Consider the following 72,089-nt stretch of genomic DNA (forward strand, 5'->3'; position numbering starts at 1 on the left):
CGAGATGTGATTTTTCTTGAAGACCAAACTATTGAAGATCTTGAGAAGACAGATAAGCCAACAGTAACTATTAGACGCTCTGTTGATGATGAACCTGGTCCTTCTACTAGACCTCCTGTTGATGGGGAATATGTACAAGTTGATAATGATGGTGATGATTTTCATGATGAACCTACACCTCAACCTGAGGTGCCAGATGTTGAAGTTCCACCTGAACCACCAGTTGAGCCTGAATTGAGAAGATCTACTAGAGAGCGTCATCCTTCTCAGAAATACTCTCCTCATGAGTATGTGATGAACACTGAGACTGGGGAGCCAGAGAGCTACCAGGAAGCTATGTCTAATGAGCATAAGGAAGATTGGTTGAAGGCCATGCAAGAAGAAATGAAATCCTTGCATGAGAATCATACTTTTGAATTGGTAAAGTTACCGAAGGGTAAGAGAGCATTCAAGAATAAATGGGTGTTCAAGTTGAAAGCGGATGAAAATGTCTCACGACCAAGGTACAAAGCTCGATTGGTTGTGAAAGGTTTTGAGCAAAAGAAAGGTATTGATTTTGAGGAGATTTTCTCTCCAGTTGTGAAGATGTCCTCTATTCGAGTTGTGCTTGGATTGGCGGCTAGCTTGAATTTAGAGGTTGAGCAGCTTGATGTGAAGACTGCATTTCTTCATGGTGACATAGATAAAGAAATTTATATGGAGCAACCAGAGGGTTTCGAGGTTAAAGGAAAGGAGCACCTTGTATGCAAGTTGAAGAAGAGCTTATATGGGTTGAAGCAAGCGCCAAGGCAGTGGTACACGAAGTTTGATTCCTTCATGGAAGGTCATGTGTATAGTAAGACTTCTTCTGATCATTGTGTCTATGTTAAGAAATTCTCTGATGGTGATTTTATAATTCTCTTACTTTATGTTGATGACATGTTGATTGTTGGTCATGACACTAAGAAGATTGAAAGTCTTAAGAAAGACTTGAACAGATCCTTTGCTATGAAGGATTTGGGTCCTGCAAAGAAAATCCTTGGCATGAGTATTACTCGTGACAGGAAGAATAGAAAACTGTGGTTGTCACAGCAGAAGTATATTGAGAAGGTTTTAGAGAGGTTTAGCATGAGTAATTCCAAACCTGTTAGTACTCCACTTGCTAGTCATTTCAAGCTGAGTTCGCAGCAATGTCCTACAAGTGAGAAAGAGAAAGCGGAAATGAAGAAGATTCCATATGCATCTGCAGTTGGCAGTTTGATGTATGCTATGGTTTGCACCAGGCCGGATATTGCTCATGCCGTTGGAGTTGTTAGTCGGTTTCTCTCTAATCCTAGCAAGGAACACTGGCAAGCAGTGAAGTGGATTCTCAGATACCTTAATGGTACTTCCAGAGTTTGTTTATGCTTTGGGAGTAGCCAACCTGTGTTGGATGGTTACACAGATGCGGATATGGCTAGGGATCTTGATTCAAGGAAGTCTACTTCTGGTTATATGATGACTTTTGCAGGGGGAGCTGTGTCGTGGCAATCTCGACTTCAGAAATGTGTTGCTTTGTCTACTACAGAGGCAGAATACATTGCTGTTGTTGAAGCTTCTAAGGAACTCTTGTGGATGAAGAAATTTCTACAAGAGTTAGGCATCAATCAAGAGAAGTTTGTGTTTTTTTTGACAGTCAGAGTGCTATCCATCTCAGCAAGAATCCGACGTTTCATTCCAGATCGAAGCACATAGAGGTGAGGTATCATTGGATACGTCAAGCGCTTGAGATGAAGTCATATGCACTTGAGAAAATCCATACTGATGATAATGGTTCAGATATGATGACTAAAAGTTTACCTGCAGTGAAGTTTGATTCCTGCAAAGAGAAGGCGGGCTTGGTGGAGCAGCCTATCCCCACTTGAGTTGGTGAGGGGGAGATTTGTTGGTGGGTCCCCAACCAAGTGGGGCTCACAGTTTTTTAAAAACAAAAAAAAAAAGAAATAAAGAAAGAAAGTGGCTTTAAGCCACGAGGGTGAGAGAGAAGAGTTTTCATTCATTTGAATGAAAGGAAAAACGAAGCCTGCTTCGTCGTCGAAGGAGAAGAGAAATTTGGGGGAAAAGGGCAAGCCAACCTTGATCACATTGACTTGGTAAACTTGCTCCATTTCTTATGAAATTTTAGTATGTTATTCCTGGTGTAGAGATGAACATTAGCATATAACTTATTTGTTGTATTGCCTTCTCTTTTGCCTGATTTGAGATACTCACTTTGTGGAGGGTTTATGTTGATTCCACCAGTTTTGGTGATGTATTTTGTTGATTGTTGAGATGCCCTAGTGTCACTAGGAAGACTGTTTGTGTACCCATTATTCTGATAGTGGAAGTTTTTCTGGACTAGGTCCCGTGGGTTTTTTGTCCCTCTTTGGGGGTTTTCCCACGTTAAAATTCTGGTGTCTGATTATTTAATTTCTGCCATTATAATTGTTGCTTGGAGTATCTTTGGTATTGCCTATTTAATCGCACAGGTTGTGGGAAAATTATTTCTGGTGCTTCCGCTGTTAGACAGGTTCTTGTTTTGAACCTTGGTTGAGATTTTCCCAACAAAGTGGTATCAGAGCCGATGGTTAATCGGTCTGGTGGTTTTAAGGGGTATTCAAGGTGAAGCATCGAAAGCCTTCCCGGCAAAGGTGGTCCGGGCGGCGTGTCCCGTGGTATTTTGCGGCGGTGTGATGGACAAATACTCATGGTGATGGAGGAGCTAGAGGGGAGTTGATGCTTGATGTGGAGGCTCACACTTGAGGGGGAGATTGTTAGTGTTGCAAGTGTGAGGAGTGTTGAAGTTAGTCCCACGTCAAAGAAAGCAAGGAAGAGTGAAAAGTTTATAAGATGAGAGACCCATTAACTTGACACCTTAAGGTTTTGAGTTGGATGTGGTGTCTTTTCATCTTATATTATCTCACTTGATTCCTCCCTGAAATCTCTCCGGTGGTCGAGAGTTTCCCACGGTTGGCCCAACAGTTATTGGGCCTGCTATTCAGGTGAAATGCCGCAACAGTTTTAATACGTTAAGATTAATCCTAACTTTTACAATTCTATTTTCTTTACCTTTAACTTGGAAAAGGTCTACATATCTAACATTTTTTCCAGTACATTTCCAACTTTCTGTCCGATTCTCTTATTTTGTAATGTTTTGGCAACTCAAAAGTGTATCCAAATTGACATACAAGAGAAATCAACATATGTTATTGGATCATTCGCATTTCATCTCTTAAGATTTAGAATAAAATTTTTGAATAATCATGGAACCCCTCTCTCAATACATGTTACATTCATCTCCTTATCAAAGTAAAATTGAAAAAGATTATCTCCATGATTTGTCATTCTAAATCCTTTAGGATGTCAACAATCGGTTGCAAGTAATTTTTCTATGAAACTCTTCTCGTCTCTTTTTATCCCATCTTGGATGTCTTACTTTTGTGCATATCTCTTCTATATATTTTATATTTTTTATATTAAAAATAATCAATAAAATTAAACAAATACTAAATAAAAATATTACGCAAGAAATATGCAAACATGATTGTCTTGACATTTGGAGTGGGTTTTCATCTTATTCGACTCCATCCTGCATTTGAATAACCTGCATAAAATTCACTCTACTCTTATCCACGAGTAATAAAAAATAAAACTTTAACCCGTTTTTATGGGTACGCGTCTCTACCCCTATAATTATTAAAATTTAACAAATGAAATTAAATTTCAAACTTTATATAACTATTATCAAATACATAACATAAATTAAAATAAAAAACTTAAAAATAATATAATATTGTTAATTATTTTACTAATTATTTTATATAATATTATATATATTATATATATACCAGAACGAGTAGGAATGAGTATTGTCTAAATTCGACTTTATCCCTGCTAAAAATCTACCCGGGACAAAATGAATAATTAGTAATTACACATTTTGAGCGGGTAGAGCTAGAGTAAGTACCTGCGAATTTGAGTTATATTATCATCATATATAATTATATATATATAGTAAGAGAAAATATTGAGAACTAATATTAATTGTGTATAATGTGTAAAATGAATTAAAGAAAAAGATAAAATTAAAATTAAAATTAAAAATTATATCATTAATTAATTATTTAATTTTAAATTTAAAAATTTAAAAATTTAAAAATTAATATTAGTATTTAAATCCATTCACAATATGTACGGTTATTTCTAATCTTACCGTAACCTTCAATACACGTCTAAAACTCACCGTCATCTTCTCCGATTCTCACCTCGCGTCACTGAATTTCTCGCCGGCTACCGAGGCCACCGCATCCTCCTACCGACACTGTCCTCACCTCCGCCGGTAAGCCCGATGTGCCTCGCCCTTCGACGCTCAGCCTAACGTTGCTGCTGCTGTTTTCGTGCCTCTCTTTCGAACCGGCTTCGCTTTCTCCCATTCCTTCAAACCTCTTCTCACCGATGATACCACCATACTCTTCTTCTTCTTCGGATCCAAGCATAGTTAGTTTCTTTCATGATTTGAGCCCTATGCTTCACAACATTGCCGCTTTTGTCATAACTAGTCTTTCAAAATTATGTTTTACCACAATAATAGTTTTCTCTGTTTATTCATCATCTTCTTCTATTTTAATGGTCAATTTGGGATGGTTATTTTAGTAGGTATGCGAATGGTTATTTTATTTTTATGTAGATAATTATTTTGATTGGATTGAGTTTAGTTATATATAATTAAAATATGTTATATGTTAAATTCATTAGGTATGCGGATAATTATTTTTATCCTTAAGTGGATGGTTCATGTCATGGGGGTTTGGACATGTGAGAAGAAGACCGATAGAACATCCAGTCAGGAGGGTGGATGAGATGGAAGATGGACAAAGGGCGAAAGGCAGAGGAAGACCTAAGAAGACCATCCATGAGGTGGTCAAACGAGATCTACATGTAAACGGTCTCTCTGTAGACATGATACATGACAGAGCACAATGGCGTCGTTTGATTCATGTAGCCGACCCCACTTAGTGGGATAAGGCTTTGTTGTTGTTGTTGTTGTTTGTTTAAGTGGATGGTTATTTTTATTAAGGGTGAGTGGCGTGTGGCAAGCCAAGTAGCGACGGTGAAATGGGATGATTATTGATGACGGTGGAGTGGCCACCAGTTGAAAAAGAAGAGAGTATTGAAGGATTTTCAGATGGTTATTTTTTTTTGAAATAACTAACTGGATTTTTTTGAAAATTTAAAATTTGAAATTGGAGAATTTGAAATTTGAAATTTGATATTTGATATGCAATAATTGAATAAAAATTTTTAAATTTATTATGTTGTCGGTAATTTTTATTTTTAACTCATATTGGACTAAATAAGCAGTCCATTGTATACATTATATAAATACCCCATTGATTTTCTAGAGAGACTCAGTAAATAAATATTTCAATGAAGGTTTTATAATTGTCATGATGTAACTATTGGATGATAGAATTTTGAATTTGATTTTTGTATATTATAAAAATATTAGAGTAATTATCCAAATCAGTCCTCGAGGATTTTAGAATTGGACATTTTAGTCTCCAAGAAAAATTAATACATAGATCAATACCCAAGGTTTTACTCCGGCAGACAAATCAGTCCCCAGTTCATTTTCTGGCAGAGTAATTACCCAGATCAGTCCCTAAAGATTTTAAAAATGGACATTTTAGTCCCAAAAAAACTAATGTACAAATCAATCCCAACGTTTCTCTCTGTTAGGCATAATAGTCCTTCGTCCAAAAATAAAATAAAATGAAATAATAATAATAATAATAATAATAATAATAATAATAATAATAATAATAATAATAATAATAATAATAATATTATTATTATTATTATTATTATTATTATTATTATTAATTGCACAATAATATTGTACTATATTTTTTTGTATTTTTTGAACAAAAATAATGATACATTTATTCATTAAATTTATATATATATATATATATTCACTCAATAATAATAATAATAATAAAATTATTAGAGATTATTTTACAAAAAATTTAAAATTAAAACTATTTAATATTTTTGTATTTAATATAATTAAAAGATGTCCTAGGTAAAAAAAATATATATTTGTATTAAAAAATACATATTAAAAGAAAATATTTTAATTTAAATTTATATTAAATACATATTTTTTTAATACAAACATATTTTTTAAAATAGTACATCTTTTGATTATATTAAATACAAAAATATCAAATAATTTTAATCTTAAATTTTTTATAAAATAATCTCTAATAATTTTATTTTTTATTATTATTATTATTATTATTATTATTATTATTATTATTATTATTAATCTCATAATAATATTATACCATGATTTTTTGTATTTTCTAGATAAAAATAATGATATATATATATATATATATATATATATATATATATATATATATATATATATATATATATATATATATAGTCACTCAATAATAATAATAATAATAATAATAATCAATAAAATTATTAGAGATTATTTTACAAGAAATTCAAAGTTAAAATTATTTGATATTTTTGTATTTAATATAATCAAAAAATGTATTATTTTAAAAAATATATTTGTTTTAAAAAAATATGTATTTAATATAAATACAAATTAAAATATTTTTTTTAATACATATTTTTTAATACAAACATATATTTTTTTTACATAGGACATCTTTTGATTATATTAATACAAAAACATCAAATAGTTTTAACCTTGAATTTCTTATAAAATAATCTCTAATAATTTTATTATTATTATTATTATTATTATTATTATTATTATTATTATTATTATTATTGAGTGACTATATATATTCATAAGAATTTAATGAATAAATTTATCATTATTTTTGTCTAAAAAATATAAAAAATATAGTACAATATTATTGTGTAATTAATAATAATTATTATTTTATTTTATTTTATTTTTGGATGGAGGACTATTATGTCTAACAGAGAGAAATGTTGGGGATTGATTTGTACATTAGTTTTTCTTGAGGACTAAAATGTCCGTTTTTAAAATCTTTGGGACTGATCTGGGTAATTACTCTGCCGAATAATGAATTGGAGACTGATTTGTCCGATTCTAAAATCCTTAGAGACTGATTTTGATAATTACTCAAAATATTACTTTTATTTAAAAATTAACAAAATAAATAAATTACACTTTTTAAATTAAAATCATTATAAAAAACTGTTTTTTACACGTTTATTTAGAGTACTTGCATAATATATGTGTGTGTGTGCACGCCGAATTGAATTAGGTTCTCGAAGAAACAGAAACCATATGTCCAATATTGAGAATGGAAAAACAGAAATCCTAATTGTTCAATGATGAGAGTGAAACGCTATGAATACAAGGATGATCTTCCAGAAGAGCTGATCAGGGAAATCTTGCTGAGGCTTCCGGCAAGGACGCTTGCTTCCTTAAGGAGCGTGTGCACTTCATGGAGAAACCTAATCTCCGCCCCCGACTTCACCTTCAACCACCTTCGCCGTTCATACTTCCGCGATCCAAGTTTGACTCCGCCACAAATTGCTTATCACCGTATAATATTACCATCCGTCACTATCAGAGTTCTCTCCGTACAGTCAATGATGGAGAATCCTTCTAAACCTACCAGACTCGATTGCTTCAGGGGACCATGCGACTACACAATTGTTGGTTCTTTCCATGGATTGTTATGCATGTTTAATTACGACCGCAGTCAGAAGAGTCATGCCATGTTGTGGAACCCCTGTACCGGATTCACATTCAAATCGCCGGAAATCAGCGGTATAGCCCGCATTTCTGGCTTTGGTTACGATCATCTCAGTGACACCTACAAGCTTTATGGAATTTTTAAGAAGAACGGGCCATCTGGTATGGAGTCTAGTACCAGAATTTATACATTTGGCCCAACTTCGTCATGGAGAAGAATTGATGATATCCCATTGGCCCTACTTGGTGTTGGTGTCCCAACTGACGACCATTGTACTTTTCATAATACTACCGGGGTTTTTTTTTGTAGTAAGAAAGCATGCACTATTAATTGGAGTATTATGTCACCAAAAAAAGATTGGATTACTAAAGATGTGGTTGTTTATTTTGACTTGGGTAAAGAGACTTATGGTGGTTTTACCCTGCCTGTTAGACTGTCAGGTTACTGCACCCACTTATGTGTCTTGAGAGACTGCCTTTCTGTTTGTTATGAGGATGAGATAAAACGACACTGGATTATGTGGCAGATGAAGGAATACGGAGATCCTCAATCTTGGACTACATTGGCAATTATTCCCTTCTACCCGCAACTCCCTTTGAGGGGAAATCGTTTACGACCTCTCTACATCTCGGAAAGTGATGTACTTTTGGCCCTTTCTTCACATTTCCAAATGGTTTTATATAACTTAAATGATGGCAGCGTTGATTTTCCTGTGATTGACAGCCCCAGTGATAACAACCATCATTCTTTTGATTCTTCACATTATTCGGACAGTTTTCATATCTACCATGAAAGCTTGGTTTTCCCACGTGGTCTTCAAAGCAATTCATCCGATATGCTGCTCCGCTTCATGAAACCCAAACCCAAGCCTATTATCTCTTAAAACCTATGTGCACCCTTCTCTTGGTAAAGCCCTTCTAGCACTACCAACTTTGTTATTAATGATGAGTTTGGAAAACTCCTATTTAATTTTGATGATGAACAAACATTATTAAAATATTTAATTACAAAATTATTGATTTGATCTTAACTCATATTTGCTTAATTAATAATTTTGTTGTGCAGGTTTTATGTTGGGCCGGAAAATAAAAATGTTGCTAGCCCAAATTAAAAAATCAGCCTTGCTGCATGTGTTATATTTAGTGGCTGAATTTTTATTGATGGGCCAAGCTCAATGTTATTATAGCCAAGCCCATATTTAATTTTGATGAATGCTTCCTATACTTGATCCGAAACTAAATTCATCAAGAAAGCAAATGTTAACCATTTGGGCCAGATTAAATCCTAATGCTACCAAGCCCAACATTACTTTGATGAAAGTTTCCAAGCTTGGTCCGAAACCAAGGTTAAATGAAAGCTAAATGGCTTCATGCTTTCCAACGGATTCCATCTCTTTGTTAAGAATGGATTTTAAATTTTAATATGTTAGCATTGGAAACATGAGAGAACTTGACTTTGATTTGATGGGAATCATTATGATTAATGCTATACGCTACTCAAAGCAAGGGAAGTAAAAAGCAATCTATCAACTTGTTTCATTTTCACTTAATTGCTTTTACTTTAACTTCACATTCTCTCTCATCTCTTTCTTCTTCTTTCTTCGGTCCTTGTCCAGGAAATAATGGAAGAAATGTTCTTCAACCAACAGAAGGAAGAAGCTGCATGCATCAAGACCATCAAGCTAATGATGGCAAGAAAACATACTAAAATAAAAATGAGCTGTGGCTGAGATATTCACCATATTTGGTTAGATTTGGTGAGGTATCTTGAGCCTTTCATGCTCAAAAATGGACATTGAAGATTCGGCCAGCATGGAGGAGATTCTTGAAGCATGGCTTGTCTTTGATTCTGCTCAACCACCACAGGAAGTAGCTAGAGTGGCGAAGTGATGGTTGAAGGCAGAGATTGAAGCAGATGAAGTCATCATCATCATGAAGCATCAAGGGCCAGAAATCCATCTTGGAGAGCAAGCCAAGGATGGAGAGCTCGAATTGATGAAGGGTGATGATCAAGAAAGGTCCAGAGGTAATTGCATGTTGGGTTTTGTATGGTTATCTCTTCTCTCTCTATGTGGCTGAACCGGTTTGTTGAAGGAGGAAGAAGTTGGTTTGGTTTTGGCTTCAATAAGTGGAGGCTCCCCTCTTCTATATTAAGGGTGGACAGCCACTGTTTGAAGCAAGGAGAAAATTTGAGAGTGCAAGGCACAGTGTTCTCAGAGCTACCTGAGCTAACAGTTTTCTCTTCTCCTTCAATGTATTCAGTTTTGTATTTTTCTGTTTAATTTTGTCATGTCTTGAGTCTCATGGTAAAAGGCAAACAGTGAGGTTTGTAATGAAAAAGCCATAGAGCGGAAAAAGGCAGAGAGTGCAAAATTAAAAGAAAAAGCCATAGATGTCTTAGAGTTCCTTTGTTCATCTATGTTGTGTTTCATGATTCTGTGGGAATCCCCTTGTAAGTTGGGTTAGCACTTTACAAGTTGTAATCAGATTGATTATAGTGAAATTCCATCATGTTTGTGATGGAGACTGGATGTAGGCTGCACTGCACTTAGCAGCTGAACCAGGATATATCTGGGTGTAATATTTCTTCTCTCCAACTCCATTTCTGATTTCTACTGCACAGGAGCAAAAACTAAAATGTCTCGTGCCAAGTGACGAGACAAAACAAAAAGTCTCGTGGCAAGTGACGAGCAAAAATGAAAAGTCTCGTGTCCAGAGACGAGCTAAAACAGAAAAGTCTCCTCTGAGTTCAGCAAGTGTTAGCAACATAAAAAAGGGGGCTAAGATTCAACCCCCCCTTCTCTTAGCCACTGAAACCATCAATTGGTATCAGAGCTTGGTCTCAAAGAGATCAAACTTTGCAGCTTGGAGTAAAGATCCTCATGGCAGAAAACAGTGGCGCAAATGTGGTGTCCTATAATCTAACTGAAGGTCAATCAAGCAACAGACCTCCTCTTTTCAATGGGAAAAATTATACCTATTGGAAGGAGAGGATGAAGATATTCGTACAAGCAGTGGATTATAGACTTTGGAAGATTATTCTCGAAGGGCCTCAATTTCCAACTATCACAAGTGCAGAAGGAGTTGTTTCTCTCAAACCAGAAGCAAGATGGACCGAGGAAGATAGGAAGAAGGTGGAGTTAAATGCCAAGGCAATAAATCTGCTCAATTGTGCTATCAGCTTCGAGGAGTACCGACGGGTATCAAGATGCACAACGGCAAAGGAAATCTGGGACAAATTGCAAATCACCCATGAAGGAACCACCATTGTCAAGAAGACTCGGACAGATATGCTAAATAGAGAATATGAAATGTTTGCAATGAAGGAAGGAGAGTCCATTGATGAACTGTTCGAACGGTTCAATGCTATCATTGTTGGCTTAGATGCTCTGGGAATTACACATTCTAATTCTGTGCTAGTGAGAAGAGTGTTGAGATGTCTCACAAAAGAGTGGGAAACTAAAGCTTTAATTATTTCTGAGAGCAGTAGCCTAGACTCCATGACACTTGATGATTTGAGAGGAAATCTTCTTGCTTTTGAAAATACCTATTTGAAAAAAGATACAAAAAAGAAAGGAATTGCATTTTCTTCTGTGACTAACCCTCTGGATGATGAATCCAGTGATAACTCTTCTAAAAATGAGTTTGTTTTATTTGCAAAAAAATTCAGGAAAATGGCTAAGCTCAGAGGCAAAGGCAGCAGCACAAGGAGAATAAAGAAAGACCTTAGCAAGGTAACTTGCTATAATTGCAAGGAAATGGGGCATTTCAAATCTGATTGTCCCAAGCTGAAGAAGGAGGAAAAGCCGAAAAGAGAAAAGAAGAAAGGACTGATGGCCACATGGGAAGACTTGGAGAATGACTCTGATGATGATGATGAAGAAACCGAGACCAAGTCACAAACATGTCTCATGGCAGACCACATAGATCAGGTAGTCTTTCATAACCCTAACACTGAAGATCTCCATCTTATGATAGACCACCTTTCTGAAAAAATAAGATGTTTTCTGCTGGAAAATCAAGAACTTGAACAGCAAATTATCATTCTTAAGGCCGAAAACAGTTTTCTAAAAGAAAAAGTGAGAGAGGCCGAAACTGCTTGTGATCTTGTTGAAGAAAATAAGCAGTTAAGAGCCCAAGTTAGGAGCTGTGAAAGTAACCATTGTGTTCTTGCATATTTGGACTGTTTTAAGCAAAATGAAGAGTTGCTTAAAGAGGTTAAAAGACTTAAGGAGGACTTGGCCAAGTTTACACAAAGTTCTGAAAGTTTAAATCACATCTTGGCTAGTCAAAAACCTCTTTATGATAAGGCTGGGTTGGGATTCTATAAATCTGAAAATTCACATTTTGAAAATATTGCTTCATCTTCTAATGACACAAGATTTCAAGATCCCACCTACTTTAACAAAAAGGCAACTCCAAGGTTTTGTAGACTATGCAATCAGAATGGACACTTTCCCATTCAATGCTTTTTCGGTGAAAGAATGGTTGGTGACAAGGTTTATAAAATTGTTTTTGATTACAATGGCTTAGGACATAGAAGATGGTTTAACGTAAAAGGATCCAAAAAGATTTGGATACCTAAGGTTACTTGAGCTTGTTTTGCAGGTGTGCCTAGCATCCAAAAGGAAAGAAAATATGTGGTATATGGACAGCGGATGCTCTAGGCATATGACCGGGAAGGCAACCTTCTTCATAAAGCTTGATGACTATGATGGAGGACTTGTCACTTTCGGTGATGATGCAAAAGGAAAAATTGTGGCTGTTGGGAAAGTTGGTAAAAACTTTTCTTCTTGTATAAATGATGTTCTCCTTGTACATGGCTTGAAACATAATTTGCTTAGTGTTAGTCAACTTTGTGATTTGGGTTTTGAAGTTATCTTTAAGAAATCTGTTTGTTTAGTTGTGTGTGAAAAAACTGGGAATGTTCTTCTTGAAGCTAAAAGATGCAACAATGTGTATGAATTAACTCTTGAGGATTTAAAGGAACAAAATGTAACATGCTTCACATCTTTTGAATCTGAAAAATGGCTTTGGCATAGAAAGTTGGGACATGCTAGCATGTATCAAATTTCTAAGCTAGTCAAAAGAAATTTGGTTAGAGGGATCCCAAACATCAAGTTTGATAAGGATCTTACTTGTGACGCTTGTCAATTAGGCAAACAAGTAAAATCCTCTTTTAAATCAAAAGATGGAATCTCAACCAAAAGGCCATTGGAAATGTTACATATTGATCTTTTTGGTCCTACTAGAACTCAAAGTTTAGGAGGTAAACATTATGGTCTTGTGGTGGTAGATGATTACTCTAGATTTGGTTGGGTACTTTTCCTTGCTCATAAGAACGATGCCTTTCATGCTTTTTCCACCCTTTGTAAGAAAATTCAAAATGAAAAGGATTTGAAAATTGCCCATTTGAGAAGTGATCATGGAAGAGAATTTGAAAATCAAGATTTTGAAAAATTCTGTGATAACTTAGGGATTTCTCATAATTTTTCATGCCCTAGAACCCCCCAACAAAATGGGGTGGTTGAAAGAAGGAATAGAAGCCTTCAAGAAATGACTAGGGCAATGTTATGTGAGAGTGAAATTTCTAAATTCTTATGGGCTGAGGCTGTGAACACAGCATGTTATATTTTGAATAGAACAATCATTAGAAAATGGTTAAAGAAAACACCATATGAGCTATGGAAAGGAACCCCTCCAAATCTTAAGTACTTTCATGTTTTTGGATGCAAATGTTTTGTGCTTAACAATAAGGAAAATCTTGGAAAATTTGATCCAAAATCATATGAAGGAATGTTTGTTGGATATTCCACCACAAGCAAGGCCTATAGAGTTTATCTCAAGGAGCATAGGACAATAGAGGAATCCATACATGTTACTTTTTGTGATTCTAACTTAATTCCCAGCATTGTGAAGGATATTGATTCAGATTGTGAAGAGGATGGAACAAGCAAAGAAAATCCCAAATCTGTCCAGAATGAAGAATCTGTCAGCCCAGTTCTGTCTCGTCAGATTGGAGGAGACACTTCCATTTTGTCTCCTGAACAGGCACGAGCAACTGAAACAGTGAGACCACCAGAAGTTCATCAAAGTTCTACACCTGTCCGAAAGCCTAGAGAATGGAAGTCTATGAGGGGTTATCCTCATGATTTCATCATTGGTGATCCTTCTCATGGCGTAACAACAAGATCCTCCACCAAAAGGCAAACCGAACCTAGCAACTTTGCTTTCTTGTCACAAATGGAGCCCAACAATGTCAAACAAGCTCTTGAAGATCCATCATGGGTCAAGGCCATGCAAGAGGAGCTAGCTCAATTCGACAAGAATGAGGTTTGGACATTAGTACCTTATTCGGATGGTATGAAGGTAACAGGTACTAAGTGGGTCTTTAAAAATAAACTTGGTGAGGATGGACAAGTTGTTCGTAACAAGGCTAGATTAGTGGCCCAAGGTTACGATCAAGAAGAGGGTATAGATTTTGATGAGTCTTTTGCTCCGGTAGCTAGAATGGAAGCAATTCGGTTGCTTCTTGCCTATGCCGCCCATAAAGGTTTCAAAATGTTTCAAATGGATGTTAAATGTGCTTTCCTTAATGGATTTATTGATAGAGAAGTGTATGTGGCACAACCCCCCGGTTTTGAACATAAAGAGTTTCCAAATCATGTTTTCAAATTAACTAAGGCTCTTTATGGTCTTAGACAAGCTCCAAGAGCTTGGTATGAAAGGCTTAGTGTCTTCTTGTTGGAAAATAAATTTCAAAGGGGTACCACCGACACTACTTTGTTCATTAAAGCATCTAATTATGATATACTTCTTGTTCAAGTTTATGTTGATGATATTGTATTTGGTTCGGCCAACATTTCCTTGTGTGAAGAGTTTGGAAAACTCATGACTAGTGAGTTTGAAATGAGTTTAATGGGAGAGCTTACTTTCTTTCTTGGCCTCCAAATTAAACAAACTCCTAGTGGTACTTTTATTTACCAAGGAAAATATGCAAAAGAACTTATTAAAAAGTTTGGCCTAGAAAACTCCAAAGCAATGGGTACACCAATGCATCCCAACACAAAACTTGAAAAGGATGATGATGGTCAAGATGTGGATGAAACAAGGTATAGGGGAATGATAGGTTCACTCATGTACCTTACCTCCTCTAGACCAGATATTGTTCAAAGTGTGGGTGTATGCTCAAGATTTCAATCTCACCCAAAAGAATCCCATCTTACGGCTGTTAAACGCATCATTAGATACATTAAGGGAACTTGTGATTATGGCTTGTGGTATCCTAAATCTGATGAATTTTGCGCAGTAGGGTTTTGTGATGCAGATTATGCGGGAGATAGAGTGGATAGAAGAAGCACGTCCGGAATGTGTTGCTTCCTTGGAAGCTCACTCAATATGTGGTCAAGCAAGAAACAAGCCACAGTGGCTTTATCCACAGCTGAAGCAGAATATATTTCCGCATCTGCATGTTGCACTCAATTAATTTGGTTAAAAACACAATTAGAAGATTACAAATTAAAAATCAATAGTATACCCTTATTTTGTGATAATATGAGTGCAATAAATATTTCAAAAAATCCTGTTTTGCACTCAAGAACAAAGCACATTGAAATTAAATATCATTTCATTAGAGAACATGTGCAAAAGGGAACTATTGATATTCAATTTGTAAAATCTGAAGACCAAATTGCTGATATTTTTACAAAACCCCTCTGTGAAGACAGATTCTGTAGCTTGAGAAAAAGTTTGGGAATGTTTGATTTAAATTTTGTTGAAAATCTGTGAATTTGTGACTCTGTTCAGTTTTTGCTCGTAGGTTTGGACGAGATAAAAATAATGGCATGATGGAAGAGCTGTGGTCAAGGGGGAGGCAGCGCAGAATTCAAAATTTTATGGGCCCCACCAAAATTCATTGACCCCACCTTAGCAGTTATGGTAGTTATCTTTCTACAAATAAGAATCTTCTTCTTGTGTCATCAAATCTCCTTGGAAGTGGTTATTGTCAAATCAAATCCCTATATCCATCTAATCCCTTGATTTAAGGCAACAACTTTTCAGTTCTGGATTTCAAAAGTTAAAAGGGAAATCATTTTTGGATAATAACCACCCATTATGGTCATTAACCGTCCACTAATGGTCATTACTCTCCATATTCTCTTTCCAAACCCCATTAAATGTGTTCACCCACCTTGTCTCTCTCTCTCCCTCTCAATTCGGTTATCACCCCCAACCTTTCATATTTCATTCCCCCATTACCATGAAAAAGAAAATCGCGCCAAGAAAGAGTGAAAGAATTCTTCTTTCTCAAAAACCATCAACACCCCAAACGCACACTCATATCCACATACATTCTACTTCCTCATCCTCTCCCTCACCTCCAACCAAACAAACCGAAGCCATGAGAAGAAAGGTAGTGGCCCAAAAGAGTTCCGGAAGAGGACGAAACAGGAAGAACAAGGACCCCCAAGAGGAAGAAGAGCAAGAATCTCATACTTCTCCCATGCCTTCACCTCCACCCTCATCACCGAAACGGACTACTCCTGGAAAAAGCTCCCAAAAGAATCAGGAGTTTGCACTCAATGACACTACTGAACCTCCAAACTTGGAATCCATGGAATTCAGAGACAAGTATGGCAAGACTCACTCCCACTTTAATCCAAGCAGATTTAACTCGTGCACCTCTTTTTAGTTTCATAAAGAGGTTATGGAGAAGCGTCATTTGTGCACAACCTATCTTGTTAGCCTTGAAAATCTCACCAACAAGGGTATCAATATCTCCTCTCTGTTTGAACTTCTCAACTGGAAGCCTCTGCTTCTCATCCAGAAACCAGTCTACCCTGGTCTTGTTCGAGAGTTTTATGCCAATATGCGGCTCATTGACGGCACCCTTCATTCCTATGTCAAAAGGGTTCAAATAGCCCTTGATGCTGAGACAATTGGAGCGGCCCTTGGGTTCAAAGATGAAGGACCGCGAGCATACATGGTGGAAAAATGGGACACACAAGTTGGCGTTCCATACAAAACTGTTCTCAAGCACATTTGCGAGAACCTTTCTGGATTGCATGGCACCATTCCAACACATAAAGCTCTAGGACCGGTCAATTCCCTGCTTCACCGAATCATCACTCATATTCTGACTCCCCAAAGTGGCTCACACAACCGAGTAACTTTTTCTGACTGTCTCATCTTATTTGCTTTGGTTACTTCTACTCCTATATCCTTTGGTTATATTATGATTAGGCACATGTGGGATTCTGTTAGAAGCACCAGAAAGGCTAACCTGCCTTATGGTATATTTTTAACTAGAATATTTGAGTACTTTAAAGTTGATTTGTTGAATGAGGCTGTAGAAAACAAGTAGAGGAGGAGGAGCAACTAAAGACACCAAAGGGCGAAAATCTGCTGCATCGGATAGTGAGTATGAAGGCAGGCCAGAATCTTCCAAAACAATTAAGTCCATCAAACATATTTTAGGAGAACTTTCGAACATGGCAGATCTGATGTATAAATCCCACAAAGAAGCCCGCAAACAAGCTTATGAAAGTGAGAAAGCTTGGAACAATTGCAAAGAAAGGGTTAATCTAATGATGGAACGTTTCAAAGAAGATTTGGGAGATGATAGTGACGGGGATGCTGAAGAACAAATTAATTTTTCTGATGAATAGTGACTGTTTCTTTACTCTGTTTGATATTGGCTCCAATAGGCTCAATCTATTTTTTGTATGAGCATGACTTGATACTCCCTGCTCTAGGATAATCTTTAGGATATTGTCATATACTCTTGCTACTTTCTCTTGAATATTTTGCTGTGTTGATCATGTTTTGTGCAGGTGCCCCCATGATGACAAAAGGGGGAGGAAATTTATGTGTTTCCAAAATTGAAATTGGAACGAAACAGGGGAACAGGGGATGAAATTTCAAAATTGAAAATTCATGATCACCCTTATTCAAAGAATGCATGTTGTTATTGCATTCACTATGGTTGCTGCTTGAACTGCATATGGTTTATAATGATGTTTGATTTATTTTTGATGCCCGGCTGTTGATTCATCATTGATAAACTTGTTGTTTGGAAAACTTATTTTTGGCAGTTCCTTTAAATTGTGTAATACATTAAAACTGCCTTGTTTTGATCATGTGTACTTCAAATACTTTTCCATCATGTTGTTTTGCTCTCATATCTTTAACAGGAAAGGATTTGAAAAATATTTTGATATTTTTTGTATGAAATTGGTTGAGCAGAAAATCAGTTTATGATATCAAATGAGTTTTGATTATTAATTAAAACTGCTCATAAATCAAGCATTTAGCATCATAAAATATGCTAAATAACATTGTTACTTGAAGCTTGATTCAAATGTTACAGGTTAATGTTTCCCTTGGTAAAACAAGCACACATCAAGGGGGAGCAATGTGACATTTAGAAAGGGAGAGAAATTCAAAATCAAAGGGAGTATTTTTTTACTCAATCTTTAAATTTCTTTCCATTTCAATTTTAAAAATGTTTGTCATCAAGGGGGAGATTGATGAGTTTGGAAAACTCCTATTTAATTTTGATGATGAACAAACATTATTAAAATATTTAATTACAAAATTATTGATTTGATCCTAACTCATATTTGCTTAATTAATAATTTTGTTGTGCAGATTTTATGTTGGGGCGGAAAATAAAAATGTTGCTAGCCCAAATTAAAAAATCAGCCTTGCTGCATGTGTTATATTTAGTGGCTGAATTTTTATTGATGGGCCAAGCTCAATGTTATTATAGCCAAGCCCATATTTAATTTTGATGAATGCTTCCTATGCTTGATCCGAAACCAAATTCATCAAGAAAGCAAATGTTAACCATTTGGGCCAGATTAAATTCTAATGCTACCAAGCCCAACATTACTTTGATGAAAGTTTCCAAGCTTGGTCCGAAACCAAGGTTAAATGAAAGCTAAATGGCTTCATGCTTTCCAACGTATTCCATCTCTTTGTTAAGAATGGATTTCAAATTTTAATATGTTAGCATTGGAAATATGAGAGAACTTGACTTTGATTTGATGGGAATCATTATGATTAATGCTATACGCTACTCAAAGCAAGGGAAGTAAAAAGCAATCTATCAACTTGTTTCATTTTCACTTAATTGCTTTTACTTTAACTTCACATTCTCTCTCATCTCTTTCTTCTTCTTTCTTCGGTCCTTGTCCAGGAAATAATGGAAGAAATGTTCTTCAACCAACAGAAGGAAGAAGCTGCATGCATCAAGACCATCAAGCTAATGATGGCAAGAAAACATACTAAAATAAAAATGAGCTGTGGCTGAGATATTCACCATATTTGGTTAGATTTGGTGAGGTATCTTGAGCCTTTCATGCTCAAAAATGGACATTGAAGATTCGGCCAGCATGGAGGAGATTCTTGAAGCATGGCTTGTCTTTGATTCTGCTCAACCACCACAGGAAGTAGCTAGAGTGGCGAAGTGATGGTTGAAGGCAGAGATTGAAGCAGATGAAGTCATCATCATCATGAAGCATCAAGGGCCAGAAATTCATCTTGGAGAGCTCGGATTGATGAAGGGTGATGATCAAGAAAGGTCCAGAGGTAATTGCATGTTGGGTTTTGCATGGTTATCTCTTCTCTCTCTATGTGGCCGAACCGGTTTGTTGAAGGAGGAAGAAGTTGGTTCGGTTTTGGCTTCAATAAGTGGAGGCTCCCCTCTTCTATATTAAGGGTGGACAACCACTGTTTGAAGCAAGGAGAAAATTTGAGAGTGCAAGGCACAGTGTTCTCAGAGCTACCTGAGCTAACAGTTTTCTCTTCTCCTTCAATGTATTCAGTTTTGTATTTTTCTGTTTAATTTTGTCATGTCTTGAGTCTCATGGTAAAAGGCAAACAATGAGGTTTGTAATGAAAAAGCCATAGAGCAGAAAAAGGCAGAGAGTGCAAAATTAAAAGAAAAAGCCATAGATGTCTTAGAGTTCCTTTGTTCATCTATGTTGTGTTTCATGATTCTGTGGGAATCCCCTTGTAAGTTGGGTTAGCACTTTACAAGTTGTAATCAGATTGATTATAGTGAAATTCCATCATGTTTGTGATGGAGACTGGATGTAGGCTGCACTGCACTTAGCAGCTGAACCAGGATATATCTGGGTGTAATCTTTCTTCTCTCCAACTCCATTTATGATTTCTACTGCACAGGAGCAAAAACTAAAATGTCTCGTGCCAAGTGACGAGACAAAACAAAAAGTCTCGTGGCAAGTGACGAGCAAAAACGAAAAGTCTCGTGTCCAGAGACGAGCTAAAACAGAAAAGTCTCCTCTGAATTCAGCAAGTGTTAGCAACATAAAAAAGGGGGCTAAGATTCAACCCCCTTCTCTTAGCCACTGAAACCATCAATTAATGTTATCGAATTTATTTATCCAAGTACTATGTTTATGTTTCAATTGGAATTTACTGCTTTAGGATCATTCATTTGATCTGCTTCCTATTCTAGTCCAATAATTCCTTTAATACGTGATGTCAAATTGTACTTGCTCTTGGTATCGTTGTTACTCCTTGCAAATCATTGATTATGGTAATTTTATATCAATACTATTATTGTTTTCTGGAGAAGTAGGGCATGCCGGGATGGATATGTGGAAATGACCATCAAGTATTATAGTTACTCAATTAACACCCTTAAATATTAGATTGTGACCCACGTTTATCCCTGTAGCTATTTCCATTAACGGAGATCTAATATGACACGTTAAGTTCACAGAATGTGTATCCACGTGGCACCCAACTTGCTAGAATGGATGTGTGATGAGTAAATGACGTGGCAAAAGTTAAATGAACTCAATTTACAGCCCTCTTTTCCCAATATGTTCGAGACTTTGTCAGAGAAATTGAGTTCATTCAACTTTTACCACGTCATTCACTCATCACACATCCATTCTAGCAAGTTAGGTGCCACGTAGATACACACTCTGTCAACTTAACGTGGCATATCAGATCTCTGTTAATGGAGATAGCTACAGGGGCAAACATGGGTCACAATCTAATATTTGAGGGTGTTAATTGGATAACTATAAATTTAGAGGTCGAAATTGAGGCCGATCAAAAATTTCATGAGCCAAAATGAGTTTCAACTCCATTTACTTGTTTCATTTTGTTAATTTAACGGGAAAATCATTTGAGGAGCTAACATGAGTTACAAAGTGAAAATTCAGGATTTAAATTGAGGCAATTGAAATTTCAAGGATCAATTGAGATTCGATGCAGATTTCACGGGCTAATTTTGAATATTAACTCGTTTCTTCTCCTTATATTATGCTGCTTGTTGTTTGCTTCTAGCTCTGGTATACATAACATGATTGTCTTATTATTACTTGGAGATTACATTACTATCTCAAGAAATATAAAATGTGATTTGATCATTTGTTCAAGAATAATGTTGTTTAAATGAAAGCATAATTGAACATTTTAATTTTGATAAGGTGTAGCATTGGGCCATTAGACTACCTTTTGTTTGTACTATATAGCAATGAATTTATATCGTTACATATTTAGATTACAAGGCCATAATAAGTGCGCAGTTATTTTGTTATGGATGTTACAACATTTGGGGAATTTTCCCCCGGATCTATCTTGTTGCTCTGTCATCTGTCTAACACTATATATATATATATATTGCATGTTTCATGTTTGGATATGGGTCCATACCCCAAAGTACATTTGACACTTTAACCCAATTTTTCAATTCAACATGTTGATCTGTACTGCTATCTTATGATTTATGGTTCATTGATGTTAATAAAATCATTCCCACCCAGCATCACCAATATAATGCATTATTTTTCATTTTTATGGCCAATAGTGGTTCTGGGCAGGACTGCACATATTTTTTCACAACAATCAAGTGTTATTTTGATTGAAGCATTGGGAGGTTTACCTCTATACCAACGAACAATTCCTTGAGTGCATTAAATTTTGAATGAAGCTATTTTGATTGGAGAAACATTGGTTAAAACCATTCTATTGTTTCACTAGCATTTCTTCATTGGAAAAGCTAAGCTTCTTAGTTTTGCTTCCTTGTACGAGTCACATTTTTTTAATATGGCCTTGCAAGTGTTTCCTGATAAATATGTAAAAATTTCAATCTATGATTTTGTGTTGTATCAATCAACTGCTATGCAAAATCAAATCCTTTTTCTCTTATCCTCTTTTCTTAATTTGTTTCTAATGAATTCACTGCCTCTGCTTCGGTTTAGTTTCTAATATGGACAAAAATAAAAGGCAAATTCTTTAGTGTCGATAAGTTTGGTGCCGAAATTGTCGAACTTACTTGCCTTTTATGGTAAGTTTTAAATATTTAAAAATTCTTTACTTTAATATTTTTTAAATTAAATATTAATTTTTATCTTTTTTTAGTAAATTAGATAAATATATATATATATATATAGGCACCATAGCATGCACTAAAACAAAATATATTATTCTTATCCTTTTATTCCAAGAGATTGAATAATTTCGAGATAAGCCTTAATGTAGTCCCTGAAGTTGCACTCGAGCCTCATAGTAGTCCCTGAACTTAAAAGTTTCTCAGAGTCATCCCCGAACTTGCACTCCGGGACTCAAAATGGTCCTTCCGGCAATTTCAGCACACGTGGCGCAACCGGAAAGTTTAGCTGGCAGCGTTGGTGACATGTGGGACTCACAACGGCTAGCTGATGTGGCAGAGTAAACTCTTCCGACTCAATTTGGTCCCTCAGGTGAAGTTAAAACCCTAATCCCCTTTTTTGAAGGCCACATTGTTCACTCTGCTGTCTCCTCATCGGTGTTGTGTTCTTCTGTTCCCCCTCTCTGAAGCCCGAAGGTTATGGCTAGCACGAGCAATGCAGCTGGGAGCTCGAACAACCCACGATCGTTTGGAAGCATCATGAGGAGAATGAACAGAAACAGAGAAGCTCGTTTGCCATAATGGTATGCCTGCGGGTCGAGACCGTGCTGCGGTGGTCAGGGACGGATTCTAATCCAGGGAGACCGTTCCTGGGTTGCCCGAACTACAATGTAAGTATTATTGTTGTTGATTGCTGTATTTATGGATATAAATTTTGCTGATTGAATTTTCTTTGATGTGCAGACTGTGGGTAAGAAATGGTGTGGATTGTTTATGTGGGTTGATAAAGTTTTAGAAGATGCCATGCCATGTGATGATAGAACAAGACATTCAGTTGATGATGAAGAATGGAAGATGAAGATGGCTTGAAAATTTGGTAAATTAGAAGTTGAAATTAGGGTTCTAAAAATGGGGGAAATTTTGATGTTTGTGTTCATGCTGCTGATTGTAATTGGTGTTCTTGTATTAAAGCTGGATAGACAGCAGAGTCAACTGTATCTAGCAAAAAATAAATGACATGCATGTTATATGCATTCCTTGTTCATGTACTTGTTCCTATCCTTTTGTTTGAAAGAAATGGAAATTAAAGTGTTTGATTATATGCATACTTTTGTTCCTGGACTTCTTTTCAATGAAATAGAAATGGACAGGATTTGAACTACTCTTAAGTTTGTAACAGAGGATAAGATATAAACAAAAGGCTGAAAAAACTCAATTCAATAAAGTCATAATTCAATTGGTAATGTTTGACTCAAAAAAGACACAATATAGAGCCAAAACACTAAGTATATCAAAGTTGTTGACATATTGACCTGATAAAATTCAAATTATAAAATTCCCAACACTGGGACAATGTTTTAGGCATTATAAACAACATCAACAAAATAGATAAAAAAAAAAACAGCATGTTTTTTCTAAACATAATCATCTTAATCTTCATTTTTTGTATCTGGGTGCCTTGAATCCAGGGTTGGACACAAACTTCATGAAATTTGCAAGCCTTGTAGCAGTTCCCTGTGTTGCACCTTGCATAGGGCCACTTGTTCAAATACTCCCAAGCTTCCTTATTAACCCTTTCAATCTTTTTGATGATATCAAGGAAGCCATCTTGGCTAGTACACCTTGCACAATCCCAAAGTAGCCCTCTAAGCTGGAGATCCTTCCATTGCTTATTGAAGTTCTTCCACAGATGCCAAACACAGAATCTGTGATGGACATCTGAAAAACCTCCTTAACTGCATTTATAAGGCCCTGTTTCAGATACCAAAGAAGGGGTCAGATAGTTATTTTCGGGCAGTAAACTGTCCCTACAGTTATATAAGTGACATCAAAATAGTCCATAGACTTGTTCAAGTGACATCAAACTAGTCCCTAGACTTATGTAAGTGACATCAAACTAGTCCCTACACAGCACTGTTACAGAACATTATGCAGAACAGGATAAATAAGTAACAATAGATTGACAGAATATTATGCAGCATATAATCAGTCCAGGATTAATTCTGCATATATAAACAGCAGCCCAGTATATTAACATCATATAATCAGTCCAGGATTAATTCAGCATATATAATCAGCAATATGTGCCTTAAATCAAACTGGCAAATAAATCACAAGGACAGGCACCAAACTTCACTCTCCGTGTAGTTCCCCACAAAATCCAAGACCAAGACCCTTTTTTTTTCTTTTGAAACTGAGGGAAATATATATATACAACTACAACTTACCACCAACAAAAAAAGGCACACAGAAATAAAGAAAATCTGCCAAATTTGGAGCTAAAGTAATCACTAACTAGAGAGGTTAAAAAATAAAATAATATACAACATTGAAGGTGGAGATGAAACAAGAAAAACCATCTAGAAATAGTAATGGTAAATAGAAGTTAATGAAAGCTCATTAAATGGCATCTGTTATCTTCTTCATATCATAGCATTGATTCAGTCCTAATCTTCTTCTACCATTTTCATCATCACTCTCACTCTCTCCTTTTCATTACTTGACAGTTGGCAACAAAAGTACCACTCCCTTGCTTTTCTACTTCTCCTTCTCCCTCTAATATTTCACTGTGCTATATTATCACTGTATTCAAATTAACAATATAAGTTAAGTCTTCTATTATTTTGTGGTTTTTTTTTTCAAAATTTTTATTAGAAAAGGTTATTGTGGACCGGGGTATTGAATAGAGTGCCTAACTTTGTTAGTTGTTAACTGTTAAATTATATGATATTTCACTTTTATTTTGATCATGTTGCTAATGATTTGTGTCATGTGAACATAAGAAAGTGTGAAATCAAGAACATTATTTTGGTGTAACTAAGGATAGCAGTTCTCTAGACACTAACTTCAATCTTGGTGGATCAAACCATTCAAATTTACATACCCTTTCCCACAACTAATCCACTAGTCCAGACCAAATTTATCAAACAATTTGACTATTCCAATAGCTAAGTTAACTTCATTAGCAATTGCAAAACTTATTACTTTATATTACTCTAACTTATGTATGCAAGAATCCTTTATGATCACACACTCAGTTTAACTAAACAGCATTACACATTACATTCAGTTTAACTAAACCAACCCAATACAAAGAAAGGCAATTAGGTAAATCAGTCAAATTCAGAATCCATTATCAGAGTTACAAAAAATTTTAACTCCCAAAAGATCTTTACTTCTACTGTGATCATGCAAACTCTGTTTAACAAATTCATTGATAAGAGTCATTGTCCTGAAACACATTAACAGTTTGAAAACTCCTCCACTAAGAGCAGTAAACTCTAACACATAAAGAACACGTTTTCATATTATCAAAACATAAGAAACACTCCTACTCTACAATTTTCTTTGCCAAACTACTACGAAAGCCAGTAGTGATCAAACCGTAGCACAGAGAACAGAACAGAGGCGTTCATACCCACCAATTACAATAAAAAAAATGGCCTGAACTTTTGTGAATATTAGATTAACAACAATATCAAAAAACAGAGGAACCACATTTTTTTTTTTCATTTTTGGCTTACCTCTTTCAGAGAAACCAGGCTTCCCATGATTTTTTTTTCATTTTTGGCAAACGAGCTTCTCTATTTCTGTTCATTCTCCTCATGATGCTTCCAAATGATCGTGGGTTGTTTGAGCTCCCAGCTGCATTGCTCGTGCTAGCCATAACCTTCGGGCTTCAGAGAGGGAGAACAGAAGAACACAGCACTGATGAGGAGACAGCAGAGTGAACAATGTGGCCTTCAAAAAAGGGGATTAGGGTTTTAACTTCACCTGAGGGACCAAATTGAGTCGGAAGAGTTTACTCTGCCACATCAGCTAGCCGTTGTGAGTCCCACGTGTCACCAACGCTGCCAGCTAAGCTTTCCGGTTGCGCCACGTGTGCTGAAATTGCCGGAAGGACCACTTTGAGTCCCGGAGTGCAAGTTCGGGGATGACTCTGAGGAACTTTTAAGTTTAGGGACTACTATGAGGCTCGAGTGTAACTTCAGGGACTACATTGAGACTTATCTCAATAATTTCACCATGGTGCAGAAAGGACTTTATCAATTTTTGCTTCACAATTGTCCTTTCATGTGATCTGTTTTGCACTGTTACTTTACCATCAAAATTATTTCTTGGTGGAAGGGTAATTTTGGAGAAAACTCTTAGTAGACAGGATTTTTATGAAACATTTGACAAATTTAGGGTATTGAATTGTACATTTTGAAAATTTATAGTGTCGAAGTCTACAATTTTGTTGTGGATTAATTATATTTTTGCCATATTTTTATAAGAGATTACTATAAAAAACTTATAAATTTTTAAGAACGTATTCCATATGTATTTTTCATAAAGTATTCACTTGGTACAAGATTGTTATTTATTTATTTTTTATTAAATTTTAATTTTAAATAAAAGGTTATATAGATAACTAACATTAAACTTAAATTACAACTTATATTTTAACTATATTACCTAATCTAAACATAAAATTTAAAATTTGCTAAATGAACATTTCTATGCTAAATATCAAATGTGTTGTCCAATTGTCCATACGCCTCAAGAACTGTGTATGTCAACGAAGTAATGAACCTGAAATGATTACACCAAAAAATAAGTCACACATGCTTGTTTTAGAGAATGAAGAATTTCCTCAACAAGTCACATGCTTTTGTTTTTGCTAATGCGATGCTACGTAATTAAATGGACGTCTAAAAAAATTTTAATTTAACATAGCATTAAAATTAAATTTTATAAAATATATTCAAAACATATAAAATATAACACAAATATATGGACACTTGTGCTTGAGATATCAAAGCATATATGAAACATGAATGTATAACTTAAGCAATTTTCTTTTCTCGTGTTCATAAGATTTTTAAGAAATTCAAATTTATTATCAACAACAATCTAAAGTTTAATTTTGGTAAATTTAAATTTTATATTACATTTTTGAGAATGATCTCTAATATAATGATATTTTACTTCAATTAGGGATGGAGCGGGTAATTACTCGCTCCGCACCGGGGCGAGTTTTTAGCGGGGTGGGTTCTTGGGAGGGGCGGGGCGGGGTCGGATTTAGGTAATACCCGTCCCGCTATATATATAATTATATAATTTTAATATATAATATGTATAATATATGTAAAATAATTAATAAATGATTAATAATATTGTATCATATTTAAATTTTTACTTTAATTTATATTATGTATGTAATGATGGTTATATAAATTTTGAAATTTAATTTTATTTATTGAATTTTAATAATTATAGGAGTGGGGCGGGTACCCACAGGAGCGGATTATAATTCAACGTTTTACTACCTGCGGGTAGAAGCGGGTGGGTTCCATGTGAGTTGTTGTACAGGACAGGGTCGAGTAGAGCAAAAACCCACCCCTATCCGCCCAGTTGCCACCCCTAACTTCAATATGCTATTATGTTTAATTCTAGAAAGTCTCTGTGAGACCCTTTTACAGTTGCTCGTTGTGGCTGGCTGAGGCTGCCGCCACGCCGGCTGCTTTGCCGCCGATCCCATGACCAGCAAAAGGCATATTTAATTTTTTCTTTTTTTCTTTTTCATCTAAGGCAGGTTTATATAAACAGTTATCAACACACTCTTTGCAGATTATTTGTTAGTAATATATAAGCCCAAATTGAAGTGTCAATGAGGATGCTATCACGGTTCAAATAAGAACTGAGTTTGCAACACTAGTTGTCGCCGCAATCATCTCAAGTCGCTGCACATGGCATGTTTCTTACAATTCATTGATAAAACAAATTGATTAGTAATTAACTATATGGATAATCTCCCACTTACAATTAACATGAGTTGTTAGTTGCATATGCTAGACCCTCCAAATCAAACTAAAATACAAAAATATCCACTCATAAGTTCATGTATATTATAGATATTTTGATCAAACCCAACTATTTGAAGTTCAGTTGGTTATATGCAAAAGTATATAAGAGTATTTATCTAACAGTTTAAATTTAAAAGAAAGAAAACTCATGACATGATATTAGAGTATTTTTTAATTATATATATATATATATATATATATATATATATATATATATATATAAAATCATACACTAAATCAGTATATTTAAATAATATATATATTAATATACAAATACATAATAAGTGATATAGTAATTAATTTCTGGTGTGTACATAACATTTTGTTTTTACAAAAAAATTTAAGCTTTAATCTCTGCTACCTCATTTTTTCCCATCAGAAGTTGAATTTCAGCATTTGTTGGATGATAGCTTGTAAATTGTCTACACTTGTTCAAGCCTGAAAATAAAATATTTGTACATGACAATTTAAAATTTTGAAAAAAAATATTATCTGCAGAATCAGCAGAGTCATCATCCAGGGAATTAGTGATATATAATATGGTGTTAAGGGACCTAAAACTAAAAGGAGCATGTGACAATTATGAGCTTGTCTCCTATATATATACGAACCTACACCAGTAAACTTCCAAGATTCAATTAGGGTATTATTTTAGTGCAAAATAAGGGCATTCTTGCTATTTTATTCGAAATCTTAGTGCTGTTTGGTAACAAAGCATACATATAAGGAGCCAAAGCTAACAAAGCATACATACACCTACATTCCATTCAATTCTCTGCATTTGTTTTCTCCATTCCCTTTAGTTTCTTGGCTATAATCTTGTTAACATTGGTGTGTTCGGTTGCTACTTGCTATCATGAGAAGACACTCCTTTTTGTTGGCTCTGTTGTGTGTCCTATGTCACGTAGCATTCTCCTTTAACGACGGTAAGATACATATTATTCCGTCTGTTTTAGGTGGAGTTAACTTTATTTAAAGTTAATAGTGAGAGTGGTTGAATGATTTGACAGTTTGACTAAATTATCATCTAACAACTCTCCATTATTAACTTCACATAAAATTATCTGCACCTAAATTTCTACCTTCAAAATAATATCATTTTAATTACATTAATATACTTAACAATCAATGCACTTGTATTGTATCAAAATACAATATTTTTAGAATAGTGTTAGGGGATCAATAAGTTTTGTGATTTGTAGTCATCAATTAGCCATCATTAATATTTTTAATGGTGTGAGATTTTATCTAATGATATAAAATTATTCACTTTTCTTTTGCTGGTTAAGTGTTGGCCAGATTTTAATAAAAATATTGGCTCCCTAGACTTTCTCATTTAAAAATGTGGATTAAAATATGTTGTTAGATAACTAGCTAGATTAAAAAAATTAAGTCGATGACTAAAAGTGCTTACCAAAAATAATAAAATCTACTAATCTTTAAGCCTTTTTCGCTAGTTATAGTACATTAAAATTGTGCATAGACTAGTAGTCTAGAGTTCAGACAACACCACAAAATGCTTGTTATTAATTGGCAAAAGTATGATTCAATAATAAAAATTAAACATCAACCTCATGAAGAACTAATTATAATTAGATTATTTAGATGATAGGTAGACACAAGTTTAACACTTCATTTTCAGATTCATTTTTTCACTAGTCGATCTCTAAGAAACCAATTGATGCAGGACAAGTGGCAAATGGAAATTTCGAGCAAGGTCCGAAAGCTTCGGACATGAAAGGCACGGTGGTGACGAAGCGCGACGCCATACCGGAGTGGGAGATCTCCGGCTTAGTTGAGTACATAAAATCAGGTCAAAAACAAGGTGACATGTTGCTAGTAGTGCCAGAGGGTGCACATGCAGTGAGGCTTGGCAATGGTGCTTCAATCAAACAGAGAATCAAGGTCATAAAAGGAAATTACTATTCCATAACATTTGTGGTGGCTCGCACGTGTGCACAAAATGAGAGACTCAATGTTTCTGTGGCACCAGATTGGGTTGTGTTACCTATGCAAACGTTGTATAGTAGTGACGGTTGGGATGCTTATGCTTGGTCTTTTCAAGCAGATTACTCTCTTGCTGAGTTGGTTATTCATAATCCAAGATCAAAGGAAGAGGATCAAGCTTGTGGACCACTCATTGATTCCGTTGCTATCAAAGCTCTCTACCCTCCTAGGCCAACTAAAAGTAAGTTTATTTCATTTCTATAAATTAATTTAGGTGGAACTCAGATGCAGTAAACTTCACGTGAAGTTGATAATTGAGAGTCATTAGATAAAAATTTAGTCAAACCATTTAACAATTCTCAACTATTAACTTCATGTGAAGACTGTACCTAAGTTTTCACCGTTAGTTTAACACTAAACTCTCAATTTCGCGTCTAATAGATGAAAGATGAAATTATTATAGAATAGAAATTCTAATATGTTTTGAGATTTTTTTTTAAAAAAGGTTATGGATATATACTACAAAATCAGCTACTGTTAATAGGTTCTTTACAATCTCACTATGTGTATACCTTTTATATTAAACACAATTTTAAAATTAGTATTTTTTTTAACAATTAAACAGGTGATTTTTTGTTTTGTTAATTAAAAAGATAATTTAAATATACAATTAATTAGTAGTGACATATTTTTATGTAAGTGTTAATAGTGTTTGATGTATTAATAATATTTTTTAATTCTTTAATCAGTATTTTTTAACATCATCCTTATTTTTGACAAACTATATTTCTATATTTATTTTATATAGTGGTTGATTTTTTAGTATTTATGGAGTACAACTCTTTATAAAGATGAATGAGGAATTTAGTCGAGAAGTTAATAATGGAAAATAAATATGTTTAATAATAACCAGATTTATTAATTTAAACTTTGATAAACTACTTTATTTTTCATATTTATTCTGAATTTACAACTTTCAAATTATATAAAACTACTTTTCTATATGTTTACTCATTTGAAAATACTATATGCATATAAAAAATTAGCCACCAAATTAATCAATATTAATTTTTTGTATATACATGATTGTGTTATCATTAATTAATTAGTTATTATTATTACTTCTTTTTAATACACGCATTGACCTCACAAAAACACAACGTTCTTATTTTATATGAATATCATATTATTTGAGATTTATTGTTAGCATCCATGCATGCATGGCTGTTATGATGGGAGTATTAGTCAAAGATAGGACACAAATATAAGGTTTAATTACTCTGTTGGTCTCTATAGTTCTATTGAATTTTTAATTAGATTTCTATATTTTTTTTATTGAGTCCTTATACGGTTATACCATATCATATTTTATAATTAAGTCTCTATCGTGACAAAAATGATAGAATTAACAAAATATTCTGTTAAACAAAACAAATATGTCTAACAATTTACTGAATATTCTATATAGTTTAACAGAATATTCTATTAATTTCAACATTTTTGTCACAGTAGAGATTTACTTACAAAATTTAATATAGTATAGGAATCTAATTAAAAAAAAATAAATATAGAAACCTAATTGAAAATTTGATGAAATTATAGGACCCACCAAATAATTAAACCCAAATATAAATATAAAATAATAGCGATGCACAACACAAGGGATTGTTTTATACTAATGCCTATAGGATTAGCCATACAACTAGTTATATATTATTACACTAATTACCTGTCCTGGCAATAAAAGCCAATTATGGCTTTGGTTTAACAATATAATGTACACACACACACCTTAATAGGTAGATTTATATTGGATTGGATGTTTGGATCATTATACATATCATATATTTACGAAAGCCAAGAAGTAGTATGAAAATTAAAAAAAAAAAATTCATCTCTTAACACAAAAATAGAACTGCGTTTTTTCCATTTGGTTACAATTATTTGTATAACAATACGAGATTATAAAGAACAAATAAAACATATACTGACTTGGTTAATTAATTAACACGTTTGTTTTACTCATTATCCTATTATTTAATAATAGATAATAAATTAAAGGAGACGATAGTTATATATGTCACCATCTTTGCAAAATGTTCCTCATTGTTTTCTTTCATTAATTAAGCTTTTTTTTTTTTTTCATGGTTTTTGAGGATTAAACCCAACTGATCGGTTCAATTGAATTAATTGAAAATCAATTATCATAATAGTTTGGTTTAAAATAAAAATCAATTATTAATAAATCAATCAAAAATAAAAAAATAATAATAAATTAGTAAACTAGTCCAATCGATTTAATTTTTTAAGTGCTAACTATTTTATTGGTCGATTTTTAATACCTTGCTTTGTCGAAATCATTTTAGTTTTCAATATGATAAAAACTCAAGTACAATTCTTCATGTAAAAGTTGATAACTGAGACGTTACAATTATGGTCAAATTTGATGTGATCCTTCTTTATGGGTGATACTACATACCCTTATCCATCAATAGTAATAAAACTTGAAACCAATGATCAACAGTATTCAATACAAAATGAATTACTCATTTTTTTTATATATTTTTAATAATTACTTAATTAGTGCAAGTTCTAACTACAATATATTTGGCACTCAACAGTTAACATATTAAAGAACGGTGGATTTGAAGAAGGACCATACATATTTCCAAACACATCATGGGGTGTTCTAATTCCACCAAACATTGTAGACCTAAGTGACCACTCTCCCATACCAGCGTGGATTGTAGAGTCCTTAAAAGCAGTGAAGTACATAGATTCTCAACACTTCTCTGTCCCACAAGGAAACAGAGCAGTGGAGCTTGTAGCTGGAAAAGAAAGTGCCATTGCACAAGTTGTAAGAACAGTTGTTGGCAGAACCTATGTCCTTACTTTTGATGTTGGAGATGCTGGTGATTCATGTGAAGGCCCAATGGTTGTTGAAGTCTATGCAGCAAAAGAGAACACAAAAGTGTCTTATGAATCAAAGGGTAAAGGTGGCTTCAAACTTGGGTTTCTCAAGTTTAAGGCTATTAGCACAAGAACTAGAATTGTGTTCCTCAGCTCCTTCTATACCATGAAGAGTGATTCATCTTTATGTGGCCCGGTTATTGATGATGTCAGGTTGATTAGCGTTCATAAATCTTAAATCCTAAATTTGAATATATAATTTATCATTTTTAAGTAAAAGAAAGTTTATTTAAGTGTGTGATTTTGAGTTTTAAAATGCAGAGATAAATATAGACAACATGTATTAGTTGAAAGAGAAATAATATTTATATTATTTTTGTTTAATATGTACAATAGTTTTAATAGTATTAGTAAGAAAAGAAAAAAAAAATGCAATAGGTGTTTGCCTCTTTTTTATATATCTTTTTTAAATATGCATAATAGATACGGCACAATAATACCGTTACTCAATAAAGTTTGAGTCGAAGTCATTTTATGTCGAAATAATTTTGTGTCGATGTCATTTAGTGTAAACATTGACAAAAAAGATTTAATTGAAGATAGATGTGTTATTTTTATCGAGTCATTTTGTATTGACGAGGAAGATTCAATTGAAGATAGATACGAAGCATCAAAGAATTTGAATATCTTGATATAGACTAGGTTTACCAAGCTCAAACTTCTCACATATTTTATCCGAAATGATTCAAGTTTTTCACTAAACTTAAATCAGCTAGGTTCATTTTCTGTTGGTGGGTCTCCGGGTCTCCGACTAAAATGAGATCCGCATTTTAAAACAAAATAAAGAAAAGAAAGTGACTTTAAGCCACTAGAAGAAGAGAGAGAGAGTTTGAATCTCTCATTTTTTCTAAAAAGAAAAGAAACAATGAGGGAGAAGAGAGAGTCATCGATGAAGGAGAAGAGAAAAGGGAGAATGACGGTTTCAATGTGCTCCTATTGAATTGATAAATTTACTTCATTTTTTATGAAATTTTAGTATGTTATTTTTGATATATAAATGAACATTAAGATATAATTTACTAGTTATATTGTCTTTTCTTTTATCTGATTTGAGATACTTACTTTTGTAGAAGGTTTATGTTAATTCCATCCGTTTTAATTATGTATTTTGTTGATTGTTGAGATGCTCTAGTGCTACTAAGAAGACTGATTGTGTATCCAATATTTGATATTGGAAGATTTTACTTGACTAGGTCCCGTGAGTTTTTTGTCCCTCTTTTGGAGGGTTTTGCTATGATAAAAATTTTGGTGTTTGATTATTTAATTTCTGTCATTGTATTTGCTGCTTGGAATATTTTTAGAGTTGTCTATTTAATTGCACAAATTGTAAAAAAATTATTTTTGGTGCTTCTGCTGATAGATAAATTCTTATTGAATCTCAATTTTTCTAACACTCCCTAGACTCTTAACAGTAATTGCTAACCCAACTTAAAATCATAATACAAAATAAAAATACATAAAAAAAATTTGACATAATTTTTTGGCTTTTTTTTTGTGACTGAAATAAATTAAACAAAGAAAAACAAAACAAGGAACTGCCTAAATAGAGGGACAGTCCCGTTTAAGACTACTCTTAAACTCCTCCCAAGGTGAAAGAAGCTCCACATGCGAAAGTTGTAACTTCATCGCCATCTTTGCCATAGTATCTGCCACCGTGTTTGCATCTCTCATAATCAAACGAAAGTCAACCCGCCAATTCCAATGCATGATATCTCTTATTTTGAGCACCAGTGGATCAATAAACCCAAAACCATCTTGAGTAACAAGATTAAATGCTTCCACACAATCCGTCTCACAAATAACATCTCGTTGACCCACATCCCAAGCTAAGAGATATCCTCTGCAAATAGCAAACAATTCTCCTTGAAGAATATTATTACTCTCAATCATTCCCAAACACCCCCTTTGCCAGCTCACATTACAATCTCTAATAACACAAGCAAAACCAACACTATCACCCGAACCAAAATAACTAGCATCACAATTAATCTTAAAAGTACCAATGGATGGGGGATTCCAAAAACCATTTAGAGTAGAGGGAAGGGACATACGTTGTAATTCAAAGATATTCCTAAGCTCCTTTTCTGAAGTTAATGCCAGACAAATCACTTTTTCCGGAGGCCAAGTTTCATCGGGATTAAAGATGTCATTATTCCTTGCTCGCCATATCCACCAAAGTCCCGAAAAGAACTTGAACGGATGCTCTCTGCTATGATACAAGAACCAATTCTTCAAATCCAAAGGATGACAAGAAATATCCAACCTATGCCAGACAAGCTGAGCTTTGGGACAATCCCGAATACAATGTAAAACCGATTCCTGGCTAGAAAGACATCTTGGACACTTATCCGACGACGACATCCCTCTTCTAAAGCGAAAACTTGCAGTAGGAAGAGCCTCCTTAAGACACAACCAAGCCAAAAATTTATGCTTTTCCGGAACAAGCTGGCGCCAAAGCCAAAGCCAATTCTCCCGCTCCTCCCAACCAAACAGCTGCTTACACAACCACAAGTAACCATTGCGAGAGTTATAGACTTTAGCAGCAGACCCACTCCAATACCAACCCACTTCCGGACCTGCTTGTTCATCTGGATTGTAAGAAAGAATATTATCTTTCAGATTTTGAGATAAAGGAGAATAAAGAGTATCCAAATGCCACCTACCAACCGACCAAATATCCTGTATCCGGAGATTCGAATCAGAAATGTGAACATAATCGATCTCATTAGATAACCGTCCTTCTTTTCTCCAGCTAGAAAACCAAAAATTCTGGTTCAAATCTCCAATACACCAAGCAAACCCATCCTTCAACACTTCCCAAGCCTTGCAAAGACACCTCCAAATGGGAGAGTCCTTGTTCTTAGGATAACTAAAACAGTCATATAGAGATGATCGGTATTTGGCATCCAACAATTGGACCCATAGCTTGTTTGGCTGCTGGAAGAAAGTCCAAACTAGCTTCCCAAGAAGAGCAATATTTACACAATAAGGATCTCTAATCCCTAAACCTCCATATTTTTTTGGAGTAACCAGTACCTTCCAACTAACAAGATTCAATCCTCTTCCATCAACTTGTCCTTTCCAAAGAAAATTCCTCATCATAGACTCCAATTTACTAATGATTCCTTTGGGAAAAATAGAGACCTGCATCTGGTACGTGGGAATAGCAGCGACAACAGAATTAACCAAGCAAAGTCTACCAGCCCGATTGAGTAAACTTCCTTTCCAGCTTGCTAGCCTACTCCGAATCTTATCCAGGACACCATTGAAAGCTGAATGAGTCACCCTAGAATGGCTAAGGGTAACTCCAAGATACTTGCCCAAGTCTTGAACAAATCTGATAGAAGATACCCCAGTGAAAACCTCTTTCCTTGTTGCAGAGACATTCTTGGAGCAAAGCGCTTTAGACTTCTCCACATTAATCTTCATCCCAGATGCTTTGCAAAAAGTCTCTAAAACCAACATCACATTTTGCACTTGTCTCTTTGTAGCTTTACAGAATAGAAGCAAGTCATCCGCAAACATTAAGTGGGATATTCTTGGTCCTCCTCTAGAAATAGCAACCGGTTCCCACAAGCCCAAATCAACCTGATGACTAATAAAGCATGCCAATCGCTCCATACACAACACAAAAAGATAGGGTGACATAGGGTCTCCTTGTCTAAGACCTCGGCTAGGAGTAAAGCCATTCAGACGACTCCCATTCCAAAGAATAGATAAGGAAGAAGCAGTGACACAATTCATAATCAAATTAAGTGTAGGAATAGGAAAACCAAAGCTTTTAAGGGTATGAGCTAAAAACCTCCAGTCAACTCTGTCATAAGCTTTCTCCAGATCAATCTTAAATGCCAGTGTGCCTTTCTTTGATTTAGTCTTCTTCATAAAATGGAGGACTTCTTGGGCAATAATGATGTTGTCAGGAGTTCCTCGTCCCGGAATAAATCCTCCTTGAAGCGGGCCAACAATCTCCGCAAGATGAGGACGAAGCCTATTAACAAGGACCTTCGTGATGATCTTGTAAACTACATTGCAGAGACTAATCGGCCTGAAATCTTTCATAGATACCGGTGATTCAACCTTTGGAATGAGAACTAGTAAAGTCTCCAACATTCTCGGATCAAGAGGAACACCGGAGAATGCCTGCTTAACCATCTTCCAAACATCAAGACCAATGATCTCCCAATATTCTTTGAAGAAGAAAGCTTGAAACCCATCAGGACCCGGAGCTTTAAAAGAGTTCATGTGAAAAACCGCTGCTTTGACTTCCTCCATAGTAACTGGTGCCGTAAGGTTATTGCAAGCTTCCTCATTTAGAGAAGGAATAGGCACATCACCAAGGCAACCCAAATCAACATCATCCAAATGACAGAATAAGCTTTTATAGAAAGACTCTGTTTCTTGACTCAGAACCTCTGGATCAGTTTCCCACACTCCATCCTTAAGAAAAAGGCCATGAATCTTATTATGCTTCCTTCGCGCAAGAGTTTGAATATGAAAGAATCTTGTATTCCTATCCCCGAACCTTACCCACTGCTCTCTGGACTTTTGGAACCATAGGAGCTCTTCTTGCACTAGAGTATTATTATAATCATCAAGCAACTGTCGCTCTTTCTGACGCAAATAAATACTATCCACCACTTCCAAACGCTTTTGTAAATAATTAATCTGCTGCTCTAATTCACATTTCCTAACAAAAATGTTACCAAATACCTTCGAGTTAAACTCTAGTGAATTCTTCTGTACTTCCGAAAGCTTGCCATGAATTCCTCTATTACCAGACCACCATGACTGGTTCACAATATCCCTATACCCAGGATGAGTAGCCCAAGCAGCAACAAATCGGAAAGGTCGATTCCCTTTAGGCTGAGGACGACCTTTACAACGCACCAGAATAGGGCAATGATCAGACTGAAGCCTATTTAAAACTTCTGCATAAGCCTCTGGAAAGATAGATAACCAACTATTATTTATACAGACTCGATCAAGCTTTTTTGCCACGTCAACATAATTTTTCACCCTCCTGTACCACGAAAACTGCCTCCCAATAGTCTTCAGATCAAACAAACCACTATCCCCTAATGAAGTAGCAAACGTGTCTGCTCTTTGATGAGAAAACTGACAGCCCTTAGATTCATGAGAAAATTTGACTTCATTAAAATCACCAAGAACAATCCAAGGTCCTTGAAAAACCATGGATTGTGCAACAAGATAATCCCAAAGAAGAACCCTTTTATTAAATTGAGGACTGCCATAAATACCACTACACCTCCAAATTAAATTATCAAAGTGAACCTCAACAGTAACACCCTGATCAAAAGCATTAATGAACTTACAACAAACACCCTTCATAGAGGATAGAAACCAAATACCTCCCTTATGCCCCTCTGCTTCTACTATACCAACAGAGTGATACCCCAATCTTTCCCAGAATAATTTTAAATGCTGAAAAGGGGAGTGAGTTTCAACCACAATAAAGAAAACAGGTCTAAATTTCCTAACAAGTTCCTTGCAATGCACACGGGCTAACTTATTAGAAGCACCCCTAATATTCCAAACAATCATATTTAAACTATCCATAGATAATAGGGACAGAATAAATAAGAACATAAAACTCTAAACAGAATCACCAACCTCAATAGGTGGTTTGTCCTGCGGTACTGGCACACTCTGATCCTCAATAATTGCCACCTTCGGACCTCCTGACACTACACCTGCCATGCTTCCATCTACTAAGGTTTCTTCCATTGTGCCACCATTTTTATCAACTGGCGAGTTCTGCAAGGAGGAAGGCCGAGGACGCTTCCGTAGAGAAATTCCACGACGTGCAGGAGTTCTGCGTGATGGAGATGGCGCAATTTTATGTTTTTCTCGCTTCCCCATCCTAATGCCAATTGATTTACCTCCATTACCATGCAAATTGGGTCTTGGAACCCTTCTCGAACCAAACTTGTGCTGCTTTCCATCTTGGTCCTTCAAACCTGATGACTGGCCCATTGTGAATTTTTCCTTACGGAGCACTTGTTGTCAGCCCTCTCCATCATCCATGCATGCCTCATTAACATGACCATCAGGCACGTGAGGAGCCAATGATTTCGTAACCACGTCCTTCCCTTTAACAACTCCTAATTTCTCACCCAAATTACGAGGATTCTCACCCAAATCACGAGCTTCTGATTCAGCCTCTTGTTGAATCTCATGATTGTTGTGTGGCACTAGTGTCGGGGCTTCATTATTTTTTTCATCACCAAAGGAATTTCCGTTTCCTTCCAAGGACTCCTTCTCCATGCACAACGATTTATCATGCCCATATCGTGCACAAGTAGCACAAATCAACGGTAAACTCTCGTACTCCACTTCATAAGTCACACCCTCCACTATAATATGTTTGATTACAGGCAACTCAAGATTAATTTGAACACAAGCTCGGGCATATTTTCCTCTTTCTGCAAGCTTAGTAGCCAAATCTACTTTCACCGGAATCCCTATTGCAGAAGCAATTCGCAGCATTGCTTGTTCCTGGTAGCACCAAATTGGAAGTCCCGAGACTCGAATCCATACCAGCGTTGATCCAAAGGATTTTTTGCATGGCCTAAAATCCACATCCCATGGCTTTACTGTAACATAGTGACCGTCTATCAACCACGGGCCACCAAGAATGACTTTCTCACGATCCGCAGCAATATCAAATTTAACCAAAAAATATCCAAATCCCACATCCAACAAATCAAACCCTCCTTTGATGCGACATACTATCCGAAGCTTATGCATGAGAGCCGTGTAGCCATAATGTTTATCCAGCACCTTGATCACGATGACTTCCTTATAAGGTTCAGCTAGACAACTCTTTGCCTCCTTGGTAAAATTGACACTTGGTGGACGAGAATCACCCTGCTTACCTGTCATCGTCGCGATACCATCCCCAGATAAAGACCCTACTAATGCAAAGGCCTTAGACTTTTCTACACCAATGACTTTATCTCTAAAAGAGACCTTGGATGGCTTTTCTAACCCCTCTCGAGAAGAACCCTCCTTAACACCGGATACACACCCACCCACGCTCTCCCCCTTATCTTTTCTGATGGCATGGCCATCTTCTCTCACTGTGTTTGGCTTTTACTTTTAGTCAAACTCTCTTTGTCTTTATTCTTAAATGACTTTTTCAAATACCTCACTACTGCCTTTTTTCATGAGAAAACAATGAAAGACAAACTAAGAAAGTAAGATAATAAGAAGAAATAATATAGCTCAAAACACTATAAAATGAATCGAATTTAGTATTCTCATATGTAGTTTTTTATCTTGCCGAAATGTTTTTTAATGTAGGAATACTATCCAAAACGTTGAATGAGAACAATAAAAAAGCTCTCAATAAAACTCAGATTTTAATTTACTCTTCTTACTTCAATCCTTGGCTGATTGCCTTTTTATTGAAGAGCAATGCCTCCAAGACTAGATGATTCCTTGGGACAATTTTTGCACCATAAGACATGGTACCTCTTGTCTTCTTCTCCATACAAAATCAGATTGGCAGTAGTAGTGATGTGGTTCCCACAAAATCAGAGACTAGTTGCAATTGCAAGGGTAATGGAGGAGTAAAGTTGCAGAGAGACAAACCAACTGTGGCAAAGGATTATGGTGGATTAGGCGTGCTAGCTTAGCTGGTTGGGTTGCTCTTCTTTCTTCCTTTTGGTTGAAGTCATTTTTCTGAATGTCCTTCTTTCATCTTCACTCTTGGTTTTAAAACTTTGGTTCCAAGACTTGATTTTTTTTTCCCTCTAACTATTTGATTGAAATTTCCTGATTTGGTTTCAAAGAATTCTTCAGGATTTGATCTTTTTCCCTCCAAGACTTGATCTTTGTTGCAACTTCTCTCTTACCCGAAAAGTGCTTCTCACTTTTGTGTAGAAGAAGCTAGTTTTTATTTTTCTTGGTCCGGGGAAGAAGGTAGTTTCTGATTCTCTGTCTTTTTTTGGTTTGCACCAAGATATCTATCACGACGAAAGCTCGATGACTAATTTTTCGGGTACTGTAGAGGCACAAAGTGGGGACTCTCTCAGGCAAGCAAGCTCCATTCTCATCCTCCAATGAATATTAAATCCTAGAGAGATGGTTAAAGAATACAGACACTCATCTATTTGTGCCAATTTTTCTGTCTTTGTTGGAACAAGGAGTGCTGCAGCATATTGGATCAGCCCATGTGCCCTTTTTCCTGTATGTTTATTGTTTGGTCAGATGTGGGCAGCAGCCAGTGGTTCAAGTAGTGCAGCAAAATTTATAAAGAAAAATTACGCCAAACATTAGGTTCTTAATGATTAGAGTTATGTTTCTAGAAATGTGTTCCTCTAAATGTGTGTTTATTGGTTATGACTCTCAATAAAAGATAAAGGATACAAGTGTTTATCTTTTAATAGCAAAGTTTATGTTTTTAGAAATGTGTTTGATGAAAATTGCTTTCTATATTCTGAATTATTTTCCTAACATCAAATTGATTCTAAAACAAATACTGATAGCATTATTCCTTCTATTGGTTTACAAATCCCTGTATTAAAATCTAACTCTTACAATATTAATAAGGATTCACAGGTCATGTAAATAAGTAGTTCGTCTATTGCTTCTAACACAAGCAACACTTTAAACAATGATTCTTCAGATAATACTGTTGGTGCTACTAATCTTCAATGTCTTTCTAAGTCACAGAATCAAGTCATTGCTCAAAGAATGATGCCTATTTGAGGAATTAAAATTTAACTCCCTATATACACAGCATCAGAATTACGAACTGCAACTACACAACCTGGTAATATTGTGCCCAAGAACACTCACAACATGCTTCTTCGTTCTAAAACAGGTGCCATCACTCCTAAACTCTTACACACTACTGTTCATAAAGAATTCACAGATGATCTACGAATACCACACTGGCATAAGGCTATGTTTGATGAGTATCATGCCTTAATAAAAAATCAAACTTGGACTTTGGTTCCAAAATCTGAAATTGCTAAGAGAATAGGTTATAAGTGGGTTTTTGCTATAAAGAGACATTTTAATGGTAGTGTTCAAAAGTATAAAGCTATGCTTGTTGCTCAAGGATTCTATCAAAAAGAGGGATTTGATTTCAAGCATGTTGTTAGTCCAGTTATTAGACCTACAACAATTAGAGTTGTGTTAAGTCTTGCTCTCTCTAGAAACTTCACTATAAGGCAATTTGACTTTAACAATGCCTTCTTAAATGAAGATCTTTATCAAGTAATTTACATGTCTCAGCCTATTGGCTTTGACCAACAATCAAAAACTCATGTTTGCAAATTAAATAAAATCCTCTATGGCTTGAAACAAGCACTAAGAGAATAGTTTCTAAAATTGAGTGCAAATCTTCATCGAAAAGCAGCTAAGAGAGTGCTTAGGTACTTAAAGGACACGAAGGATCATGGCTTGCTGCTACATAAATATGATGATTATAGGCTTTATGGATTTTCAGAGAGTGATTGGGCAACAAACTTTGAAGACAGAAAATCTGTCTTGGGTTAATGTATTTATCTTGGTACTAATCTTCTTTCTTGGTCTTGTAAAAAACAAGCCACAATCAGTAGATCTTTCACTGAGGTAGAGTTCAGGAGCTTAGCTTCTTGTGAAGGAAAATTAGTTTGACTGCAAAATCTGTTTTAGGAGTTGGGTGTTTAGATGTCTATTCCACCAACAATTTTCTTGTGACAACCTTAGCATAGTATTGGTAACTGCAAATTCGATCATGCATAATAGAAACAAACATTTTCAATTAGAAAGCTTTAGAAGGGAGCATTGCATGTTGTACATATTTCACGAACAGATCAAATTGTTGATCTGTTAACTAAGCCCCATACAGCAGCAACGTATGAGAGATTTAAGAGCTTACTTCGAGTAGGTCAAGGTCAAATACCTGACTCGAGTTTAAAGGGGGTGTAAAGGATTAGATGTAATTGATAAGTTGGAAGAGTCAAAGTCATAGTTAGTTAAGTTAGTTGAACAGAATCTATTTTCTATCTTTTTCGGTTTTTTTTTTTCTTTTCATTGCTAGCTATGTATGTATACAGGGAGCTGTAAAGACGACTAAAACGTCTTTTTTTTTTAAATGTTTTCTATTAATTAAAATTTAATATATATAATCGATTAAACCGTCTTATTTTTATTAAAATTAGGCCAGTCAAATTAATTTGACCGAAAAAATAGTGAATCAAATCTTAAACTGATCTAAATTAATATTATTTTTTTTTTATAAAAAATAACTACAATATTCTTATTATAAAAAATGACTAAAATACTCATATATATATATATATATATATATATATATATTAATTTTGAGAATTTAAAATTCTAACTCTTTACTTTTCTGCTATCATAGGGTTAGAATTTATAATTTTCAAATATATATAAATAAAAGTAATGTTATATATCCAAATCTTTTTATGAATCAAGTCCAACCAAACAAAACAATAAAATTTAGAAAAGAAATTTTTCACATACAAGCGTTTTTTATACAAGTCTTTACAAGTGCACCTTCTTCTTCTTCTTGGGCACGTTCTTCTTCCTCTTCCTCTTCTTCTTCTTTTCTTTCGTTTCTTGCCTTCTCTTTCTCCTTCTTCAACCATTACTGCACGTTTTCACTGCACCTTCTTCTTCTTCCTCTTCCTCTTCTTCTTCTTCTTCTTTTCTTTCTTTTCTTGCCTTCTCTTTCTCCTTCTTCAACCGTTACTGCATGTTTTCACTACACCTTCTTCTTCTTCTTCTTACTGCACGTTCTTCTTCCTCTTCTTCTTCTTCTTTTTCTTTTCTTTCGTTTCTTGCCTTCTCTTTCTCCTTCTTCATTTACGTGCTTTTCTCTCTGTTTTCTTTCTTCGTTATTCTCGATTTTCATTATTTTTTGACATCAAGCTCTGAAAAGAAGAAGAAGCAGCATAAGATGAGGAGGAAAAAGAGAAAGAGTTCTGAATTATGCATAAGGTGTACTTCAACGAATTTTTGGTGTATTTCTTAAATCCTTTGGGTGTAGTTTTTGTAATCTTTTGGGTATATTTCTATAATCTTTTGGGTGTATTTCTATAATCGTTTGGGTGAATTCCTGTAACCGTTCGGGTGTATTTCTGTAATCGTTTGAGTGTATTTCTGTAATCGTTTGGGTGTATTTCTGAAGTTCCATTATCTTCAAATTTGGCAAGAAACTCGTTTTCATGGAGGAAGAAGAAGAAGAGTCGTTTATAATGCATGGTGAGTAGCGCGCTTTGGAAACAGGAAGTGGTTGAATAACGTGCATTTATTTACTCTTGAATGTGGGAGTGTAATGCGTGTTTTTTGTTGGGCTTGTGCCAACTTGTAAGACTTGTAAGCTAAAAAGACTTGTATGTAGCAGGCCTCAATTTAGAATAATTTTAGCCATAACTGATTTTTGTTATGTTAAACCAACTTGGTTGAACTTGGTTAATAGAAAAACTTGGATGTGCAGTATTATTCTATATATATATATATATATATATATATATAATATGAGTATTTTAGTCATTTTTTATAATAAGAGTATTATAGTTATTTTTTATAAAAAATAATAGGGTAAAGTATACTTTTTGTCCCGAAAGTTTGACAAAAGTTTCAAAAATACCCCTAAGTTTTATTTTGTTTCAATTTTGTCCCAAAAGTTTTCGATTTGCATCAAATATACCCTTGGCGGCTAATTTTTCAAAAAATTTAAAATCAATTCAACAACAATTTCATAAGAACAACCCTCAACACAAGCAAATCAAGCATTATTTTCATACATTATTGTTAGATTGGTCTTAAATTTTTTGAAAATTTAGCCGTCGGGGGTATATTTGATGCAAATCGGACAAAATTGAAACAAAATAAAACTAATGGTATTTTTAAAACTTTTGCCAAACTTTAGGGACAAAAAATATACTTTACCCAAAATAATATTAATTTAGACCGATTTAAAATTTGATTCACCATTTTTTCAGTCAAATTAATTTTTCTGGCCTAATTTTAACAAAAATAACACAATTTAATTAATTATATGTGTTAAATTTTAATTATTAAAAAATATTTTTTAAAAAATGTATGGTTAATACTCAAAAAAAAGTGTGTTAGAATTTAGTTTTACTCAACAATAATATTGTCTTCTGATCCCCTCATTCATAACCTTTGTTTCTATTCTTCTTCTTCTCTTTACTTCTTTTGGTTCTTATTCGATAAGAAATTTTTCTAAAATCTCTTCATTTTTAATTTTTATATCTTGTTTTTTTTTTTAATTTTAAAAATAAAAAATACTAAAAATAAATAAAACCAAATGAACCTTAATTTTTTTATTTAAAGATAATTATAAAGATTTTTTTATCAAGATAAAAATAATTAAGGTATTTGGATATAATAATTTTGAGATAATGTTCAAAATAGTTCTCAAATTTTTTAACGCGAATCAAAATAATCTACTTTATAAATGATCAAATAAGTCTCTCAAATTTATTTTTCTAATATTTGTCCGTCCCTAATCCAAACTTTCGATTGCGTTTTAAGTGCCAATATGGCATTATATTCTAACAGTAAAATGACGTATATACCATGAGATAAAAATAATATCCCAAATACATTGATTAAAAAGACATTGATTGCATAGAGCATACCCAAAATTAACTGAATGATTGAATATAGTAGAAAACAGAAGGAAAAAAAAACACGAATTTCAATAATGATAGGAAGAAAAGAAATCTTAGCTATTGTACATAGGCGAAAAAAATGGAGAAGCCTGTTTTCAATGGTGCAGGATTGTTTTCTAAGATTAAAGATTTTAAAAAGTTCTTAAAGGACTAAACTGAACAAAAAAGTTTTAATAGCCACATCAGTTAATTATTAAGGAGTTCTGTTAACAATGTTAGTTCATCTCCACACACCATTAACATATTTATGACAGAAATAGAAACAAGAAATAAAGTATTCAGGGTCCAAATTGAATAAATGAAAATCTCGATAACTAAATTCAAACGCAAGTAAAATTTCATAAACCCATTTAAGTCTTAGCCGCATTTTTTTTTTTTCTTTTGCATTACATCAAACTTGGGGTCATTTCAAAATTAATTTGTGAACAATGGTAAAAAAAAGTTAATTATCTTGTAATTTCTAAGTTTAATTATTTTATAATCTTTTATAATTTGACTAAATTTTTAATTATATTTTAATAATTTAAAAATTTATAATTTTTATTTCTGTAATGTATATTTTAAGGTTATAGATTCCATACTCCCACATTACCGTTAACCTATCTAAAAAATATTTACAAATTGAATTCCGTTTTTTTTTTCTGAAAAAACTAATAATTAAAATTTTGTCTCTTTAGTTTTGTTTTTTACACTTTTTCCCTTTCCTTTTAACCATAGTTTCAGAGATGAGAGATGTCTCTGCTAGGATTTTTACTAATGCTCTTGTTCTTCTCCCATCTCTGCAGCTCCCAGTCTACCACTATCGTTATCGCTGCCTGCACTCAGCACCGCCACCGCCACTTCTACTGTCGCCACACCACACTTTTCAGTCTTTCTGCGTTGTTGTGCTTCGTCTCTGCCCTGCGAATTACTCAGGTTTCATTTTACTTTATTTTATTTTAATGCTTTTTCTATGGCAATTTTTGTGAATTTGGAGGTTCTGCTGTCTTCGCACCACAATTTTTATTCACAAGATTATAACGTCTAGGGTTGAAGCATGGATTCAAAATAAAACAATGGCATGGCCATGGAAAGCAAATGATCAAGAAGGATCGGAGGCAAAGGATGTCCGTGTTGCTGTGCCTTTCTTGTCAAATGATCATCAAGAAAATCAGTCAGTTAATCAGAAGCAAGAACGCCAAGGAGGTAAAAGGAATCGCCCTAGCAACAATGAGGCTTCAGGATCCTGGTCCTTGTCCATCAATATTAACAGCACAAGTAGTGCCAACAGCTGTGGAAGTGCCAGAAGTTATGCTGTCAATAATAAAGTGGATGTGGACACTGATTGCTTGGATTATGAAATTTTGTGGGATGACTTGACTATTGGAGAACAAATTGGACTAGTCATGCTCTTAACTAATGCATTTATTTGTTAATAATCAGTTAGAGAATAAGTTTTTGACATTCTTGAGAAAAAAACTGTTTGACAATATGCATGCTTTAACAGAAGACTAGTATTTACCAGAAAGAATCTTGACATGTTAGCTGTAATTGGACTTCTTATGTTTGAGTTGGTTGATTCTTTATGGATTTCTAGTCATTTTTATATAGCACCTACTTGCATTTTGCATTCTTATGCTTTACCTGTTTACCACTTTATTTTTTAATCGCAGGTTCCTGTGAAACTGTATATCATGCTCTGTGGTATGGATCAGTATGTATTTTTCTCTTCTTGTAGTTTACGGTTTTGATACATGCATAATGCATTATTCTGGGACCCAATAATGTAGAAGAACTTAAGATATCAACAACAATTTTCTTTTCAGAATTTGCAACTAGAAGATCCTTTAATGTGTGAAATGAGCATTATTAAGTTAAGAGATCACAACATTTCTAGAAGGATTGTAAAATGGGGAGATTGCTAAACTTTTGATGATGATTGGGTTAGTCATTTTATTTTTCTTTAGTGACACCATAATGTTTCTTCAATTCATTGGTGATGATGCTTGTAACGGAGTCTTTTTTTAATTGGATTTGATTATTCCCACGACCCCCGAAAAATATATATGTAGTCTTTCTATGCAAACAGTATGCACCACTACTTAAAAGTTGTACAGCAGATAGTGAGACCAAAAGGGAAAAAAAAAGAGCTTTCATTTGGCTAGATAGATTAGAAGAAGAAAGTTTGTCATCTTTATAAAAGTGTTGTTACCTTTATTTTTCATTTTTTCACCGGTGGGAGCTTTCCTTGCAGCATTTGCTTTTTGCAATAGCAAAGTTTGTCATATACTATCTAATGTGATCATGAACAGTATCATTATTTTTTCACTACAATTTGTTCTCAATTTTAAGAGGAACATATGTTTATCTTCTGCAGGGACCCACTATAAGTCCTGTTTTTTGCAAACGGGATGGGAAGATAATAACAAACTACTATGCCATATATGTGTACCCAAGAAGGCACTATACAAGTCCAAATAGCAGACTATAGCAGCTGAGAGTGGTGAATTTTTACATTATTTTCAAAGCATCTGTTTTGGATTTCATATGAAGCTTTATTATTCTGAATGACTCGAGTCCAAATAACCCAATTATATTTGATTTAGGATGAAATGTTAGTCTACATGATGTATTACTGCCACTACTAGTGGCTAGCATTACTACATGGACTTGGCATAAAACAGTGACTATGTGAATTTTCTTTCATCTATGATTTTCGTACTCATTTTCATGTTGATTACATTCGTTTAATGCAAATTGGTGACAGTGGCGTTCTTATATCACTCTTGACCTACATTTTTTATGAGGAAACGCTAAGATGGCGCTAGCTACTTTCTGAACTTGGACTGTAGCCATTTATGATCAATGGATGAAACCTTTTTCATATATTATGGATGCAGAAGCGCATCGACTTTAATGAAAGTTGCAAAGTACACGCCCGTTCAGAATTAGAAACTAAAAATGCATTTCTTGATCTTCATTAATAGCAACTTCTGGATTGATATTGGTTGGAAGTTTTGTAGCGAGCAAGCCTGTATTTTCCTCCTTTTTGTCTCTCTTTGGCACTTGTTAATAATATGGAGAGTAAATTACCAATTATGCCCCCGGATTTGTAAAACGCTGACAAAAATAACCCTAATATTTGATAACGACAATCATACTCTCAATAAATTTTAAAATGGTACAAATCTGACCATCCGTGAGGAGAACCCTTCTCCGTTGAACGGCGCTTGGTGATGTGGCAAACGGAAGTCCAACGTGGCCTCTGTATTAGGCTTTTCAATCCGTTTTGTTCCTAAATCCCTAATTTTTGAAACCCTAATTGGGCAATTCAAATGAAATTACTAGATTAACCCTTTAGTGAAAGACCATATGTAACTAAGACGAAGTTGGACGCGCGAAACTGAAGAGTTTCTTGGTGGTGGTCTCTGTCTGTGTTCGTCTGCTTTCGCTTTATATCCGTCTCTTGGATTTGGTAACGTCATATGCAGTGACACGTTTGGCGTTGATTCGGAGTGAAGAAATCGTCGTGGAAGAACGAAGATTTTGGTAAGCATTTTATGTTTTTGTTGTTGTTATTATCAACCAGTTGGGGTTTGAATATGGAGGTATGATGATGGTAGTTTGATGTGTTGTGTTAGCTCATTATAACTTTTGTGATGACTTTTGTCAGATGGCTACACATATCACATTTGTTTATCACCATCGGGGTTGGTTAGAGAAAGATGCGGATGGTGTGCTAAAGTATAATGGTGGTACAGTGAGTATCATCGACAGGGTGCACGTTGATACATGCAATATATTCCTTGTGGAAGGCTTGTTTCTAGATTTAGGTTATACTAGGTATAATGAAGTTTATTGGTTGGAGCCAGGGAAGGATTTAGGTAACGGGTTACGGGTGCTCAGGAGGGATGCCGATGTGGTTAAGTTGTGTGAAGCTGCATTGAGAAATGAAAACAGGGTCCACTTGTATTTTGAGCATCCAGTTGATGCGGATCCAGAGTATGTTGATGAGGCTGAGGTTATTGGTAACGAAGAAGTTGAGATTCTTCATTTAGTGGATTAGCAAATTCATCAGCAGGAAGCTGAACAAAATGAAGAGGATGAAGGATATGAAAATACAGAAGTAGAGGGAGATCCTTCAGAAAATCAATCAAATTATCAAGCTGATCCCCCACAACAGGTGGAGCAAGAGCAAGAAGAGGATGATGATCCCCCACATCAGGAGGAAGAAGAGCAAGAAGAGGGTGAAACAATGTTGAACAAAGGGGGGTATGATGCTGCGTTGCCAGATGAGGCTGCTACTGAAGAGCTTTGTAATGAAACTCAGGCTGGAACAATGGAAAACGAGGCCCCCAACATAGAAGACAACCATCAGACACATGTTGAAGACCAGGATGGTCAATCTGATCCTAAAGAAGCCCAAGGCAGGGGAAGAAAACCCAGGAAGAAATATGCGAGGCCCCAACCATCTGGTAGAGCTCAACCTGCACCACAAAACAATAGTAATGCACATGCTGGTAAGTAAATGAATTGTAGATCCTAGTAGTAATATTGAATATTGTTTGGACTGTGTTTTACCTGTCATAAGTTGTTTGTTAATTAATAAGTTAATCATATGAATACTTAATGTTGTAAAATTAGATGACGATGCATGTTGTGGGGTTCAAGGCTGGAGGTATCATCGAAGACCCCGTCCATCTGGACAGAGGATTCTGCCACCTAGGGAAGAGAATCAGGCTCCAAGGGTGGTTGTTCCTAACCCACATGACCATGATGAAGAGCCCACTGAGTACCAGTATCATTCTGAAGAGCTGCACACCCCACCTGGTTCTGATTCTGAGGATGAAAACCCGGTATTCCCTCAGCATAATCCTGATACGAAATTTGGCAAAATTAGACTGGAATTAGGAATAGAGTTTGGCACGATGCAGCAGTTTAAGGATGCAGTCAGGAAGTACAGTATTCAGCTGGGCAGAGAGGCCTTTTTTCTCAAGGTTGAACCACACAGGTGCAGGGTAATATGTTACAATGAAACTTGTCCATGGGAAGTTTACTGTGCAAGGAGAAACCAGCCACCTAGTTACCAAATCAAGACATTAATCGATGAGCATACATGTCCAAGGAGTAACAAAAGCAGGTCAGTGACGTGTAAATGGGTCTCCGAGGAGTTGATTAGCAAGATTAGAGTCTGTCCTAACTTGTCTCATAGAGAGGCTCGTGACATGTTCAAGGTTGAGTTTGATATATGTGTCGGAGAGAGGATAATGTTTAGGGCAATGGAGAAGGCTAAGGATGTCATTGAGGGCACAGAAAGGGAACAATATTTGAAGTTAAGGACTTACTTGAATGAGCTCCGTAAGGCCAACCCAGGATCCACCTGTCGTATGAGCACAACCCCACAACAATAAGGGTTGCCTAAGTTTAGAAGTCTTTACATATGTCTAGATGCCTGCAAACGGGGATTCAAGCAAGGATGTAGGCCTTTTTATGCCTTGATGGAGCATTTTTGAAGGGTTATTTTGGGGGACAGCTGCTGACAGCCGTTGCTCAGGATGCAAACAATCATCTATTCCCAGTTGCATATGGAGTAGTTGATGCAGAAACAAAGAATAATTGGAAAGAATTCCTAGAGTATTTGTTGGAAGATATCGGGGATCACAGGCAATTTGATTGGCATTTCATGTCTGACAAACAGAAGGTATCTTGTCTGTAACTTGTGTGTTAAGTTATTTTATACTATATGCTGACTAACTTAGTTCTTGACAGGGCCTAATTCCTGCTCTACAAGAAGTTATGCCGGGGGTTAATCACAGGTTCTGTACTATGCATATGTGGAGGAATTTCAACAAGCGCTGGAAGGACTTAGAACTTAAGCAGTTGCTATTTCAATGTGCAAGGGCATTGACTGATCAGGAGTTTAATGAAGGTATGGATGCTATCAAGAAAATTAATACTTCTGCCTGGGAATATCTTTCTAAGTATGAGCAAGAAACTTGGTCAAGATCAAGATTCTCAACTTGGCCTAAAGTGGATAACATAACCAATAACAATACTGAATCACTTAATGCCACCATGGTGGGGCTAAGAGGCAAGAGCATCATTACCATGCTAGAGGAGATTAGATATTACCTTATGAAGACCATGGCAACGCATAAAGATGCACTCATGGCCTACATGGGAAAACTGGCTCCTATCCAAATGAGCAGATTGGAGAAGGAAAAGAAGGAAGGAAATTACTGGGAGGCTCAATGGGTGGGAGACGATGACCACAATGTCTTTGAAGTTAGAAGGCATGGTCGAACAGTTCGAGTCCACACTCAAGACAGGACTTGCACTTGTAGAAAGTGGCAACTGACAGGTCTGCCGTGCTGTCATGGAGTTGCTGCAATTCAAAGAAAAAATCAACGTCCTGAGGAGTATGCCCACCATTGGCTGACCATGGAGGCATACAACAGAACATATTAATTTCACATCAACACTGTCCCTAGTCAAGAATATTGGGCTGATGCAGAGGGCCTCCCGTGTCTCCCTCCACCTTATAAGAGACCAATAGGAAGGCCTACCAAGAAGAGAGCACGACATGAATCAGAGAGTTAGAGTGGGAGCCAGTACAAACTCAAGAGGAGCTATGGAAAACCAAGTTGTAAATATTGTAGAAAGGTAAATAAAAACTCATTTGTACCACAACTGTTGTTGTTATCTGTTCTCTTCAAGTTGATCTGATGTTGTTTTCGTAGGTGGGACACAATTCCAAGACCTGCCCTGTTAAGAATCATGTTGCAGCTGGGGAAGATGCAGATGCACAAGAAGCACCTCAAGCAGGTCAGCCAGCAACAGGAGGAGTTGTGCCACCCAGGGGCTTACAAGACATGTCAGACTCAGAGCATGAGATGTATTGGGAGGAAACCATGGATGCAGTCAAAGAGGAGCTCACACAAGACCATCCACACTCTGAAGCTGATGAAGAGGTAGCACATTTTTCAATAATTGCTCTTTACACTAACTTCAGATTTAGTAATTAAATTTAATTTACTGTAGGCAAACATGAACACCTCCGGTTCAACTAGTCATGGTGAAGGAAGGAGAGCTACTAGATCTAACCTTGCAAGGAGAGCAGCAAGATCTACCAAGGCTGCTGCAACAACTCTTCAAACTCCCTCCAACACTGCTGCGGCTGGTGCAGCAGCTACTAGCAGGGAAACAATCAGGGTCAAGATGCCTATCAGGAGAACCCCCTTAGCCCAACCGAATCTCAGGCCCACAGCTACAGCTACAGTAGCCCAACACCATGTTAGGCCCACAGCTCCAGGCCCACAAGCCACTCCAAGGCCCAACCCACCATTTAGGCCCCCACAAATAAGGCCCGTCGCACCATCTACAAATGCTGCTATTGGTTCAGGAGTTCCAGACTCCACAAGGACTCCACTTGTGTCAAATGAAACCATGAATGGAGCATCTAAGGCAACCACCTCTAGGTTCTCAAAGTTTATGCCAAATCAGTCAGCTTGAAGGAGACTTGGCTATATAATTACTTCATCTTTTGGGTTATAACTTGATCTGTAGTTCCCCTTTGTTGGACAATTTGAGTATTTTGGGTTGTATCTTGATATTTAGTATGGTTGGTATTTAGTTATAACTTTATCTAGTTTTTGAGTTGTATGTTGATATTTAGTATGGTTGGTTATTGCCCTTTGTTGGACAATTTGTTTATTTTGGTGCCAGCTATGAAGACTGATTAGCATGTATAGAGTATTTTGGTTGGAACAGTTTGTGCTAATGCTTAATGTTATGCAGACCAGTTGTCTCGGTTTTTATCTTGTGCTTTTACCAAATTTGATTTCTTAGGTCTATTTGAACTTATTTAACATGTCTGAGTTGCCTTTTTAGTTAGTTGCACTTCACTCCATTCATGATTTTCTTGGTGATGCAATAGAATTCTAGACACAGGTCCAATTCATTAACAAGTAAGCAAAATAGCCACAGCAATGTCAACATAAATACTATGTAACAATAACACATAACATTCATCAATAAAGTCTGTCATGCATGCATTCGTTGTCCTATCTAACCAAACACATCAAACTCATACTCAAACTCAGTACAAGTCCACCCAGTACAAAACACAGAAGCAATTCAACTCTCTTCATCTGCTCTATCAACATCTTTCGATCTCTATGTGTCGTCTCACTCTCAACACTGGTAAACCTCCCTTCCAATACTCTACATGCATTGCATACTACTGTGCCATTCTTACAGCATTCCTCCACCCCAGCAGATTCCTCACTCGTTTCGTCCATCCATTGAAAATAACAGCACCCAGTGTTCTTCGTCTGCCCAACACAATAACCATTCATCAAGCTCAGTTGTCAACGGGGGGAACAAATGAAGCACAAAATTCATGCTTTCCTTTCACAGAGGACACCTGAAGAACCATCTACCTGGGTTTTTTCTCGTCTTCGACTTCAACGCCACCACTTGAAGACGGCAGAAGCATGTGCCATCATATGGCTTGCTCACATGTTCTTCGAGCCCTTTAGATCCACTATTTTCCATATACTGTGTCCTTCGATTATAACTGGACATGACTGAGCTTCCACCATGCATGGCAATGGTTAGGGTTTTGCTTTATGCTCAAATTGGGGAAAACGTTCATTCTGATTTCTAAATAAGGGAGTAAAGAGAGTGAAGCCTAATACAGAGGCCACGTTGGACTTCCGTTTGCCACATCACCAAGCGCCGTTCAACGGAGAAGGGTTCTCCTCACGGATGGTCAGATTTGTACCATTTTAAAATTTATTGAGGGTATGATTGTCGTTTTCAAATATTAGGGTTATTTTTGTCAGCGTTTTACAAATTCGGGGTCATAATTGGTAGTTGAAGTGTAAGGTTCAATTGCTATGAAATACAGCTTTGGTATTGTATTTTTTAACTTTCTATTATATTTTTTAACAATGGCTTAAGATAGATCAATTATATCTTATAAATTCAGGATATGTTTAAACTTTGCCCTTGTTCATTTTTCGAATTAAGTTATATTGTATCTATCATACTTAGCAATAATTAATTACGATAATATATAGGTTACTAATAATTTATATTAACTGATAAAGTAAAGGAAATTAGTAATATAGAATTGTAATATGTAGAAGAAGGATAAATTAGTGTATAAACTAATGAAAAATAGCTTAATAATTTGTCTTTCAAAGAAAATAGTAAAAATATCTAAAAAGATAATTCTTCACTCCCAAATATCTTCATGCTTTGCTTCCACCTTGCTCCTATATTTCTAAGCATTCTCTTGGATTACGAGACCTAAATCGTTGTACACTTGTACTCCTCTAAAATCATATTCACGGCGAGTCTCATTCGTGTGAAGTTGTTAATCTGATTAGAGCACCAATAATATAGGAATATATTTTATAATTATTTTAATAATAGTTAATCATACTCTTACAAAAAATAGGAGTAAGAAATCCATGACTATATTTTAAACTTAATCATGTGAACATTTTGTTTTAAATTGATTTTGTCACTTGATTAGAAAATTAGTTGCTTATGTATCTCTATATAAAAGGAGATTAAATAACATTGAATAGCGTAGCCAATAAATGCTGGAAATGCAAATGAGCTATAACTCAAATGACATAGTCTTTTTATACTCATCTAAAAGGTTGCGGATTCGAGTTTCCCTATTTTCGATAAAAAAAACAAATGCTAGAAATTGCATCATGGAGTTTATTGTTCTAAGATTTAGTAAAAAAAAATTACGTCATATATGTCGCTAATTAATTTTCATATGGAGGTCACGTCGGGGCTACACAGCGTTATGGGGAGGCTTTGTGCTTTACCTGCATGTGGGATCAGTCTCGACTGAAATCGGACCGTGCGTGTTGGGAGGAGCTAATCGGACGGTCCGTCTTGCACACACAACACGGAGGGTCCAAGTTGTGAACGGGCTTCCACGCATCGCAGCTCCCTTGCTCCCCAGGACGGTGCCCCCTCAACCAGCAATGAAGTCTTTATTACCCAACCTACCTCCGAAACTCCCTCAAATCATCATTTTCATCTATCCCCACCCACCCAGCAGCCACATTCTTCCTTCTTCTTCATCCTTCAACAACACACACACAACCCCTTCATACAAAACAGATCAAGATACCGAAAAAGAAAAAATATAGAGATGTTGATCGTCCTGAGTATCATATTATAAATTATGTCAGCTATGATGATTATGTAAGTGTATTTATTAATTTTTTTTAATATTTCAGAATCAGTATTAGTGTTGTTAAAAAGTTAATTATAGTTATTGTTTGAGATAGTTTAGGAGATATATAACAACCTCAGTATTATTATTATTCTTAATGTTATCATCATTATTATTTTTATTATTTAAAATTATAATTACAGTTGTTAGACTTTTAGTTATAGTTGTTGTTGCGTGGTGTAATTTTAGCGTTTTAGCTTAGCATAATACATTATTATTATTATTATTATTATTATTATTATTATTATTATTATTATTATTATTTAAAAATTTACTGATTATTACTAGAAATTTAATTAAGATTGTTGTTGTTGGTAGTTCAAGTTAGGTTTAATTACTCTGTTGGTCCCTATAGTTTCACCAAATTTTTAATTAGGTCCCTATACTTTTTTTCCTTTCAATTGGGTCCCTACACTGCTTTTAATTTTGTAATTACATCCTTTTCAGGTTAAAAATGTTAAAATTAACATAATATTTTTACCAAAATACATGCGGTCAAAGATTTAATTAAGTTTTTAATTATAAATACTTTCAATTTGCGAAGAAATGTTCAGTTAACTCTAATATTTTTTACACTAGGAAGGACTTAATTACAAAATTAAAGTAGTGTAGGGACCCAATTGAAAGGAAAAAAAATATAGGGACTTAATTAAAAATTTGGTGAAAGTATAGGGACCAACAGAGTAATTAAACCTTCAAGTTAAGAGGGTGACATTATTATTATTATTATTATTATTATTATTATTATTATTATTATTATTATTATTATTATTATTATTTAGAAATAAATATACTGAATATTTCTAGAAATTTAATTAAAATGGTTGTTGTTAGTAGTTCAAGTTAGGAGTATATATAAGTGACATTATTATTATTATTATTATTATTATTATTATTATTATTATTATTATTATTATTATGTAAATATGGTTGGAGAATATTTTAATCAATCATAATATTTGAGTTAGAGTAATTATAGATTAATCAAAAATAATATATGTATAGAAATTTTTGTAATAATTACAGAAATTATAATTAATTATTTAACGTTCATAATTAATTTTAGAAGTTATAACAGTATAAGTGATAGAAATTTTTGGTAACAGTAAATAAAGGAAGATTTAGGGTGGTGATTAATGTAGAGGATTTTTTATTAACAATTAGAGTTTGTAAAATATAATAAAATGTATTAGCTTTCGGATAAGGTAATCAATTAAATTTAGGAGTTAAAATATTATTACTTAGTAAATTGGATTTGGTAAAATTGTTTGTCTTAATTAAATTCAGTAACTATGTATGTGGTGTGATTTAATTTAATGTTTGTTTGTGGAGTTACTGGTGATAAATGATTAATAATGATAGGTAATTAGTTGATAAGTTAGGGGGCAATGACTACATTTGGTAATTAACAAAAAATTTAGCATGATTTTATTTAATTAGTTACTCTGGTTAGAAAATTATGATTTTTTTGTAGTAGTATTTGTAATTGTTAATAATTAGACTAGTACTTTATGTTTTTGTAGAGTTCACGGATATTGACCTGTGATCATCCTATGCCCTCGGATCGGTATGATGATAGAGTGGAGGCGCATCTACGGTTTACTGGTTTTTATCATGCGTCCCAGATTGGAATAGTCCAATGTCAGAAGGCGCTGGTGAATGCTTTAGTCGAAAGGTGGCATCCAGATACACATACCTTCCACCTTCCTGTTGGTGAATGTGCTGTGACGCTGGAGGATGTGGCCTTAATTCTCGGTCTTTCGACGAACGGTCTTCCAGTCACAGGGATGACTATTAGTAGTTTTGAAGCCTTAGAGGCGGAGTGTCTGCATCAATTTGGGGTTGCACCAAGAAAGTCAGACTGTAGAGGGAGCTGCATAAAACTGAAATGGCTTCGTGATCTGAAAGAACGTTTACAGTTGACTGATGAAAATAGTATACAGAGATACGTGAAGTGCCATATTATATTGTTGATCGGTACCATATTGTTTGGAGACAAGTCTGGGGCATCTGTGCACTGAAAATTTCTGCCTTTGCTAAGTGATTTTGGCAGTATCGGGCAATACAGTTGGGGTTCGGCATGCCTAACCCACCTTTACAGGGCATTATGCAGGGCATCTCGTTATGACTGTAAGGAGATCAATGGTCCACTCACACTGTTGCTCGTTTGGGCTTTTATCCGAATGCCATATCTAGCATCGGTTCTGAGGGAACCCCGCAGTTTCCCCCTTGCAAATAGGTAACATTATCTTACATTGACTATGTATTTTTATATTTAGAATCAAGCTGTATTACTGAAATACGGCATATTAGGTGGCGCAACTGGGAGCGTGGAGACCGACGCTTTAGGTTTATTACACTTGCTCACTTTAGGCAGGCATTCGATGATCTTCAAGAAGGCTGGGTATATTTTTGGTTCAGAAGTATCCGATTTTGGTTTAATGTTATTGTTAATTGGATTGTAATCATGAGTCTCGTTAATTTTCACCAGTTTGTCTAGGTTGCTTATGCTGTGGATCGCGTGGATCCGGATATAATTCCTGCTGAAATTTACATGCATTCGGTTGTATGGAGTGCTACAGTGCCATTGGTTTCTTTTGAATGCATTGAGTGGCATGCTACTGATCGGTTTAGGCGACAGTTTGGTTTTGTTCAGGGAGTTTCTCATCAGGAACAGAATCTGGACAAGGCACATGGGGAAGTCCTAACTGGGTCTAAGAATCTTAACTGGGCCACAGCAACAAGTCATTCAGTTTGGGTTATGCAATGGACAAACATGTATCATCATGTTCTTACTGAGCTTCCAATGTCTCCACAGAATCCCTTAGATATTTACATGGACTGGTACCGTAATAAATATGGCCACCACTTGAGGTTGTCGGATCTTGTCGTTCAAGAGAAGGATGGGGGTGATCAGGTCATGAATGATGTGGTTGAAGGGAATGAGGCGAATGAAGAGAATGATGCTTTAGGTGAAGAACAGTTACCACATTCACCGCCACCTCCACCACCACCTCCACCTCCCGAAGAACAACCTCAGTCCTCAAGCCAATATGTACCTCAGACGCAGTTTACCTCATCATACCCAATCCATCAGTAGTATTGGAGTGTGCCACAGTATGACTCAGGTGAAGGAGGTTCTTTTAGCCAGTTGCTTGGGTTCATGGCAGCAGATGTAGGTCAATCACATTATGGCTATAAGTATGATATCATGGCGGGTAGGTATTCATTGGACGCAAGGTTCTTGGGTATCACCTCCTCAAGTGCATCGGGAGGGTTGGTCTCTGGTGACTCTAGTAGAAGTGAAGGTGGTCGAGGAGTTCTTAATAGTCAGAATCCTCATCGTGTTTCAATGAGTCTAATTAAAGAAAATGTTCAGACACTTGATAAAGAGACTGATGAGTATCTTGTAGATGAATCAGATGACGAGGAAGATGATGACACTGATGAGGCTGAAGCATCCCGTAATGATGCATCTGATTATGGTGATGATGCAGGTACTAGTATTGCCTTATTTCTATAGTCAACTGGTTTAATTACATTCATATGACGTGACTCATATATAGTTGTTTGATAAATTAATGGTATTAAAGTCATGTGTGGTATCTTTGTTGAGACTGATAGTACAGATATACTTGTTTGCTTAGTCTATGTAATTATATTCCTGTTGGGATGGTCTGTCTAATTAAATTGTGTACAGGTGAGGCACGTACTCCGGATGAAACGGGCAAAGGCTACAATCTCAGGATTGATCCGTCCCGTCGTAACGCTAATCGATACACTCCATCTGTGTTCAAAAAGGCCGCCAAGAAATGCAAGAAACTTGTGAACGATGTAAAGTGGGCAATCCGAAAGTAGATGTTGTGTTGTATTATTTAACTTTTCAATGTATTAGTTAATGAATCTATGTATCTGTTAACTTTTCAATGTATTTCTTAATGAATCCATGTATTAGTTAACTTTTCAATGTATTACCTAATGAATCTATGTATCTTTTAATAGGGACATGTAAACTTAGTATGCATGATTAATAAGTACATAGAGAAGTTACAATGCTACACATGTTGTTAATTTACTGGACCTGATCTTAACTTGCATGTGTCATAAGAGTACATTGATATAAGTTACAATGTTTCAAATAGCATATTAATACATAACATCTTGAGAAAGATAATATATAAAACTACTGAGCATTATGATCGGCAGGTGCACCAGCTGACCGACGGCATCTACTACGGCTATGTCCCTCAGCACCACATTGCCTACATCGCCGTGGAGGATGCAACATTCGCGTGTCCATCTTGTTCGAGAAGCGGGTCATCCTGGGGCGATCTTTGGTCACGCGTCTTAGGAATGGATTGGGTACGAATCGCGGCCCGGTGTAAGCAGGCCATGTAGAAGGATTTTCCAGTGGCCTAAACCTAGCTCGGTAAACCCGTCGAACCTGGTCCATCTTATACACATCATGCACATACTGTTGCCAGTCCTGTCGTTGATTTGCACAACACGCAAACACATGCCGACACAGAATCCGATCCACCTTAAACTCACCACAGTCACATTGACGCCGACGGAGGTCGACAGCATACTCCAGTCCACTAGGCATCTCATGCACTTCAAATACCTCATTTTGCCTGTCGAAGCAATTAACCTGGATATTTCCTGATGCAAGTTGGTTTGCATGCAATTTCGTGGTCACAAGCTCCGAAAATACATGGCCAGCATTAATCCTTGCCTCCGCCTCGGCTCTTTTTCTGGTGAATAGCTCGTTAAGCCTGTAGAATGTTGCTTTGACAAGTGCAGTGATTGGGAGGTTGCATGCACCCTTCAGCACAGAGTTAATACATTCGACTAGGTTTGTCGTCATGTGACCCCATCGGTAACCACCATCAAATGCCAATGCATACTGTTTACGGGGGATTCGGTTTAACCAGTTAGTGTAAGCCTCGCCCCGTTCTCGTAAACGTTGGTAACACACTTCGTACTTACGCACCGTCCGCGAATATCCTGTAGAATAACAAAAAAAAATATAAAAAGGGGATTTACATACACTAAATGAATGACACGCTATTAATAACAAACTTCCAATTACTCAATATTACCTATATTAACGACAAGTTTTTGCAGGTACGGTGCCTTGAATTTTCTCAGGAAGTTTGACTCAATATGCCTGATGCAGAACATGTGGAAAGCTCTAGGAGGCGACCAAGCTCCATTACTCTGCTCCACGGCTACATTAATAGATTCGTGTCGGTCGGATATCAGTCCCACACCATCCCGAGTCACAACATGTTGTCGCAGGTTACTGAGAAAGAAGTGTCACGCATCAAATGTCTCTCCTTCCACAATAGCAAATGCAATTGGGACGATGTTGTTGTTGTCATCCTGTGAAACTGCCATTAATAGACAACCCTTATACTTTCCATACAAGTGAGTCCCATCCACATGCACAATTGGCTTACAATGCCTGAATGCTCTAATGCAGGGGTAATAACTCCAAAAGACTCGATGCAATACCCGAATATCACTAACCAAGTCATCGCCTTGATATGCAGGCATAGTCTCAAAATGGACGACAGTTGATGGCTCCTTATGACACATGGCCTCAAACCATATAGGCAACGCTTCGTACGATGCTTCCCAACCTCCAAATATTTTTTCTACTGCCTTTTGCTTAGCCAACCATGCTTTCCGATAACTGACGGTGTAGTTGAACTTCGATTGCACGTCTGCAATAACTGATTTTACCTTTAACGAGGGGTCAGCCTCAACCAATGACTTTATTGCTTCTGTAATTGTGTTTGAAACGAGCTTGGAATGATCCTGAGAAATGGTAGATCTGGTACAAGTGTGACTACTATTATACCTCCGTATCACCCAACAATGCTTCCTGCTGATCATGCTAACCCTGATAAGCCAATCACACCCAAACCCATACTGTGTACACTTCGCATAAAATGTCAACGGCTCCGACTCATACACCCGGTAGTCTACACTTCTTCGAATGCTATACTCTTTCATCGCCCTAATAACAGATTCCCTGGAACTGAATTCCATCCCAATGGCAAATTCACCATCTGCGACAATAGAAATTTCTGGCGAGACGACAACCATATAAAAAAAATTATTGCACGGATATTTAATAACCAAATTTAAAGGTACATTAACATTCATTGCATCAATTATGATATACATAAACTTTATATCAGCTTTTATCTCATTCTAAACAAAATAAAAATCTAAACACATAATTACCTAAATAATTAACTACATACTAATTTATATTTAACTAAACCAATAACTAATTAAATAAAACTATTATCTTAAACTTACCTAAATAATAACAAATACGTACCTACACTCATATATTCCGGAAACTCCGGAACATGCATGGCCTGCAAATCCAACACTCGCATGAAAGATGGCTCCTCAAACGGCACTTCGTTCACGAGTGCATTTGCCACGTCTGTCACATCTGGGGCCACAGTGCCATCACCTTGCTCTTCATCTCCGTCTGGACCGACAACTTCGTAATTGCTTTCAAACTCTTATTCACTGTCACTATTGTAATCTTCTTGTACAATATTCCGGTCGGCCTCAGATTGTTCGAATTCAATGTACAACTCGATGAACAAGATTCGGGCACGACTTTCAAAATACATTGAAAACATCTCTTGCAAACTCGCTTCGTCCGTTACATATTTGGTTTCAAATTGGACGAATCCACCAAACACCGGTATGGGATATCTGTATAAAATACAAGATATTTTTCTCGACATCTCAGAATCAATCTTCTCACAGATCACACCTTTGAGCTTTTCAAATGAGATTGTGAAGGGAATAACAACATCTAACGGATTTTCACAAATAAATTTCACTCCTTCAGAAGTTTGTAACAAAATCTGACCAAAGTAATACATTTTTAAAAGAACTCTATCATCCATCTCTCTCACTTACCTAAATAAGAATAGAAACTTCAAAACCAAAATTTTTTACTTCATTTTACAGAAACTAAGAAGGACACAGGTAGAAGAGAGGAGAAGAAGTGGTCGAGCAAGAAGAAGAACCAGATCTGAAATCTTCTTCACGACACACACCCTTTTGTGTATATATATATGCACCCATAACTCGGACCCAGCGATTACTTGCTTCTGATTCAAAAAATTATAACACTCAAATCAGACCATGCGACTTCTTTTAGGAATTTTTAATCAAAATTTAACCACACACCCAACTCGGACCCTGCGATTACTTGCTTCTGATTTAAAAAAAACTATGAAACCCAAATCGGAACATGAGACTTGTCAAACGAATTTTTAATCAATCTTTAAACACTCACAACACAGAGGGTCCGATTAGGGTGTTGCTGCATTTTCAAATTTTTCCTCCATTCAAATCGGACCATCCGATTTTGTCACCCTATTTTCGTTGCAAAGTACTCGCACGGTCCGAGTTCTCCAACCTTCTACTGAGCAAAAAATTACCCCACACAATAGTCTAGCTCCCATGTGTCCCATAACCATGCGCAACATAACCCTGGTCCCATAACTAAAAAAATGAGCCCATATATGTTCATTATTTTAAAGTGTAGGATTAGGGTGTGTTTAGAAAATATCAAAAACTATTTTTTTAGATTTTTAACTTATGAAAAATCACATTAATATTATTTAATATTATTTTTAATTAATATTTTTAACTTTTTAAAAAATTATTTAAAAACTTTTTAATAAGTAAAAAAAATATCTTTTTTTCTTTTTGTTTTTTTTACTCTTATATATTAAAATATCTTTAAAACAAGTGCTTTAATAATAAAAATCAATAGAAATTCTTATATTTAACATTTTTAAAAAAAAATTTAATTAAATTATTTATCTAAACTTATGCTAAATAAATGAAAAGGATTTTATTTCCATTGTTGTGCTCATGCTTACCATTGCGATATATTTATTTATTTTTTATTAGCTTTTGCGTTGTCTCATTTTTCATAATAAAAATATAAAAAATGATATAATATTTTAGAAAAAAAAACTTTTGTTTAAAATTACAAATATGATTATAAAACAAAAAAGTACCTTTTAAAAATATTTAAAATTTAAAATAGCTTAAAAACAAAGCTAAGTTGGTTTCTCATGAGTGTGGGTAAGAAAAACCCGAAAATAAGTAAGTAAAAATTACCTTTTTTTTATTTGTTATTATTATTATTATTTTTCAAAATAGAGCAGCGTCCGATTGACGCTGAGTAGAGGAATTGAAACCCTCTAACTCATACATATATATATGGTTATAAACCCTCGTTGTTTTTCCATTCTGGTTTCTCGACGCTGCAAAACCAACACCAACAAATTACTACTTCATCTTCTTCTTCTCCTCCGCATACTCTCATGGTACTCTCCCTCTCTATCTCTCTCCGTGTCTGCGTTCGATTACGATTCGTGAAATTTTAAATTTGATCTTCTTTTTCATCATTTCCATGTTTTCTTGAGTGCAGGCTTTGCCAAATCAGCAAACCGTCGATTACCCTAGCTTCAAGCTCGTTATCGTCGGCGATGGTGGAACAGGTTTCACTCTCATTAATATCTTTTTCTTTTAGCTTTTTTTCCGACCTAAAACTTGAGACCTAGATTAAGCATGTTTAAACGAATGTGTAACTGAATGGAATGTTGGTTGTGACTGATGCTTATAATTTCGTAGCTCGTTCTTTTGTATTTGAATTGAATCACGTTATAAGTAGCGAGATGAATACATTATTTTTCATTGTTGCTTTTTTTTATCTTAAGGTTTTTTTGGTTCATATTAATATTATTATTTTTAAAAGATGACTTTGCTTAGTGCTTGAATGATGTGTGGCTCCTTGTCTTCTATTAAACTATGTAGTGTTACCAATTGATTGGGATTAACTTATTTGGAATTTCAAAAAAAATTTTCAGGAAAGACCACATTTGTGAAGAGACATCTTACTGGTGAATTCGAGAAGAAATATGAACGTGAGCTAGCTAGTTTCTTATTTCTTATTTAATACAATGATTTAATTTAAGAATATATGTAATATTAAATGTTTTTTTTGTTGAACAGCAACCATTGGTGTGGAGGTCCACCCATTGGATTTTTTCACAAACTGCGGGAAGATTCGTTTCTATTGCTGGGATACTGCTGGCCAAGAGAAGTTTGGTGGTTTGAGAGATGGATATTAGTAAGTTCTTTCTATCGGCATCTCTCTGTATGTGAAATTTAATCCACATCCCCTGGAGTCTGAATAGTGTTAAAATTGTTTTTTTGTAAGGTTGTGAAATTCTATGTTGCTTTTTAATGCTTGGAAGTAAATTTGAATATTTTGGTGGTTGTTTGGTTAGCATGTAGGTTATATCCATTTGCTTGTGCAAGGATACTTTCACAGTTTGTTGTCTGTGCTTTGGAATTACATTTTCTGTGGTGACTTGATATGGTCATGTTGTGGTACTTAGATTTGAACTATTAGTTGATTTTACATTCTCTTTTTTCTTCATCATAATTGATAAATTAGAATTTGTTGATTTCTTGGTCATTCTTTATTCTTCTATCTTCAGTTTAGCTGTTATGCATGCCAATTATTTTATGTCCACATTTCAATGAATATGTTATTCGTGTTGGAATTTAGCTTTTAGGAATGGTATTGAAATGTTAATATTTTTTTCCTACCAAAATATTTGTATAGCTTTTGTTTTCTCCCTTCCATTCTACTAGTACGGATTTCTTTCTGTTTAGGTATGGGTTTTGTTCCCTTTGTGTATTGTGTTTAATATAGTGTGTTATGTTTCAGTATCCATGGGCAATGTGCGATCATAATGTTCGATGTCACTGCTCGGTTGACTTATAAAAACGTCCCTACTTGGCACCGTGATCTTTGCCGGTATGTAAATGAACTCTGTTAAACCCTGTATCTGCTTTGTTTCTTGTCATTTAATGCCTAGTCAGAGTACCTTACTGAGTGCTTTCTCTGCACATCTGATTTTTCAGGGTCTGTGAAAACATCCCAATTGTTCTCTGCGGTAACAAGGTTGATGTGAAGAACAGACAAGTGAAAGCAAAGCAGGTTACCTTCCACAGGAAGAAGAATTTGCAGTACTATGAAATATCAGCCAAGAGCAACTATAACTTTGAGAAGCCTTTCCTTTATCTTGCCAGGAAGCTTGCAGGGTACATACCTGTGGTTTTTACTTTCTACAAAATAATAAATGATCAATCTTTAAGTTTGTTTTTACTTATATGTTGTTACTTGTGTTAATTTTGCAGCGATCCCAACTTGCATTTTGTAGAGTCACCTGCGCTGGCTCCTCCAGAAGTTCAAATCGATTTGGCCGCGCAACAACAGTAAGCTTTCTGTCATCATAAAATGAGGGATTTTTTGAAATTCAGTGTCAAAAATATATACGGTTTAGGATTAACCTTTTTCAAGTTTCTCAAAAATAAGTTTTCAAAATCCATTAGTTCTTTCGTAGTAGTCTTGAAGTGGGCTTCTCTTGTCTTTTTTTCAATTACTATGAATTTATGATTGATTTATGGTTTTGTCGGGTTTTGCAGGCATGAAGCCGAGCTTGCTCAAGCTGCTAACCAGCCACTTCCCGATGATGATGATGACACATTTGAGTAAGAGCTTGTGTCCCCGGATTGACGATCTTTGTGAGTTGCTGGTATTTGTGTATGCTACAATTTGAGTTTGATGCGTTGTATTATTGACCTTGGATGATAAGTATTTCAGTAACAGAGTTAATCGTTTATGATATGTGTTCTTCTTCAATTTTCAAAACCCGTAATAGTCATCCACGTCTTTTTTTTTTTGTCAAAGCGATGAAGATAATTAGAAAATGAGTTGTCTCATGATGCATTAGTCTCAACTTATTTGGCTAGGAAATCAGTTTTTACCATCAAGTTCAGAAGGGTATCCGAAAAATTTTGGCACTAATAAAAAGGACTCGGAGAGATGTGAAAGACAATAATTTTTCAAAGATTTAAAATTTGACAAAAACACCTAAACGTGAAAGCTTGACGTTAGAGACTTAGAGTGAATGGAAAACGCTGATCTGACAATTGGAAGAGCTTACTTAGAGTGAACGGAAAACGCTGATCTGACAATTGGAAGAGCTTCCTGCAAGGAGAGCTTGCAGCTACGACGATGGCGTTTTCGCATCTCGTTCTCTATCAATCTTGTATCCTACCTGTTATTTGTCTTTCTCTGTTCCTCTCTAGCTTGAAGAAGAGAAGACTCAGAGAGAAATAGAGGAGAGAAGAGAAGATCAAGCTCACTGTCTCCTCACTTTCTGTTCATTGTGGCGAAGGTGGCAGTTCCAACTGGCTCTAGGGGCGGTGATAATATATGATGGCAACGATGGGACAGTTCCCTCCTTTCTCCTCAATTGTGCCCTCTCAGCGTCTCTCTCAAGGTGTCTCTCTCTTCTCTTCGGGTTTTCTCCCCCTGCAACCACGACAACAATGGTGACGGTGAGCAGCAGTCCTCCCTTTGCTGGCGCCCTCTTCTTCCGCATCTCTCCTTGTCGGAAACGCCATTGAAGCTCTTCCAATTGTTATATCAGTATTTCTCGTTCATTGTGACCAGTATTTTTCATTCATTGTGACGTCATATTTTTAAGTTTGGGTATTTTTGTCAAATTTTAAGATCTTTCGGATGTTATTTTGTCTTTTGTGTCTTTTAGAGTCCTTTTTATCAGCGTTAAAATCTTCAAGAATCAGTTTGGTTGTTTATCCTAGTTCAGACTTCAGAAATAATAAAGATATCAAGAAAAAAGAAATAATTTGAGTTACAGAAGCTGAATTTGAATAATTTCTTAAACCATTAGTTTCTAGCTCTTGCATCAGATTTGATTTTGTAAATTGAATAAAGATTTAAATTATCTAAGCCCTTTTTTTGAAAGTTAAAACAAATGCACGGGGTTAATTGAGAAATAATCACCTGATCCATCTAATTCGAGATAAAATTTAGTTGTCAAAAAATCTGTTAAAACCAGAAAAATTGAGTAAAAACTAAAAAGTCTATAAATTAGTCAAAGTGACTTAGTTTTTAAACACTTAACTGGTTTAAATAAAAAAATATTTTTTAAATAATTAAATTCTTTAAATATATATATATATATATATATATATATATATATATATATATATATATATATATATATATATATATATATATATATATATATATATATATATATCTTATTTAATTTCAACATTTTAATTGAATTTTTTTAATTTTTAAATTTCTTACTTTAGGTTGTACAGTTTGTCGTCCCTCTTGTGGCATTACCCAGTTCTCTCCTCTGAGTTCTCTCTACGCCACCAGATTAAAGTAATCCTTATCACAGTCCCAATCCTCTTCTCTCTACGCCACTTGTTTTAAGTAATTCTTTGCACATATATGTAAGCTGTGGTTTCTGCAGTTGTTAAGATGTTCCTAATCACTTTTAATAGTAAAAATCCTATAAAAATCTCGTGTTTGGCGACTAAGGTAGTCCTAATGTTTGCTACAACAATCTAAGGATTTCCAATTCAAATTTCCAATCCGTTTCACACACTTAAATTTCCAGCATAGCCGAAAGACACTGATAATCTAATCTGGTTTACCCAACTACAATTTTAGAGAATTAAGGTAACAACTATTGACCGAGAGCCAGAGCAGCTCACTTTTAAGTTGGTTTCATGTAATGCCAGGATTTTTTTTTTAAATAAATTAACAAAAAAAATGATTGTGATTTAGATTTACGATTTGAGTAGAAACAAATAAATCGTAGGACAGATCCACCAATTGCGAACAAAAGTTTTACACGTATCATGAAACACAATAATGATTTACCAAATGTAATTTATCACATAAAATCGGCTATTTAATATAGGAAAATTTTCAAGTGATATACTGATATACTTAAAAATTTTCCTTTAATATAAACATGTTAAAACTGATTTTTTATATGTTAAAAACTTTTTTTTTATATAAACCAATTTAAATTTATTTTTAAAATTAGAACTGGTTTCATTTTTGTGAACGGTTCTAAACCGGTGTATTACATATAAATTTGATTTAAAACCAGTTTACTGTATAAGAAAATGGTTTGATGCAATTTCTAAACCATTTCAAATAGTTTAATGTAGTTTTATGAAAGAACTATACCATAAACATCCCTAATCACAAACAAACAATTGGCATAAGCACTGGCAATTAAGTTAAGCATAAATGTTATTTCTTGAACTATGCCACTACTAGAAAAATTCAAAGAAAACTACGAACTATTGAATCAACAGCAGTTAAATTTAAATTTAACATTACAACTTTTATCACTCAATTCTAATTCAAGTGACAGAATTATCCCATTTTACATTCTGATACTACAAATTCAAAATAAATGTAAACGTAAAATTAGTTTCTGCCTCATTGTCAATCCTTAGCCAGTTATCCAGGTATAGAAGTTCACTGAAATTCAAACATTTATTCAATTGGTTCCTAACTTTATAACATGGGTTCTTATTCAAAAATTGAAATATTTCCAGTTAGAGAGCATTAACACCCAAAAAAAAAAAAAAAAAAAAATTAACAATAACTTGTAAGATTGAGATTGGCATGTATAACTATACAACTCAGTTCAGGTAATGGCATCCAATTTCTCTTACAAAAATTCCATTATTAACAATTTCTAGTAATGGCATCCAACTTATCTTACAAAATTTCCATGAGTGCTTCAATCCAAATCCAAGTGTACAGAAGGACCAATATTGACCAACATAACTAATATCATCCATATTCTTTCACATACACATTCATCGACTCATGGTCTCATTCGATCTGAAGATAAAATTATGGTAGAGTTCTTTCATAGATATTTGCTTAAACAAAGAGGTAGTTGGCTTTCAAAATAACGACTCAGCAATCTTTAAAAAAATAGAAACAATGTCAATAATGTGCACGTCAATAGCCAGGGGGATGCGGTTGAGTGGAAGGAACCCATTCTCCCTTTACCAAATGTCAAGGGCTTGAATCTCACCTTAAGTATGAAACAACTTCAAAACTCTAGACCAATTGTCCCACTCATCAAGGTGACCACAAGCTTGACCATGGATAAGCCAGTTGTGAAAAAAAGAAAAAAAAAAAATGCACATCAATTCAATACGTTAATTAGACTAGAGCATTACAATGAATCGATGAACATACAAGGTTAGGTGCAATAACAAAGTATTTGCACTCAGGTGAGGATCGAGATTTGAGCTTGGAAGCAATTGTCCGGAACTCTTAGCTGCATTGAAGATCAAAGAGAAACAACCGAGAGTAATGTAAACGGAATGAGACCCTACCATAACGACAAATGAAAATCCAAACCAAGTGGATCAGCACACACTATGGGGTGATCTCAAAGCAAGAGAAGGGGGGGGGGGGGGTGAAATTCATATCTACTATATACAGTTTGTACTGATTTCACCAAAAAGTTTTACCACAAGCATCCAAGCAGATGCTGCGCGCCTCAACACATGTAGGGAAGAACCAACTAGCTCTAGGTTTGAGTGGCATTTCGCCCTTAACCACAGCTCATCAGCTGAATAAAATAATATAAATAAAATAACAGTGTAAATGCTAGCTTGTATGTTCCAACAAAGTAGATAGCGATCTTCCACATTCTATATGCCAGATTCAAGTTCAACACAGCTGTTTCAAATTCAAGCATGCCCATGAGAAATGTAGCCACACACAAGAAAGCAAAAATTATGATTTCGACAAATTGATGGAGCATCCAGCTACCAGAAATAAGATATCATGTAACATCCTACCATCTTACCTACATTTCAGTTGACAGGACCGTCTCCACTCACATAGCAAGATAATCAATCTAAAAACCAAGCAAATACAAGAAATGAAGTGCCATATTTGAGTAAGAGCACTACAAGATAATCTTTCAATTGATGCTTATATCAGCAGCATTATGAAAGTTAACGTTCTCATGAACATGTCAATTCTATGCATACCTGAAATATACTATACTATTTCAAAGGCAGAGAACCAACCATAGATATTCCTTATCTTGGAAGGAAAATTATTGGTAGATGTCACCGATTAATTGCGGAGTGAAAAGTAGCAAACCTAACATCATGTTTAGCCATTGGAAGCAGGGCAAAGCCTCCCACACTGGCCCTGGAAAATGTAGCTGATTCATCAATAATATTCACAGTGGAAAAATTGATGCAAATAGGGAGCTGATAAGCTCATCCAATCCAAATTAAGCATAACTATAGACTTGAAGTTGTGCAATTACAAGCTTTAACTAAGTTTTCAAGGTCTCAAGTCATTAACAATTGTTTCGCAATGAAATAATATACAAGAGAACAGGAAGTAAATGAACAGTTTAAGGCGACAAATCATAGCAATTGAGGAAATCCACAACTTTTAATGTTGAAAACAATAACAAGAACATCAAAACACCCACAAAAATACAAAACGGTTGGCTCCATAATTTGATATACTCATAATGATTATTATTAATATAGAAAGATTAACAATCAGAGGATCTAATGCTGTACATTTAAACAGTTAAAGTAAAAAATTCTAACATGACATCCCTTGTATGAATATCTAAAAATTCTGACCAACTGAAGCTAAGTTCTTTATCTCCATCAAATGTTCATCATTAGAAATATGTAGTGATATACGAAGATTAGTCAATAACTCTTCTTGTTCCCAACTTAAAGAACCAGAAGCATATATTGCCTCTAGAGTACTGCGATAGGCATGCAACTCTACCCTATGAATTCCTTCTGCTACATCCTCCTCAGGAGAAATTGGACACCCTTTATCCAAATCTCCAACATTTAAAGACTCTGCGTCACTAGAAAGGGTATCTTCATCATGGCAAGAACCTGCTAACATATTACTGGAACTTCTACTTGTACTACTACCTATCACACTACAACTGCCAACAGAACTCAGATCATTACAAGAATAATCTGGCTCCGCAATTCTTTCAAAATAACGTGTTGTGACATGGGGAGGTTTCTTCCATGTTTCACAATATTGGTTGGTACCATTAATAATGGAATCATACATGCATTTTTCACCCATTTTATTTTGTGGGTAAGCAATAACATCTACCTTTTGGGCTGTCAGAACCACTTTGGATCTTTCATACTCACCCTTATTTATAACAGCCCTCATCTTTTTGGGATAAGCATCAACAGCAGAATTACCATATGGAGACAGTCTCTTCAGTCCTATAGATGAAGCTGCAAAAGGCTTGTAGAGAGCACTAGCATTTGTACTTGAGAAACAATCACTTCTATC

The 72,089-nt window shown here is 35.3% G+C and overlaps 5 protein-coding genes across 31 annotated transcripts in view; 4 read left to right on the forward strand and 1 right to left on the reverse strand.

Moving 5' to 3' along the window:
- Positions 1 to 7,350: 7,350 nt before the first annotated feature.
- Positions 7,351 to 8,601, forward strand: LOC112770526 (F-box/kelch-repeat protein At3g23880-like). The gene has a single exon (XM_025814870.1). It carries the CDS (start codon positions 7,351 to 7,353, stop codon positions 8,599 to 8,601), a length of 1,251 nt encoding a protein of 416 aa, XP_025670655.1.
- Positions 8,602 to 28,678: 20,077 nt separating this feature from the next.
- Positions 28,679 to 33,176, forward strand: LOC112769008 (BIIDXI-like protein At5g11420). The gene is made up of 3 exons (XM_025813401.3): positions 28,679 to 28,863; positions 29,625 to 30,125; positions 32,506 to 33,176. The coding sequence occupies exons 1-3, from the start codon at positions 28,794 to 28,796 to the stop codon at positions 33,030 to 33,032; spliced, it is 1,098 nt and encodes a 365-aa protein (XP_025669186.1). The 5' UTR covers positions 28,679 to 28,793; the 3' UTR covers positions 33,033 to 33,176.
- A 24,160-nt stretch (positions 33,177 to 57,336) lies between these two features.
- LOC140181490 (serine/threonine-protein phosphatase 7 long form homolog) lies at positions 57,337 to 58,883 on the forward strand. The gene is made up of 4 exons (XM_072225104.1): positions 57,337 to 57,737; positions 57,837 to 58,022; positions 58,097 to 58,187; positions 58,284 to 58,883. The coding sequence occupies exons 1-4, from the start codon at positions 57,337 to 57,339 to the stop codon at positions 58,881 to 58,883; spliced, it is 1,278 nt and encodes a 425-aa protein (XP_072081205.1).
- Positions 58,884 to 63,759: 4,876 nt separating this feature from the next.
- On the forward strand, positions 63,760 to 66,566 carry LOC112771307 (GTP-binding nuclear protein Ran-3). The gene is made up of 8 exons (XM_025816003.2): positions 63,760 to 64,167; positions 64,272 to 64,341; positions 64,711 to 64,767; positions 64,856 to 64,973; positions 65,580 to 65,669; positions 65,777 to 65,956; positions 66,053 to 66,130; positions 66,341 to 66,566. Exons 1-8 carry the CDS (start codon positions 64,165 to 64,167, stop codon positions 66,408 to 66,410), a joined length of 666 nt encoding a protein of 221 aa, XP_025671788.1. The 5' UTR covers positions 63,760 to 64,164; the 3' UTR covers positions 66,411 to 66,566.
- Positions 66,567 to 69,416: 2,850 nt separating this feature from the next.
- Positions 69,417 to 72,089, reverse strand: part of LOC112770664 (uncharacterized) — a 4,316-nt gene continuing 1,643 nt past the window's right edge. The window contains exons 3-8 of one of the 27 annotated variants that reach the window (XR_011876016.1): positions 71,901 to 72,089; positions 70,781 to 70,946; positions 70,594 to 70,644; positions 69,975 to 70,463; positions 69,808 to 69,870; positions 69,417 to 69,694 (exon numbers count right to left, since the gene is read on the reverse strand). The exon at positions 71,901 to 72,089 is cut by the window's right edge and continues 105 nt beyond it. Coding sequence is in view for 4 of the 27 variants with exons in the window: in XM_025814998.3 (XP_025670783.1) it covers positions 71,385 to 72,089 (705 nt within the window). In the remaining 23 variants the exon portion in view is untranslated. The other 26 variants (XR_011876015.1, XR_011876007.1, XR_011876004.1 and 23 more) reach the window with 26 other exon arrangements.

Source organism: Arachis hypogaea, chromosome 18, assembly GCF_003086295.3.
Source record: "Arachis hypogaea cultivar Tifrunner chromosome 18, arahy.Tifrunner.gnm2.J5K5, whole genome shotgun sequence".
NCBI lineage: Eukaryota > Viridiplantae > Streptophyta > Magnoliopsida > Fabales > Fabaceae > Arachis > Arachis hypogaea.

Bases quoted from the DNA above. Each gene is read 5' to 3' on its own strand.
- LOC112770526 (XM_025814870.1), top strand. From the start codon at position 7,351: ATGAGAGTGAAACGCTATGAATACAAGGATGATCTTCCAGAAGAGCTG.
- LOC112769008 (XM_025813401.3), top strand. From the start codon at position 28,794: ATGAGAAGACACTCCTTTTTGTTGGCTCTGTTGTGTGTCCTATGTCAC. The intron at 28,864-29,624 runs GTAAGATACATA...CAATTGATGCAG, and splicing joins AGCATTCTCCTTTAACGACG to GACAAGTGGCAAATGGAAAT. The intron at 30,126-32,505 runs GTAAGTTTATTT...GGCACTCAACAG, and splicing joins CCCTCCTAGGCCAACTAAAA to TTAACATATTAAAGAACGGT.
- LOC140181490 (XM_072225104.1), top strand. From the start codon at position 57,337: ATGCCCTCGGATCGGTATGATGATAGAGTGGAGGCGCATCTACGGTTT. The intron at 57,738-57,836 runs GTGCCATATTAT...TGATTTTGGCAG, and splicing joins AGTATACAGAGATACGTGAA to TATCGGGCAATACAGTTGGG. The intron at 58,188-58,283 runs GTATATTTTTGG...CAGTTTGTCTAG, and splicing joins ATGATCTTCAAGAAGGCTGG to GTTGCTTATGCTGTGGATCG.
- LOC112771307 (XM_025816003.2), top strand. The intron at 65,670-65,776 runs GTATGTAAATGA...CTGATTTTTCAG, and splicing joins TGGCACCGTGATCTTTGCCG to GGTCTGTGAAAACATCCCAA. The intron at 66,131-66,340 runs GTAAGCTTTCTG...CGGGTTTTGCAG, and splicing joins GATTTGGCCGCGCAACAACA to GCATGAAGCCGAGCTTGCTC.